The following is a 60,445-nucleotide window of genomic DNA, read 5'->3' as shown; positions in this document are numbered from 1 at the left end:
AGACATGTTGGAAGTTAATTGTCATGTTGCGCTGTCTATTGTAAACATCGTCAGAATTTAAATTAAAGGATGGGTTCACAATTTTTCAAGTCTTACTTAAAACAACAGTCAGGTGCCCAAATGAACATTGAAACATGTTTTTCTCGCTGTAATCATTCCTCCTGTTCATACTGGCCATTAGAAGATCCCTGCATAATATAATTTCAATATAAGTGATGAGGGACAAAATCTACAGCCTTCCTGTGCAAAAATGTATTTAAAAGTTTACTTGAAGCTAATGTGAAGCTTCAGCTATCCAAATTATTCAGATCAGTCAAATCAAATCAATCAATTAGTCATTGTCTTTCAAAGTAACTGTCTTTTTAGTGCATAATTCCCTTTTATTGTTATGATCCTTCCACTGCAGCTGAACAGGAAAACATTGTTCGTCAAGACACAACAAGGGAATTTTGTATTAAAAAGACTTTAACTGTGGAAGATATTCACTTTATCTGAAGCCTCATATTATCTTCAGATAAACTTTTAAATAAACCTTTGCTCAAGTTGAGAACTGTAGATTTTGTCCTCCATATTTTACATTGTAAGCGCATTTGGAGGGGATCTTTTAATGGTCAATATGAACACAGCAAGCAAAACCTGTTTCAGTGTTCATATGGACACCTGACTATTATTTTAAGACAGACTTGAAAGACTGTGAACCTATCCTTTAAGTCCATAGTCTGTGAAGACTCTCAGTCATCCAGGTTATGGTATTTTTAGAAGAGCCAAGTCAAGGGCAACTGGACTTGCTTTAGATTCTTGAAGACATTTCATCTCTCATACAATTTGTCTTCAAGAATCGAAAATATGCCCTTGACTTAGCGCCTCAGCACGTATAATCAAGTCCATGCTTTTCTGCTCGCCTGAAAGGGTGGGATCAGTAGCTGTTGTTTTGCCTGTCTGGTCAGGGCCTGGACTTTTTTCCTCTGAGGTCATTATTGATGACAGACTATGATATCTGTTAGTCTCATTTTGTCAGAAGAGAAATAAAGATAAAGTAGACTGCAACACAGTAGGCTATTTTGATATAATTTTAATCAAGCTGTGATCAAAACACCATCATTACATCAACAAACTAGCATTAGAGTCTAAAATTGAATGAGACTTCTATCTGTGGCAGCATAGCACCCCCTACTGGTCATTCTGCAAACATTGAATGTGGTTTTTTTTGGGGGTTTTTTATCAGGGAAAATCACCTGAGCAGCTGTGCACTTTAGTCATATAAACCATTTTGCACATTTATGCCTGAGAGCTGCTCAGGCACACTGCAGTGTTTGCTTAAAGGCACTTTGACAGCAGCTGTTGACAGAGGGGAGTGCTGTTTATTCAGCATATTCACCCATCTTTGCACACTTGAAAATCATTTTGAAAAATGTAAATTATGGGATAAATTACGACATGAATTCATGCACAAGGTATAACATCATCATCAGAGTTTGCAGCCAGAATTTCCGCTCCATTTCTCTCTCTTGACATGCAGGTTACAGCCTTGCATAACTTCACAGCTACTGTAGCAAAATTGAGAGGAAACGGGGAATGGATAACAAATTACACCGCCTAGTTGCAGCTTCTGCCAAAGTAAAAGGTTATCTGAGGTCACCCGCTGAACAGCCTTTGATGAGACAACCTTACTGCGATGAGGTTTCCTGGCAACACATTCAGAGCTGAATAATGTTGCATATGATCTGGAAAGTAGCAGCATTAGTGAGGGTGAGAGCACAGACAGGCACCTGGGGAGGTGATGATGTGACAAGAGCTGCAGAATTTAACTTCTAGTGAGGAGAGAGAAATAGAAAGAGCTCTATAAAAGCTCCTTTTTCCTTTTCATGGCTGGATTAACACAAGATGGGGCCCCATTTTACATGGTAATACTCTAGCTATTTGGTAGTTTTCAGTTTTCCATGATAGTAAACTCAACATCTTTAGATTTTGACTGTTGGTCAGACGTAGCAAGTGATTTGAACTTAACTTGGCTTGAGCTTCAAGGAATAATGATCTGCATTTTTCTCTTTTTCTGACATTACATACACTGAGAAATCAATCAAAAAAAGGAAAAAGTTGTCAGACCTATTGACAATGAAAGTTGGTTGCAGCCTTAAAGTACTCCTATGATAGAATAATACTAAATTGATCAAGGTTTTATGCGCAATTTGATAAAAGACAGCTTTACAAAAAATGAGCATAACCTTAAACCAACGTAATTAAGGTATTTTAAAAAACTAGATTTTGACACAGGGTCCCTCTTCAAGGCCAGATGAAGGATGGAGGACCTGTTATAGTTGAAAATGAACTGAGGTGCTGCAAATATGTGATAAATCCAATTATTTAGACCCAAATGAGTAAACCTAAGGCCCACGAGGATCTCCTTCCTGATTCTTTTGTCACTAACATCTTGCAGCTACAATTTTCCACTTGACCACAAGAGGGTAGTATGTTCTGTGAAAAAATTTTGTAAGAGGCATCTATTGTACATGTATTATATTAGGTTTTGGCAGAGATTAAATGCTCTTGTTCTCATCTTCCGTGTGTATCTGTGACTGGCTCTCATTCCTTCGTTAACCAGAGGTAATTTGCAGCATTCAAAAACAGATTACTTGCCAAGGAAAGATCTTGAGGGTGCCATATTTATTGTGTATCCCTTGGTTTGTGATTATTTGTTCAGTTGAACAGTTTCTTGGAAATATGCACTACCAAAGCACAAAATCAACCTAAATTATAAGGACAGGTCAAAGCATTATTACTGTTTTTGTCTACCTGTCTTTTAGAGGAGTCTTGTGTTAATATGTACATATTCGTCCATATTCCTTAATATATTTGTGCTTGTAATTACCACAAAAGGGGAGTCGGTAGAGTTTGTCCACAGGGTGCTCTAGATATACTATAAAGTATATGGTGCTTTCCCTATGTGTTGTGAAATACTTTTTCTTATGTTAATGCCAAACCTACATGTGAGTTTTGATTGTATTGAAAGGAATAAGAGTGGAATTACATTTGGTTACCCTGTTACTGCCATTATTTCGACCATACAAATATAAAAACCTGAATAAAATACAGTATATAGAGAAACGGTGGTCTGAATGGTGTGATAAGCAGGAAAATTATGTGAATCATATGTTATGGCCGTCATAGTCACCAGATCTCCAGCAAAGTGACTTGGAGAATCTATGTTAAGGTGCTATGAAGCTGTTTTGGTGGCTCATGGTGGACCAGCACCTTCCTAACTTCATTTTGTCGTTTTTTTTTCTTTAATTGGTCCCATCTAACCTCCATCCTTCCCTCACATACACACACAGACTCACAGGCATTTCTCACATCTGTGTTTACACCAGTTTTCCAAGGTGACAGGAATTTTTGCCTTACTGCTGGGAACACTACAGCCAATCCATCTTCCTCTGTGTGTATAAAATGCAGAGCTGGACTCTCAGGCCTGCATGGTGTGCATGACATTCCTGAATCAGTTATGGATGTACAAGTGTGCAAGGGAAGGTCTGTCTGTCTGTGCTGTGCTCCTCAGTGCTGCAGCTCCGATTGAGACATGAGTCACCTGATATTTAGAACAGTCACTGGTAGTAACAAAATATTTGAAGAAACACGGAGTTTGACTCAGTGTCTGGTAATGTCATGCCTTTTTTGAGCTGTCTTAAAAAGCTTTGCACTGCGAGAATCTGGGATTTGGGGTTTAGAGCGATGTTTATCAATCTTTTCTCGTGTAACCGGTTAATATGAAGCAATGTCTACTTATGGCCCCTTGTCACATGGTGCATGTTGAGTTGTGTGAACTCTCCTGTCAAAGAGTGATTTTCCCCTTTGTTTAATTTGAATATTTTTCTGTGACATGAACAGGTCAAACTGTACTGTATATCCTTGGAAAAAGCTAAGACTGGAGAAAAGTTAAAAAATATTTTTTTTATTTATTTTTTTTATTTCCTACTCCGCTAATGGTTTCATGACCCCTTAGATTCATCTTATGACCCCTTATATGGCCCAAACCCTAAGTTTGGGAGCCACTAGTTTAGAGTACACTTTAACCAATGATTTTACTTTAAAATCTTGCATTAATTTTTTTTTCTTTTTTCGGCCACTTGGGGCAGCAAAATAATCTATTAACACAATCTCATATTATCACTTTATAAAGGTGATATAGTGAGCTTGTTAGCAAGCAGTTGTCTATTTACACATTGAGCAGACACGGAGCATCATTTGCATTAATTCAGAGTCACGTTTCTGGCCACCTGATAAATTTAAGTCCAATATGCACACTATTTTTAGCTCTATTTTGGTCTCCTGAGAAAATACCTGGGTCTTTAGCTGCTAAATGCTCCACCATATTCCCTAGATAAGCACTAACTGTGTGTGTCTGCTGTTTGGTATTGGGCAGGTTGCATACAGTGGCTTAATCAAAGCTTTTCACAAAAGTATAAGCCTGCTATGTCTGGAAATCACACTGATGAGAGCGGTGAGACTGAACCAAATCAGTAAACAGGCAGGCTGTAAAACCAAAACAATGAGCTGAAAGATGCTAAAAAAAAGCTCCTTAAAGCTGAGGGGAACTGAAGAGTTGGGTGATGATTCTCTGAGTTCATCACTATAAACAACTCCCCCAAGTACTTTCTTCCATTGTAAACATACAACTATTGTTACAAGCAGCTTTAAAGCTAAAATGTGAAAATCAACATTATAACTGACACAACAAACCAGGCAAGTACTGAGGTGTTTAATAAATAACAGCATGAACAACACAACAACAATAACAACAACATTAAAAGCTTGAATTCATTTAGTATATATACACAAATTGTATATATTTTCATATTTGACTGTATAAACCATAAATATGACATGCAGTCCTCATAACTTAAAACAACCAGGACTTCTCAGACTGAGGTAGGGTCAGGGGCCAAGGGGTTGGATAGATGAAGCTGTTTGTGTATGTGTGTTTGTGTATGTGGATTTGAATGCTATGGTCAGTGTGTGTGTGTGTGTTGGTGAGTGTATGTATGGAGGTGGGGAAGAGGATTACAGTATTGGCAATAAAGCTGCAGTGGCTGTTTAGGAGAAATGTGTGTGCTTGGTTCATAGTTCAGTGGTCAGGAGTTGTCCTCCTCTGTCAATGTCCCAGTCGTCCCGCCCAAGACTTCCGGCTGAGAACACACACACATGCGGCGTTGATGCGGATGAAACGCCAGGCTGTCCGTTCCTTGAAGATGGTGAGGGCGCTTACAAATATGTGTGTGTTGGTGCAGTAGGAGTTCCAGTGGCGACTGTCGATGCCAAGACAGCCTGAGTTGCCTGATTTGGAGCCCTGCTTGCCACCTCGTCCTGCTGGCTTTCCCCCGCTTGCAGTCCCGGAGCCCCTGTGAGTGGGGGATCGGCAGGTGGTCTCATAGAAGAACTGTTTCTTCACCACGTTGTTGATTGTAACGTTGGGCAGCACTGTCACCTCATTCCCGGCTATGTCAGTAGCCCGTGTCAGGTTGCCCACCCAGGTATTTATGCTGTCACATACTGAGTACTCTCCTCTGTGCATGTTGTGTGGTCCTGCTCTGCGCCTCACCCTCACCCCCGTCACCCCTTCAATGTCATAGCCCTCGCCTTCCAGGGCATCGTGTGATGGGGGCACCTCGCTGAAGACAACACGGGGCGAAGAACGGTAACGTCTCTTGGAGAAGAGCTTGGGGTCCACCACTGGGATGGAGGGGTCAGGGGTGGAATCTGATGTGGAGTGCCCGACGACAGGGCTCCTATCGTGGGTGTGTAAAGCTGCCCGATGAGGCCTCTTGGTCCTGTGGTGGCTGGTCCTATGATGCTCCTGTGAAGAATAATGTTCAGAAAGCTGGTCCTCCGCTGTGGTCTGCTGCTGTCCTGCTCTGTGATTGGCTACCGTCTGCTGTCCTGCTTTGTAGTTGGCTGCCCCGGTGCTCCGGGCCAATCCATCTCCCATGTTCAGTACAGCCTGGACGCCTATCAGGAGGAGCAGGACCAGTGGTGACGACCTCATGGGCACACGTCCTGAGCCAAACACAGGAGGAAAAAAAGTTATCTAAAGCACCTAAGGAGTACATTGTTGTTGAAACTGTGGATAGACTGAAAGCAAATGAACAATGCTTGTTATAAATCACTACTTTGACTAATCGTTATCAAGTAGAAATACCATTTCATAAAAACATTTTTCTACATACACAATCCAGATAATTAACAATGAGGATTGAATGTTATTTTTTAGATAGCTGATTTTCATATCTTTATGTTTTTTTTACTCTTGGTCAAACAAATTAAGTATTAAATGATTGATTTATTTTGATTAATTGGAAGAATTATCACAGATTAACTGAAAGTGGTGAAAAGTAATAATTAGCTACAATCCAAGCATACATACATCATCAAGGAGGAACCTTTAACAGCAGCATTAGTATTGAATGAGTTAAACCTGCAATAACTGACTTTTTTTTGCTCATTTGAGTACAGCAGAAACGAGCAGTAAGCACTAATCGACATAACATAACAACACCTTTAAAAATCCATATCAAGGCAAACTTTCTAGCAAACAGTTACTTACACATCCGGCACATACTTCACATCACCATTTATTTGGAGTTGTGTTACCAGCCACCCAATAAGTCCAATATTCACTCTCTGTTTGGGTCTGTTTTGGTCTCCAACAATTCTTAAGAAAAATATCTGGCTCTTTAACTGCTAAATGCTCCTCTATGTTCACAAGCTAGTGACTGACTTTGTGTGCTTTGTGTTTGGTGCTGAGAAACAACACTATGAGAATGAATCAAAACAGCCAGAAAACCAAAAACAGTGAGTTAAAAGATGCCAAAACACTGCACAGGGCTGAGGGGGCTGCACAGTCGGGTGACAATTCTCAATTCTTGTGGGTTCATCGCGTTACTAATATAAAAATAAATAAAATATAAAAACTATTACAAAGCAGGGTCTAAGCACATAATTTTATTGTCTTTAAACCACAAGAGTTGACAACAGATGGGCAGAAATAGACCTTGGTGCCACATAATCAGTAATTGAAGTCAATGAGAGTGAATAACTTAATCATCTGCAACACTTAACCATTATGAAATATTTTGCTGGTGATCAGCGACGTGATTTTGTAAAATGCCAAGTTATTACAGCGGCCTCTTACGCCTTTAACTCCCAAACTACAGCGGATGGAGACAGGAGTTGAGAGAGGAGTGACAACTAGCACAGGTCCCCCCTGGTATTGAAACCAGCACTGTGTGGTTCATAGTCAGATCCTTAACCCCAGAACTATCGGCTCTGCTGGTTAATGTGCTGTCTTTTGTTTTCACAATCTCAAAGTTTAATAACGTAGATCTATGGGAATTAATGCAGCTGAAGTTCAAATATTCACCAAAATTACACATTTACAGATAAATAGCTGAAAAACTAATCACATGATTTTTTTATCAACAAAGAAATGTTTTCTGATATGTTCATGAAGTTTGATCACACATTTGGCTATTTAGAACACGTTGTTTGTACAGTACATATTACATAGTTCAAAATGGCGGAAAATGGCGTGATCTGAGAGGGTTTCTATTCTCAAATATTGCAACATCATCCACAGAATCGAGTGGAGAAGAAATTTTGTTTCTAGCTCGTGCAGTTCAGAAGTTATGCATAAAAATGGGAAAACATGAATTATAGCACCACCATGTGGTGAGATGATGAGATTTTTGGTGCCTAACTTTGTAAATGTGGACGCTAAGTGTGGGACCTGTAGGTTCTGACATCCAGACATTGTTAGAGGTGCGTGGACCCCCAAAAATACTGATTAGAGCAGCCTTAAGAAGCATTTTCTGCCACTTCAGGGCTCTGGTTGAGCAACAAATGTTATGTCCATTTTCAGTACTAAGAAAACATCCTGGGTTCTTGAACTTGAATGTTGATTTGTGTGTTGCTGTGGTGAGTGTTTATGTGTACCTGTGGAATGTGTCCAGTTGAAGTGGGAGCCCCTGTGGACTCTAGAGCCAGACTCCAGTGCAGGCCGGGCCCCTCATGCCTGCCATCTGGACCCCCTGAACCACAGCTCTGTAACACACACACACACACACACACACACACACAATTTAATCTAATAGACTACACTTAAACTCAAGAGCGGAACACACTTATGTAGAATACACAGATCATAAAACCTCTCTTTTTCTGCATGTACGCATAGTTAGTGACTTCTATTAACATCCACATATTTGGCACATCTCAACACGGAGTACAAGACACTGCTGCATGACAAAAATCAAAGCATTAAAGACATCCTCTGGTAACAAATATACAAAGCCAGAGTAAAAACCTAACTCACAACATTCTATAAATCTAGATAAGTTCAGATTTGTTTACGTAAAACCTTTCTACTAAATCGAGTAACTAGTTGTTGAAGAAGAAAGAAAGAAAATGCCCTTGCTAAAAGCCTAAGTTGTTATCCTGACAAGGGGCTTTTATCCTCTTCACCTAATGTTTCTCTAAGTAACTGTTTAACTTAAATGATTCTTACGTGATTGGGGTTACTTTTAAAAAACAAAGTGTTCCCAGTAAAAAGGACAATAGAAAACAAAATGGAGCTCATTTTCTATATCACTGACATGGTACATTGGACATATCTACTTTTCCTCTTTCAGACTGTTTTCAACATTAAGTCGTAAAGCACAAGTACCAGAAGGGTGCAAGTGACGTAAAAAGACATTTTTAGTTTAGCAGTGTATGAGATGATTATGAGAGCACAGCAAAACTCTGTGCTGTCAACTCTCTTCCTCTGACCACCATTCCTCTCACTGACACACACAATTTACCATTATCTGACCTTATCTCTTGCTAAGTACACACACACACTCACCATGTTTAACTCTTAGAGCTTGGACTTGCCATACATTAGAATGTGTGGCATTTCACACCTCATTACTTGTTACATATATATTCAAAGTAAAGCACTCCATCATGCATCGTTAATAGGGGATATGAACACATGCGTGCACACACAAACTCTGTCACACATGCAAACAGTGTCTTTCTTAGACATGCATGCCATACATACGCGTGCAGGTATGCATGTAAGCATGTTTTTATGGATAGTTTGCATGCTTAGATGCCGTGATATGTGAATACATACACACACATCCTCCCACACAAACACTCAGAAGGTCACTGAGGTGAGTTGAAACTGGAGTGTCAGTATTTTTGACTTATCTGCACTGTTCTGTAAAACTCATCTTGCTGGTTCGGTTGGAATGTTTAATTTTATTACCTTGTTGTGAAGGGTACGACCTTCTGGCTCCACATCAAACGCATAGGAAACAATTCGTGACTGGTGATCTTTGCAAAGATTAAATTTTATCTAGTTTTTATTTAATCTTTTGTAGTAACCAGGTCTTCTCGAAAAATGACCTGCATTGAAATCCTCCTAGTGTTGCATGATAATAACCAGAAGAGGTCAGTGTTGCCTGCAGCGCCTGCATACATGTAGCCCAGAATTCAAAGATAACATCCAACAGCTGAGAAATATCAAAATATCACTGGCCCTTTTCCCATCAGAAACAGCAACTCAGTTGCATGAGAGAAGTTTAGCATTTTAATCATTTTTAAGCTGAGAATGCTTCCTTGAGATTTCTGTTCATTGAACCCCTTTTTCTACACATGGTTTGTTTGCAAGGCAGTGGTGGAAAGTAAGATACATGCACAGTTTTGAGGAACTTGTACTTTACTAGAACATTTATATTTAATGTTACTTTATACTTCTTTTCTACTACATTTCAGAGGGAAAAAATTATACTATTTTCTCCATCACATTCATATTATAAGTACTGGTCATGATTTTTAAGCTTTTCACATATATCCTATTGTAATCTACGCAATATATGATTATATAATTGTTATTTTACTTAAGATTAAGATTTTTCATTCAGTACAAATCATATGACGAACTTTCAAATATGGTGCATTACTGTAGATTAAACGACCCAAAAGCATGTAAAGTAGTTACCTGAAATAGCCACAAAATGAAAACTAAAAAAAGTGTGGTCATTCTACATAATGAGTACTTTTCTTGTAATATATTTTTTGCAAATAATACACATCTATGCACTTTAGTATGTAATGGATTATTTCATCATTGTGGTATTGTTGCTTTTACTTAAATAAAAGATCTGAATATTTATCGCCACATGGTCAGTTTGGCATTGCATCTGCAAAACTAAGTAATCTTGGGAGATGGAGAGGGCCATTGTTTAAGAATTTAGATAAACTGACCTACTAGTGATATCTTTCGGCTTCAATAAACACAATCACACACATACAAACACACCCACACACTCTCATACACACATGGAGCTGGTCCAAACAAGCAGTAAGTTGATTGATCCAGGCTGACGAACAGCTCACTATTTACATGGCCCAGGGTGAGCCGGGAGGATCCTAATGTTAAAACTATGTGGCTTGTGTTTAATGCCAGTGGAGCCAGCATAAACACTGCAGAGCGGGAGCACAGGGGTCAGAGTGGTTTATAGAGCACCTCTGACTTATAGGATTACTTCAGCGCTGGATCAGAATCTGTCTGGCTATCCCCCCGACCCTCTCACACAAATACTGTATGCAAATAATAAACATACAGGCACCACCATACATACAAACATACATACACAAAGTCGCGAGATGCTCCTGAGGTGTTCTAGTATTTCAGTGAGCAGGGTTTGGATGTGCTCCCAATGCTGTTTGTTTGTTTTATAGTTTTGCGGAAACAAAACCCTACTCTGTTCCAGAAATTGTGTATGGAAAGTTAAATATTTTAGCCACATCTGCAGGGTGATGACTGGGCCTGGAACAGAAAATGTTAGATGAAATGGTCCAATGGATTTTACATACTAACATACATCCTATATCAGACTGTGGGGGAAAAGTGATCCATATGGTACTTATAAAACAGGAAGTCTGAATGGTGTGTGTGTGAGGCTCCCTGCATTTTGACGTGCCATGGACTTGGAGCGGCTTTCCGCTTTAAAGTCCAGGCAGAAAAATCGTCGACTAAATAATGACATACGTATTCCAAATAACAGACACAGTATGGTTCATATTTCCAGACAGGCAAAATACTGTATTAATACACACTGGTATAAACAAAGCGGTGGTTCAAAATTGTTTTATGATTCATATATTGTACAGTTCTGAAGTTTACCAAGGAGGATGTTTATGAAAACAAACTTTGTAAAACAACCTGAAGAAACTTGTACCCATTTGTAAAGAAGATCCCTTCCTCACAACAGGCTGATTTCCCAGTTTTGCCAAACTGTAAATCAAGACCATTTCAGTTGGGTCATCCATCACCTTCAAATGCTACAATGACATGAGTGCTAGAGGCAACACAAGACACTATCTGGTTAAACAAGATTGCCAAAGTTGATGAAAGTGTGTGCAAAGTCACGCAGCGGCTAGGTTATGACCTGGAAAACCAATCATTAGGGAGCATGAGAGGAAAACAGTTGAGACAGAGACTAATTACTTAGCCCAAGGCAGTGGAGACCCGCCACACATTTACTGGTGCTGACTATACAGTAATAGCCAGTAACACATTTTCATTTAGTCTGCCAGTCCACAAAAATGCTGCACGGATCAGATTCTGGTACCTACAAGCTGCCAAATGACTACTTGTGGCTGCAGCACAGTGTGTTGACTGTGGTACAGTAATGACAAGGCAGGTGGGCCAAAACATGAGCAGTTAAGGAGAGCATTGCTTGCTATCAGTCCGAGGTTAGTTTACAGTTAGCGGGGCTTTCTTCCTATCTGTGTGATACATTAGTCATTAGTTACAAGACCTTGTTAAAAGACGTGCAGGAGCGGCACGTCAACAGTTCTCTCAAACAAACACACACCTCGGCCTCGGCGCGATGACAACAGCATCAGATTATGAGCGGGTGAGAAAGAGAGGCCGACAGCTGCAGAGACAGAGAGAGGAAGAGAGAAAAGAAACAGAGAGAGGGTGATGTGGTGAAAAAGAGAGGAAGGTCAACAGTTTCTCTGTGTCTTTCATCAGCTCAGTGTGGTGTAGTTCCTCCTGCTGTCATCCACTGGAAATAATTATCACGGGGGATGAACGCCAGGTCAACTTGCTCTCTTTCACTTTTACACACACCCACAAATGTTTGAAGATATATACTTTAAAGAAATTGTATCCAATGTTCATTAATCAATGTTTGAAAATTGCAATTGGTCTTCCAGGACCAAACAAGTTTTTTGGAGCAGGTTGAATGTCTTATTTGAAATGGAAAAATGAAGGGTTGCAACAGAATTAACATGATCAAATGCACATACATTATATTAACAATTCATGGTATTCTTTTCACCTCACAGAGCCATACTTAGAATTGTAATGCCTCCATTTCTTGTCCAGTCACAGTTAAGTCATGCAAAATGATGTCATGCAGTGTCTGTTAAAAGCACAAAAGTTACACTCTCCAAACATTCTTGAGTGGCTGTCAGTGAGCTGGTTATTCTTGGAAACACTTTAAAAGTCTCGGATGGGGAATTCGCATCACAGGTTAGACAGTCAGAAAAACTCTGTAAAACAAACTATGGAAAATGCATGTTTTCGATAAGCCAGACAATCAGTCAAAATCATAAAGCACAATTCCTTATGATTCTGCGAAATGTGATGTTACACAGACTTGGTCCATTCACACAGACATCATTCATCTATCAATGAAGTATATGAAGACAGGATTTAAAATAAACAAAACTATTTGAAGAACCAGCTTGAAATTAAATGTTCATAGTTGCACAGAACTACATGGTTTTTCAGTCATTCTGTGGTTCATAAACATTTCAATACAATTCTATAATTGCAAATGCAATCAAATGCATACTTTATGGTAGTCAAACTGAAAGTATTTGGTTTGAGAAACAAGGAAGCCATTGATTATTCCTTTCTCCTGTAATTCCAATTTGATTTCCTATCACTGAGTCTTATTTGATGTAGTGCAACTGTGTAGCTTTAAGTGAGCAAGTAAAGATTAACTGTTCATTATCAGATGAAACAATGACAGATAATACTGTAGTTACACATCAACGAGCCCATTTGAGGAGCTGTTCTGCACCTTTGTTCGTCTGCCCATAGCTATAATTCAAGACTGGCTGAAAAACAAAAGTGAGCGCTATCAGTCTATAGCATGTGACAGCTGTAATATGAGTAGCAGAGATGAAAGAGATCAGCTTCTGCCCTGTCCTTTCCCCTCGTCTTCGTGTTTAAAAGACATTTGCTGTGAGAACCAAGGCACCTGTTGTGCATCAGGGATACTTCAAACAGCAAACTCTGCTGCTCTAGCCTCAGGACACAGGAAAAGAGAGACAGGCAGCGTCAAACTGACAGTAACACGCAACCTGTTAAAGCACTTGACTCCTCAGTGCAATGAGAAATGATGCAAGATACCCAGAACAAAAGAACATTTATTGGACAAAGTATCATGTTATTAACTGCTAGGATATAGGGGGGAAAAACATATGCAGTACTTGACATCATCTTGTATTAGCATGAAGGGTTTGCTTGGCACAGCCATAAAATATGTCCTAGCGTGTACAACGCAGGTAAATGCATTTCCAACTTTGAGATGTATTTCTCTAGAAACACATAGTTTTCAAAAGACTGACCTTTTATTCAACTTAGCTGGATGGTACTGGCAGCCACACAGAGGCATGTACTTCACACATCCTCTGAACGTTTCCCAGCTCACTAACACACTGCCAACAAGACCTCTGAAATATATCTGTGGCCTCAGGTTTTATGACCAACCATTTCAGACAAATTTACCTGTAATGAAACCATAAATGAAGCTGGTGCCATGCAGGGAGGAGGAGTATCAAGAAGTCTGTATTTGAAGTTCATTTCTTGTTTTGATTAGCAAGTATATGTGTGGTTGGCGTATGTGGGATTTTTTTTTTTTTTAACATATATACAATCATTTTACACAGATGTTTCTCTTCATTAGCTGTAGTAAAATAAAAGGTTGTATATCTGTGCAGGGCATCTTGAGAATATCAGGGAAGCAGGGAGCCAAGGTGTGGAAACTAAAAAGAACGAGTGTTGGCAATCAGCCAGTCTCTTCATCCTGCTTTTTCATGCCTTTCTCTGTGTCTGTTTCTTTCTGTCGATCTGTCTCTCATTTATCCAGGTTCTCCCATTGTGCTCCTCAAATGTGACCTAATGTTCGCCTTCTTTCTCACGGTTAAAAGCCAGCGATAACTTCCTGGATACATGGCCGTTTCTGTGTCTAACAGCGATAACAGATTTCAACACTTTAAGCATATGTTGGCAGGTGCAGAGCACTGCTATGGCTGGTTGGATCTGCTCTATTATTTCCTCGTGTTCATCTTGAGTAAAACTTACACAACCAATTTCTGATCACATCCATAGGATGGAGCAAGCCGAGCAGCTGCACCTCTACTATTAGATTTGAGGGAGCAAACGTGTGCTTTTGCATCCCCACTTTTTGATCACACAACTTTGCTATTTTTAAACATTTGAGCTAGTTTGGATCAAAAAAATAATTCTATCTGGCCATGTCATATGTAGTATATGAATTAAAATTTACATTTGTAGCATCCCGTCCTTACCTAGTCTCTTACAGCCGGAGAACTACATAAACTGGAGAACCACATAAGACAATAAATTACGTTTATTCTGAATTACGTGCATTCTGAATATCTGTCTGGTTGGTTTTCAGTCATTTTGCTGCACTTGGACAAGTCAAGATCAATGTCAGACAGTCACTCTGACTCTGTTGGTGCAGGCTAAAAATTAAACATCAAAGTTGATCTTGCAAGAAGATGAGACCTGATGATGCTGAGGCACAGGAACAGGTAGATTAGATAGCTTGTTGGATGTCAAAGCTAAGACAGTCAGTATCCAAGTCTGTTAGCTATGTAGTGTGTTATTGGAGTAGCTAACTAGCTTACGTTAGCTTGGCTGATGTTATAGGTCATGGTGTGGTGTGCAAGGAAGTAAATTGAGAAGCTGTTTAGCTAGCTACTGTAACACACTACATAACTAATAGACTTGGATAATACTCTCTCTCTCACACACACACACACACACACACACACACACACACACACACACACTCCCCCACACTCCTTGCCTGTCACTAATCTTGCACCCCCACATTTAACTATAACTAGGCCCTCTCTCTGGAGATCTGATCCCCCTGTCTCTGTTCCAACTTGGCCGTCTCAAACCAAAACTGTGTGTGTTGTTTTTTTTTTTATATTTGTGGTCTACAAATAATTGGCTACTGCTTCAGAAGCTGTAATGTGATTTCTCTAAAGACATGCCACATACACACATACAGTAGGATTTAAAATAGCCATCCCAGTGGAAGGAATTTGTCTTGGAACTGGGATCATTAAAACTGTTGGACTTGTGTCTTGTGCATATGGCTCCACTTTTACTGTTTCACTAATACAAACTGCCCAAGAAAAGTCTATGTCCAAGTATTGAGTCAAGACAGAAAAAGTAGGCCAATTCAGTTTAGCTGAATGAAAATACCTACTAATTAAATCCACCCCATGTACCTGACAAAAATGGGGCACAATTGTCATGATCTTGTGTCTCCCTAACCTACTACTACTCTCTGTGTCGCTCTCTCACTCTCTTTCCCTGTGTGTGTGTGTGTGTGTGTGTGTGTGATTGTGTGAGTGGAGACAGGTGTCCTGGAGTCAGAGCAGTGTCACTGCAGCTGCACCTCATCTCAGTAATCAAGCCTTCTTCAAATATTCAGCCCTGCCGCTACCACTCTGCCAGTTTACTATGCTTCAAGCTACTTCTCATGCATTTATCCTGTTTTCCTGTTGTTGCCTGCTTTTCCTTGCCTAACCCTGCAGTTCAGTCTGCTCTGTCCTTGGCCGCTGTCTCGTCTCCTCGGCCCTTCTTCCCTGCCCTGGACCCCTGCTCCTCCCAGTTTCCAGCCTATGCCTCAGACCCAGTTTTCCAGCTACCTGTCCAAGTTTCCCCTGGTCTGCATTCCCTTTCCCAAGCCTTTACAATAAATAACTTATTTCTATTATATTCCTGTCTCCTCGCAATTGAGTATCTGCACATGGGTTCACCTGCTCCATCCCACGTAATGGCAATAACTTACATTTGTGAATTTTAAGTCACCATAGAGTTGTAAGGTTCTTTTCTTTGACATATCAAGGCTCAAAGGCACTTCAACAGTGACAAAGCTCCTGTTCCTGTCCAAATACTGAAATACAGTTCCAGGAACCACAAGGCCTTGAGTTTGGCGTATACTGTATCTCTCTGGCCCAGTGAAGATCTTTTTTAATTTGCTTTTCAGCTGAGATTTCACACGTCTTGAGCTGCGCAGAATGCTACATGTGGCAAAACTTTAAAGGCTGTTCTTGGCACGATATTCGTCTCAACGTTGCAAAGTCGTGTTTTATTTGTATGGACAACACTGAGACAAAGCAGAGACATGACTACAATGTAATCTCAGCCTTTTCCCCGTTGTCACACATTGTCCTACAGTAAGTGGAACAATAATTTATCATAATACAAAGATTGGAACCTTTTGGTGTTTGTGAAGGGAATCCAAAAGAAACATTTTAGCTGAGAGTAGGACTCAGCAGTAATTACATTTGGAAGACAGGGATGAGTAGCAATTAGAAACTGTAAACTGAAACAATGCAGCCTTTGTACATCAAAGAATAAGATTGTTTTTTTTTTTTACTTCTTTTTTCTGTTGTTTTTTTTAATAATGTGGTTTACAGCACTTTACCAGAAAAATACTTTGTTTAAAATATATTATGTAATACAATGTTTTTTTTTTTTCTGGAGCTGTTTATGAACAGGTGGGCTACAGATTATATGTTATTTCAGTTATGTTATACTGAGAACAATCACACATCAATGAAACTAACATTTTGTTTGTGACCACTGTCAATCTTTAATTCTACTTTTACTACACAAAAGGACCTCACAGACAGTGAATTTCAGTGGTGCAATGCTGTTTTATGCCCTCGTAATGAACTCTTGACTGCTGTCTTGGAACCAAAAACTCTAGGCATGAGGTTCCTCTGGCAATGAAGCAAAACCACAGCCAGAGCACCATGGCTGTGTTAGTGAAAGGCCTTCTCCCACTCTCTCTCCCCCTGTTTTTTCCCTCCCTAGAACCAGGCCCATCCCCAGACACCCCAGCCTCTCCCTGCACTGGACCAGCAGACGTGGGAGGCCAGTCCTCCAGGCCTTGAAGGCAGGATGAACACAATGATTAACATGTTTTCCAGACCCCTAGTTTTTATGACCTTGACATTCAACAATCTTCTCATGACAAGTGGTTAATCTTTTGGCATGGCTGTAGTAATAACTCCCCTTTCCTGGTGAGAATCTAGGATCCCACAGTGGAGCTCTGGGGGGGGGGGGGCAGAGGCAAGAATGCCTGTCTGGTCATGGAGAGAGATGAAGACAGGGATGGAGAGGAAGGAATCAAAAATATCAAGGGATGGGGAGAGGCAACAAGTAATAGAGGGTGGGGTACAGACGGGCAATGAGATGTCTTGAACAAATAAAGGAGCATTTGATAGAAAGAAGCAGAGCAAGGAAGGACAATGTTAGGGGAGCAAAAGGGGAGACAAAGAAAAGTTCAAGGGCAGGGGAGGAAGGAGTAATAAAGGCTGCAGGGAGTTACAAAGCGTTGAGGAGTATGGGACAAATGGTGTTTCATCTCCCAATAGCTTTAACAGCAAAGAACATTTCTTCTGTCTTTGTTCCAGCCGACAGCAAACCAACTGTGCCAGAGCTGATGTAGCTCATGTTGCTTATTTACTCTCAGGGCATCCACTGGAGCGGAATTTGAAAAGCATCTATGTTGTCTTTGCACAGGTTCACTCATGTTGATACTAATCCTAGTGCAACTGTGTCAATGTGCATGTGATTAAAATTGTTAACACTTATCAGCTGAAATAAATCCTGTTTCTGATAAAGATCACTGACTAATGTGAGAACTCATTATGCAAGACTCATTTCGCTGATCGTCCTCATCATCGGCTGATATTACAATCTGATATCTGTGCTCGGAAAGCATCTTTCAAAGGGTTTGCGCTTTGAAAGACGGTTATATATTCTATTCAGTTCAATGAAATCGAGCCATGTGACACTTTGACTGCATGCTGTTGAAAAAAAAACAAAAAAAACAGAGATCATGAATGAGTCACCCAGGTAAATTTTCTAGAGAACATGGGGTGAAATGAGTGCGTAAATGGACAGTTATGCTCAGTCAGACACCCAAGTTTTTCCATTACGCCCTACCTGTGATGCACTCTCACCTGATGCCATGAGCATGGGTGTGGGCCCATAGACGTAAAATGGTTATATATTCAATTCAATTCAAAAAATCCTTATTGTCCCCAGTTGGCAATTCTGGTGCAGCTTAAAAAACATGGGAGAAACATTCTTTGCACATGAAAACAATAAAAACACTATAAACAACAAGTAATTGCAATAAACATCAAGTTTACAAAGTGCAATGAGTAAAAAAGTGCAAGTAGTATAAAGTACAGATTGCAACAATAAAAGGTGGACTATAGTTAATGGTTAATGGCAGCAATTGCCTTATGAAGGAGCCTTGAGCTCTGGAGCTCCTGAGCCTAAGGACCCTATACCTCTGCCCAGAGGGCAGAAAATGGAACTCCGGGGCCAGGATGGAGATGGCCTTTCTGACCAGGTGTCTGTTGTACAGAGCAGAGAGACTGAGCTGGGACACCCCTGTGATCTTAGCAGGTGTTCACCCCTCTCTGTAGCTTTGTTTTACTTCTCACTTTAAGATTCCCAAACCAGCGGATCAGGATAAAAGTTAAAATTGATTCAATAAGAGAAAAAAAGAAGAAAGAGAGGACAGAGTTTAGCTTCCTCAGTAAACACAGTCTTTGTTGTGCTTTGGAGTGGATGGCATTTGTGTTATCCTCCCATCGCTGTTTGTCGTTGATGATTGTACCCAGGTATTTGTAGGTATTAACAATATCAACTGTGTCATCTGCTATGACAGCCTGAGATGGAGTAGGTGGGAGTTTTCTAAATCAATCAGCATGTCATTCATTTTGCTTGTGTTGATCTTTTGGTGAGAAGCTTTACACCAGTCATCTAAAACCTTCCTGTGTGCAGACCCATCATTGTGAAGCTGACTGACAACAACAGAATCATCAGCGTATTTTAAATAAAGGCTCTTGCAGCTGTCAGTATACAGTATGTACAGTAAGGGGGATAAAATACAACCCTGAGGAGAACTAGTGGAGGAAAGCAACTCAGAAAGCCAAGTTTACCCTTGTTAGATGGCTGTAGAGGAGGTTAAATAAGGTGAGTGTAGCTTCCTCCAATCCCCTATTGCTCCTATAGGTGAACCGCATGGGGTCCAATACGGCTTCCGTTTTGTTAATGATAATAGTTTTGATGATTCTCTCAAAACATTTCATCAGCTGGGACATGAGAACAACTGGTCTAAAGTCGTTCAGCTCTTTAGCAAACTTTTTCTGCAACGGGAACGACAAAACCTTTTTTTTTTTTTTTTTTTTTACCAGCGCCTGGGTGCCCTCTGTAAATTCAGAGAGGTCTGAAATATGTGGTGTGTGATGTTGCAATGTTGGCTGGCACAGGACTTTAGAGTTCTACCACTAACACAATCAGGGCCAGGGCCTTTTCTGATGTGGGTAGATTTGAGTGATTTTTAAAACCATAGACTGCTCTACAACAATTGGTTCTCCATGGACCCACGTGCACTGATACAATAACCTTCTTCTTTAAAGTCATGTTCATCAAATCTCAAATAAAAGTCATTAAGTCCATTTTCCAGGTCAGTGTTATTGTCAAAGGAGCCACAGGGAACAGTACCCCCACTAGCCTTCTCTTGCACCCCTACCATAGTCTTACTCCCCTCTTCCTAACTTTATCATTTTGAAGATGCTTGTGAGGATTTCTTAACCATTCACTACTCCAGTTGTCCAAAGTGTAGAGATCGGCCTCTGGGAAGGAGCCAGCAGATTGTTTTGTTTTCACTGGAGGGGGAAATCTCGGTTGTATTGAATCCTGTTGTCCTGCTTGGTTTGCAGGAGTAGACCGCAGGTAGTATAGAGCAGAGTCCAGAGAATCAAAATATGGAGCCTCTCCATGATGACTACACTTTGGCTTGATACTACTTTTTTTCTTAAGGCATATTATGATAATAAGTTAATTTTACATGAAAGTGAGAACAGTATTTGAAATGCAGTTACAATACAGTGAAAGTGCTCTGGCTGCAAGCTAGCGTTAAGCGATGCCTTCCACTTTAAATTGGTGTAACATAGATTTTATTTGATAAACTTAATTCAATTTTCTTTTAGCCATGTGGTTTGGGGCAAAGGGTCGACCAGCCAGCACGGCACATCTTAAGCATATACAGAAGGGATTAAGTATCTCGCTCCAGGACACTGAAGCAAAATATGTAAAGAACCTCACTCGCATGGAGACATCCTGCTGCCATGAGGCCTTAAAAAGCCATCATGCATAACTGACAGCGTCTTTACAGTAACCTCACAACCTACTCTTGTTATTTGATCTGTTTTTCAGCTGCACTGTTAGCATGGCTCTAAGGATGGTGATGTCAGTTGGTCCAGACTGAAATATCTCATCAAGAATCAGATGGATTGCTGTGAAATTTTGTACAAACGTCCATGTTCCCCAGAGGATGATTAATGACTTTGGAGATCCCCTTTTCCTCCTGTGCCACCAGCAGATTAAAGTTTTCTTTTATCCTGTCAAATATCTCAACATCTATTGGATGGATTGGCACAAATATGCCAGATAATGAATCCCAATGACTTTGGTGATCCCCCGATTTTCCATCTGGAGCCATCATCGGGTTGACATTTCAATTTGTCCAATACTTTGGTTAATGACTAATTGGTTAATGTGAATGGTTAATGACTATAGACCTGAAGACCAGAATTAGCAAACATTACCATGCTAACATGCTCATTAGCAGTAAGTGTTAAGCTGGTGAACATAGTAAATAAAGCTATTTAGCATATTAGCATTGTCATGGTGAGCAAGTTTGCATTTTGACAGCGTTTAGCTCAAAGCACTACTTTGCCTAAATACAGACTCACAGAGTTGCGAGTATAGCTGAAACTGTCTTGTTCTTTTTGAGCTTACATCAAAAACAAAAAGTAAAGGACACACTTTTAACATCTTGTGTCATTCTCAGTAAGATGCTCACAATCAATGTTTTTAGATCTTAGATGATTTTAGATGTCATCATTTTTTAGATCTGTACCTGCTTTGAATATTGAGCTTTGTTCTCTATAAAGAAAACAAGTACAATGCGCTTTGTTGTACAGTTACAGATGGCCTTGTCAGGATGGTGCTGAATCCTCTGGAGAATGTAAAAAATTTGATGTCACTCCCAGCGTTTGCTTGATTACAGTCTCACCCCTCTTTCTAAAGACTTGACCGAGCCATTTTCTATTCTGTGTGGTCTCCACATCGTTCTGTCATCTCTCTCTCTCTCTCTCTCTCTCTCTCTCTCTCTCTCTCTCTCTCTCTCTCTCTGTGCTTCTGTGTCTCTCTGCCTCCCTATCTCCCTCGATTCATATCTCCCCTCCCTCCGTCTCTCTACCCCTCTATCTGATGTCAACCACCTGTCTGTGTGGGACCTCCCAGGCCCATCCTCTGTCTGTTAGCAGCATGCCATGTTCAGCATGTGAGCAGAGCTATGGTGAAAGAGATAAAGTGACTGCTTTCCAGTGTGCCTGCATGTGTGTTTGTGTGTGTATGTGACCTGCAGCCAGAGCGAACATGAATTAATATTTACTGTGGAGTCTGATACACAGGCTTAACAGAGAATCCAGCAGAGAGAACTGGCTTCCTACAGCCTCAACCTACCCCAAAACTCCTCATGGCACACCATTTATCTTCAGGTTTTAATAAAAAAAACTTGATGACAGATGAAAGCAGAGGTTCTTGTAAATCCTTCACACCTCGGTAGTTGTTGGCATCCTGTCCGGCTAAAACAACTACAGGAACGCCTTATTAATTTGTGCTTGTTGTGTAGGGGACCAATCTGTTATTACCAGCCAGTGGCTCATCCTCCTGCATACTGTGCATTCTCAAATCGGCATAATCCAAATAAGTGCATAGTAAGTGGCTTCACTTGTATCCTTGGGGCTAAGGCGTGTGTGTGTGTGTGTGTGTATGTGTGTGTGTTTGATGCGCATTCAACACAAACACACATACACATACACACGTACACACATGTCAATTACTCATACACTTGTACAAACCACATTCCTCCAATGCTGGTGTGGTTTATGTTTCTATTTCCTCTGTGTATTTTCTTTGTTTGAGTAAACTTGATCTCTATAAATAATATGTAAGATCAGAAAAAACACAAGCATCTAAAAGCAAAGGCTAATTTTCTATTATTTGAGGCTTTGAAGTAAATTTGAATATTTGAAAAGATCAAGTACTCTTGTTCTGTTGATGGCAATGAGGGAGAGTTTCATGTCCAGACAAGCTGTAGTCAGCCTACCAATCAGGAAAGAAAGGGAAGGAAAGTGAGAACGAGGCCCTGTCATCACACCAATCCAAAAGCACACACACACACACATAAAAGGAGTTGCGGTGAAACAATTCAATACACTAAACGTGCACTAAGTCAACAGATTAAGACCACAACACTGTTATTCTAGCAGTAAGCACAGACGCTGTAATTTGGTGATTTATCAGCTACTGTGTGTTTGGGCTGCGTGCACATGCATGAGAGGAAAGCAAGCCATATCTGAAAGTCATAGAGGCATTTAATGTGGAATGACAAGGCATGTCTGCACATTTAGTTGTCATTTTTTTGAAGCATATACAGTGAATACACGCACATGTGTGCAGACATAGAAACAGAAACACGCAGACACAGGCAAACATAACCCTTTGATAGAACACCTGTCGAAATCAGATCTTCAACAGTCAAACACAAAGACTAACTTACATTAACAGCCCTGGATTTAGTTCTCAATGCATGACAAAGTCCAAACATAGGACTGTATTATTCTTGATTTTGTGCAGTGCATACAAGCTGAAAACCAGGTCCATATGGGAAAAAGGTGCTGGGACAAAATAATTCTGCCTATGTCTGACAAGAATATCCAGTAATTTACAAATGTCAAACAATGTTAGCTGTGATTTCCATCGTATAAATTTGCTCCCAAACATTGTGAGAAGTTGTTTGTAAAGGAAATGTCAACAAGAATTACTGCAGAAAATAACGTTGCAGGTTGCGTCACATTTCAGTGTTTTCCATTCTGCCCTGTGCTCTCCGCTCCTGTGCCACATTGTTCGGGATCCTGACATGTGGTGACCTCTGGATCCCCGTTTTCCTCCACAAACACAAATGTAACCCTGAGCCCGAACTCTGACCTTTTACCTCTCCCACTGATTCCAGACTGAACACTTCAGCTGGTTCACTTTACACCAGATGTTCTTATCCCTTTCTGTGTGTTGACCTGTGGCAGACTGCAGCTCTGGTAACCCAAAAGATAACCAAAGTAGGGCCTGGGTTTATGTTTTGACCCATGAATTATCATCTCCTCATTTTTCCCCAAACAGGGATGCTTTGTTCTAGATGAGCAGACATTGCATATTTCTCACAGAGACAGAGAAAAAGTTCTTTTGCTAAATTATATGTTTTATTATTGTAAGGTAACATCTGTCATCTAAGTTAAGGTTGGACTAGAAGTGACATTAATAACTACATTTTGTACTCACTGTTTCAGCAAAACATGCATCAACTATTTTATTTACAAATGCATTAAGCTAAAGAGCAAAATAACAGAAGATAATAGGATTTTAATAATAACATTTTTTCTTTCTCTTATTAAAATGCTTTTCCTTCTTTGTTGGCTTTCAACAAGGTTTGAAAATGCTTTGGTTATCATGCAGCTTTACACACTGTGTTATATTCTGACTAATATGTGACTCAAAAATTCTTGATTGATATGCCACTCCACAGTGCTTTGACATAAATAATGCTAGCAGTATGCAAAGACACAAAATGACTCTATAAATACTATATAAATACTATAAAAAGGTCATCCAGTTGGAAAGCAGTGGTTTTACGTGATAGGCCTGAGTCATAACAATTTGGTTTTCTTGGATCTGGGGTCAAAAACAAATGGGATTTTGTTTTTGGTAGCTGACAATGCTGCCAAAACTGTGAATGTCCAGGAAGCAGGGGAAGAGGATGCTTTAGGAAAAAGTGTAGAAAAGTGGATCAGAGGATGATCAGGTCTGCAGGTAATGGTCATGCATGATTCAAAGTCAGGTCATCAAGAATATTTAACTGAGACCAATTGTTATGAACAACATCCTTCACTAATAAGGCTAATAACTACTGTGTCTACTGGGAGAAGATTATGAGCAGCCTGCCTCAAGCTTCTGTGATCTGATAAGAGTAATCAGACATCACTGTTCTGTGTGAACAAACCCTTAATTGTTTTTTTTTGTTGTTGCCAGCTGGCACTGTCCCAGATTTTCTAGTAACACTTGTACTTGTGTCAAACTAAGTCTAGTGGTTTGGTATCATTAGCAAGTAACAAGGAATTTCCGGGAGGCCTGTAACAAATGTGTGTAGCAGTATAGTACTGCAGGACACGACAACATTAGTAATTTAATTCAGTTACATAATTCCAATAATTACTGGTCTAAATCGCTATTCTAAATTAGTGTCCATTGTAACCCTGATGTTTTACACTGCATAAACGGTTAAATTGTAACTGATACTTCAACCAAAGATACCATGTTAAACAAAATAGGTTTAAAACAGACAATTGTTCTCACTTTTCCCTTTTTGCTATGTTTGGAAAGTGTCTATTTTACAAGTGCAACATCTGCACTCTGCGGTAAAAATAAAGATGATCTGAGGATTGTGAAAAATAGGAAACAATGAACTTGCTGAAAGAATGCCCCAATGTAAATCCTCTCGCTTCTTTTATAGGGACATATGTGTCCCTATAAGCACATTGTGCTTTAGCATACAAAATCCTGTACAGTGCATTACCAAAAGTTAACCTGGTGGGTTTCACAGCAGGGGTTACGTAAGTAATAAAGTTTGTGACACACCTCAGAGTGTTATGTGTAGTTTATAGAGGCAAAATCATTATAGGACCATTACAATTATTTTTGAATATACATTGTTTATTCAGTGATTTCTGTAATTGTAGTCTTTAAAGGTTCCTGCAGTTAGTGTTAGACCCTGAGGTTAAATTGACAGTCCAGGTGTGCTGTCGCAGCCTCACCCTACCCGGCCCAGGTGTACTATACAACACTGCAGTCTAGACAGCTCACACCATTCCAACCTTTTATGTGTTTAAGGGGCACGTCTCCATACTGAAGAGCAGTGAACAAAACAAAGTACATGTTGAAATCTCTGTTATGTTTGGAACTGAGGAATTTTCAAACACGAAACACAACACAACTTCTATTGATCCGAATTGATAAGATAATTAGTAGGACACAAATTGTATTACAATTTACCAATGCATTCATGTACCCATTCACCTGACATAAAACTTTACAATGAGGTACACAAAATCCAGAGATACCAAGCCACAAATCTATCAACCACTGTCTAGCTTACCGATTAACTAGTAAGCATCTAGTCTAGCTGTTTTATCTACCATGTTAACAATATTTTGTAATGCAAATTGCATTAATTGTGCTTAAAGGAGGAGAAGAAAAAAGGTCTCTCTCTCTCCCTCTCTCCTTCTCTCTCTCTCTCTCTCTCTCTATCTCTATCTATCTCTATCTATCTCTATCTATCTCTCTATCTCTCCTTCTCTCTCTCTCTCTCTCTCTCTCTCTCTCTCTCTCATATACACACATATATGCACACACAAACACACTGGTGCACCAGTACTAACAGAGAATAGATAGAGAAAGCTGTAATTCAGCTTCAAAGGGAAACCTGAGAGGGTCATGAATAATCACAGACATCTTTGTCTGCAGGGGGAAAACAGCACTGTCCATCTGTCCTCCATACACATACACACATTAGGTTATGTTTGTTTATGCCATTTTATATGTCGTTTTTGGCTGGACAGCAACAGCAGGGCCAGCCCTACACACGCATCTGTCTGTCTGAGTCACTGACTGACTGACTAACTGACTGAGTGATGAAGTCACACCATTGGTCAGCTGAAGCTTAAGTATCCCAGAATGCATTTCACACCAACTGATGGCAAGCAGCAATGGCGGAGATTAAACTGTTGTAAATTTCGCTGTAGGACTGTTAATATGTAACTTTATTAAGTTTTAATATTTTTTCAGGCGAGAATAGTGCCACTATTACCTACTGAAGGAGACTGTCGTGTGACAGTTACGTGAGAAGAGAGGATCTGTGCGCCATCGCCAGTGTAACTTACTGTCAGTTTCCACATGTTACATGCATCTAGAGTCTTTTCCAAATAAAACACTTCCGTGTTCATGGTAAATAAAATAAAAGTAATATAACAAATATATTTGCGAATGAAAACTTTACACACATGAAATACACTGTATCAGGGTCATTTACACTTAGCATTAATGATTAATTTGATAGTTACTGAGTTATCATTAGTTATCATTTTTCAGATTGTTACATACAAATAAACATCTTAAAAACGCTGGCGATGTCCATGTCTGATGGTAACCAGGCGATGTACAAATTTAAAGCCCTCTAGCGTTTCATACACAGTCCAGTCATATACTAGGTTTTGACTTAGTTCTGTTAGCAATGCCATTAGGTGCATTTTTGGGTTTGAAGAATATATCAAGTATGAATATTTCCATTTTCAGGCCTATCAAAGTTTAAAAAATCTCAGACTTTTATGCCGTCAAAAATAAATGTTGTTGATATGCAGAAAAGAAAACTATGCTAACATAGATAAATCAGAAATGCCCCATTGGTCTCCAAACATCTGAAACATTATGCATGATTGACAGATAGCTAAGCCAGCAGGGGTGCCAATGCTTACTCAGTTGTAGATTACAAGCCAAGGGACAGCCAATTAAAGTTATATCAGCAGTGGTACTGGGAAAAAAAGGCTGATATATGTGGCTCACAATATGATGTTGGCTATACGGATGTCTCCAGCTTGTTCCACAAGCCAAGGTGTGAGATAAGAGATATTTATTGTGAGATGTAGAGTAAGAGCTACTCACGCAAATATTTGTTTTTGGTAAATTGTCTATGTCGTTATCACATGTTCTATATGCTCAGATATTATTGTAATTCATATAACAGTTTATGTATATTTTAAATGCATACTATAGGTGGACCAGGCTTAAGTTAAAGAATTCTACAAATTTGGATTGAAATAAGCTTTTGACCGTGTCATAGAGTTATATAGGATATAACATTGTGTAAATAGGAAATAGCACATCAGGCCGGTAATGGACTGGGCTGAGATGTATCTTTTGGATAAGAATCATCTGCCACGATGTTATGAACTAAGTCTTCAAAAAAACCCTCATTCAATGTTTTTCCTGCCTCCTGGACTTGTGAGTACACTGGTTTAATGAAGAAGAAAGTTAGATTTAATAAAAATGAACAGTGAGTAAAGACAGACAATTTGCAGACTAAGTGGATTTAGATTTTGTGTAACCTGTAAAATAGCCATCACATGTCATCTATATTTGGTGTGCTTTACCATTCATGGTCCTTTTGCTTCTGAGTCACCATCATGCAGATGATCAGTGAACATTACTTACTACAAAGTGTAAAAATGTTGTGACTGCATATATGCTAAAAGGTTCACCATTTACACAGATGGTTGAATTGTATGTGCAAAGACAGGGGTTGCCTTTATGAGATCAAAGAGTATTAAATGTAATTTTCTCTTGTTTTGTGTGATGATTTTTTCCACAGGATTCATTTGAGTTGGTCTGAATTATCCCACGTCAACCACATGGACAAAGTACAGCATTTGTTGAGATATCATGTAAAATATATGGTCAGACTGCTGCAGCTTTCTCTTCTCTCTTCCTCTGTGGACCAACAGAGAAGTGATGAAAACACAGTCAGCTCCCCCCTGGCGCAAAAATTTCTTTTTGTGCAGACTGAAGCACCTTTCTCTTGAGAGAGCTATACTCACTGGCGTGTGCTCAAAATTTTGATAAGTTTTCTTATTCAACACAGATGTGCACATGTATATACAATGCTGCAGAAGTGGGCAATGTACAGTTATGTGTGTGTGACAGCTAACTCACTTGTCACTTCCATCTGAATTTTATAAAACCTAAGTCAATACAGCTTACATCCTTTCATCTGCTCCAGATTCTAATTATATCAGAATAACACAATAGGTCTAATGTAGTTAGTGCATCTATTGCAAACAAAGCCTTTGGCTTGTGATGTTTGTTTGTGTGCGTAAATGTTGGTCTGCGGTGACATTCCTCCCCTGTCAAAGCCCGCAAGGAATTCCCTGGTAGGAGTGGCAGGCATGAGGTCTGTGTTTAGCACACATGCTTGCATACAAATACACAATTGCACACAAATATACATATCAGAATATAAAAAAATTGATCAGCTGCACACACACATACAAGCACCGGGCCCCACCCAGACATAAGGATAACCTCACCAACATACTTCATGTTGGACACTGGAGCTCATCAGAATCTACAAGTCCTTTGAGGGTTGTGTAACATGAGCGGAGAGAAAGACAGATAGAAAAAGAGGGGGAGACAGAGACAGATAGAAAAAAATGAGGGAGAGAAAGAAGGTAACCTGATGTCCCAGGAGTTTTCTGAACACTGAACTGGTTCCCATTGAAGTTTGGAGAACCCCTTTTCTTCTAATCCTCACCTCTATTCTCTCTTTCTCTCTCTACCCCCTTTCCTCTTCCATCCATTTACACCTGGCAAACTATTGCATTTGACTGGAGACAATTAAAGAACATAGCCAACAAATCTTAAACTCATAAATTTTAAGTGCCTCCTGTGTGTCCACTGGAATTTTCTACCCCCAATGGAGGACTAACTGGCCGCTGCGGAGCTCAATCCCAATTCAGAGGCTCCACTTTCACTTAATGACAGGTATGGAGAAAACTTTAGGTCCACATTTCTGAGAGAAACTCTTTTCTTATCTCCTCTGTTTCTCTATTTCTCTATCCAATATTTACACACCACACACATTCACACCATGCTTAATTACAGTTTTAAAAGAACAAGATAGTACTCACCACCCTGTTAATACTCCTTGCGTTTTCTCCCCTGTGAGTGAAAACTTCCAGAGAAAGTCTGTTATATTCCACCTCACTCTCCAGGCCAAGGGCAGAATTATCCCAAACTCCAAATCCCGCTCCTGCTTTTAAAGCTGTGAATCCAGGTCTCAGGCCATCCACTTCTGTCTGTCTCCCTCCCACACTCTTTGGGAAATGGATTGTTCTAAAAGTTTAGTATGAGGAGTCCCAAAAGCTGCTCCCTCCCTCCTGTGTGGCTCACCGCAGGTCCTAGTGCCTACTTCTTCCACGTGCTTCTGTGAAAAAAAAGCACAGCTGCTCCTAATTTACACCTAGCTGCAGTTATTCATTCCCTCTTTCCATTTGTCCCTTTTGCGTAAATTGGTGGAAATAAACTTTCACCCGGGGATGATTCAACTTCTTTTCATGTGAGACTTGACGTCACCTAATAGTGCGGTCAAGCTTTGCCCTGTGCAGTGAAAGCTTCCCAAGATTGTCATTGTTGTTCCACACCTGAGTCATTGCTACCTTGGCGTAGATACCCTTGAATATGGTGGTCCTTGCTGTAAAGAATGGTTGTGGAGGCAAGCTCAATTAAACAACTCCACAATCTTTTCAGAAAATGTGGTGCACTGCCAATTTTAACAAGCTGATAAAACATGCACATTCTTTTGCCATTCACACATTCAAAACCTTTACACTCCAATAAAATTCACAAACTTACAAGCAATTTTTTTTGGCATTTTTGTCCTGTTTTTATTGGATATTGGGCAGTGAAGAGGCGGACAGGAAACAAGGGGAAAGAGAGAGATGGGTATGACATGCAGCAAAGTTCCCTGGCTGGAATTGAACCAGGGATGTTGCAGTTATGTAGTATGTGTAGTAACCCTTTGGCTATTGGGGCATTCTGACTTTCAAGAATAGAACTTTGATGGTCTGTTGCAACCAGGAATTCATCCCTGCTACTTGTCAATTGGAAATGGAGAGAAAATGGGAAATAGAGCAACTAGGAGAGTCAAACCACCCAACTATGATATCCCCTCACCCTGGGTAGAGATCAGCCACACCCTGCATTCAGTAGGGCCTCCAGGCTCCAGTATCACAACAGTCCCTCTCTGACATTTCTCTCTCTTTCCCTCTCTTGTTTATGCATCTTTATTTTCCCATCTCACCCTCTTTCAGGTTCTATGCGTTTCTCTCTTTCACAGCTCCTCTCTGACCTGAAACGTATCGTTGTCAGAGCCCCTGGCGCTGAGCAGACAGACATCCCACCCCTTTGCTCCAACAGACAGAGAGAGGGAAAAAAAGACAGAGAGAAATGAGAGAAAGGAAGGATTGTGTGTCAGTGTCATCCCTTTCTCCTTCTCTTGGGAAAATGGAATTCCTTTACTTTCAGTTGAGACACTAATGCTTGTTTCAGTGTTAATGAGGAAACTTTAATGGGTGCAAATGGGCCCTGGAAGAAACAACACAGGTGCTAACTTGAGAGGGGTCTCCCTCTCTCTGCACAAGAATTTTGACCCCCACTGTTGAGTTCAAACCCAAATGAGCATTTCCCTAAAGTGTGTGTGTGTGTGTGTGTGTGTACAAGTGTGTGTCACTGTCAAAACTGCCTTGGCCCTTGTTATCGAGGCTGAGTCTGAAAGGGGAAACCCCAGACGGTGAACTTTGATCCTGCACCCCACTCCGGGGTTGGTTAAGGGTGAGAAATGCAGAGGAGGGGTGAGCACTTTGGGTTGGGAGGGCAGAGAGGAGGTCAAGAGTGTGCCAAAATCCTCATATTTCAGACATTTTGATGCCAGGACTGCTTTGGATGGGCTATGTGCAGGAGTGTGACCTTTTTTCAGGTCTGGGCCTAATCGCAGGTGTTGATCAGGTTTCTTAGCCTAGGGCGATTTATCTAAATTGAATGATTTAAATGATTTAAAAGTGCTGATAGTTGCTGAACATTTGTATCGTTGTTTAATGTTTTGGTCATTCAGTCTCACTTATTACTGTAATTTATATCACTGAGATATAACTTTTTGATAATGCCAACAAATTAGTTGTGTTTTTATGTTTCAAAAAAAATTTAACATTCTCATAAACATGAAAACAAGGCTGTTTGTGGTTGTGTCAGGGTTTGGTCCAGTAAAACATGCTGTTAATAATTATAATGGTGCACGTGCATATGTGTGTATGTGTTATAATAACTGGGATGAGTCATAATCCAGCCCTGATGTGCGGTCTTCGATTTACAGCTCTATAAATTCCAGTAAATTCCCTGCAACAACTTGAGTTTTGTTCTGATGCCACCACACAGTGCATAATTATTGTGATGCATTCTGTGCAATGCTACATCATCTTCATTATTTCCATGATCTGAAAATTTTTTTGAGTTAATTCCTTTCTGATATGCAGCCGTAGGGCAATTCATTTTCAGTGTGTAGTTTTGTGTGTCAAACTTCATATAGCATATTAAGTTGTTTAATAGTTTAATAATAAGAAATCAACAATTTCCAAAAAGTAGCTGCTGTGTAACTGTTAATTCTTAGGACATTTATTTGAAAGGATTCTGTAATTTGGTAGTATACAGGAAATGTACCTTATATGCTGATAGTTTGACACACAAAATTATGCACTGAAAAAGTATTTTCTGTCAGTTAATAATTATTAAAAGTTTTTGCAAATTCACAACTACATATGAACCCAAATATGATAGCAATCATAGGATAGACGATAATTACAGTGTACTTCCAAGTATGTAAAATAATATAGTACTTTCTGTAAAATAATATTTTTTAATTGTCTGTCTACAGTAATTTACCATAAATTACTTGTGTGTCTGTACAAATACTATTAATTACCCTTAGAAAACAAAAAATCACTTTAACCACACATGCTTAATGACCTGCAATTTTAAGGAAAACACTTTGAATGACTACTGATTTCTGTAATTTTACATGCATTTCTTCATTATCATGAACAGGCAAAATCTGTAAAATAGTACCTCACATTTTATGCAAAATTACATTTGAATTTGTACAAATACAATAAATTACCATTCAAAAATCCATAATATTAATGTAATCTTAAATTATGGTTAATAACTTGTAATTTTAAGAGCAAATTACTAAATTACTGCAAATATCTGTATATCCTTTTTTTTTTTTTTTTTTTTTTTTTTACAATGTGAGCACTTACCTACTAAACCATTTTTAAAATGTTTTTTCTTTCCACCAAATTGCACCACCATCTCTGTGAAATGCCAAAAAATAACAGTTTAATACACTACACATAAAACTTCCAGGAAATAAGTATACAATTAAACTTTTTTTTTCAAAAAGATAAATAAATAACTATACATGAAGTTTGGGTAACAACATTATTTCCATGGTCTGAAACAATATGTGAGTTAATTCCTTTCTGATATGCAGCCGTAGGGCACCAGTGCAGCGCACCAGCATTGCGTTCACATCCAAATCCAAATACCCCCACTGTTTAATTCCAAGCACTTAACAGCAAGCTAATCCTTGGCCACACTCGATATGTATCTCAATTATATCTGAAGGAAGTGGTTGGACAGGTTTCTCCCTGGCACAAAGATGCTGTTCAGGGACACTCGGGCCTGCCGAAAGAGACACATGCACCCATGTTGAATCACTCATCCCCATTCACCTCAATCATTCCAAGAATGATGTCATGCTTCTGTGAATTTGAGCGTCATCTGCCTTTGTTTATGAAGATTCTATTCCGTGTGATAGTACATCCAAAAGTACTAAGTCAAAGGCAGCTTAAAAGGTCAGTTCACCAAGACTACTAAGAGACATTTTCTCACGTATTCCTTGTGGTATCTAGCCATGCAGATTGGTTTTATGTGTCAATATGCATCCCTGAGATTTAGGGTTAGGCTGTTTAGGCTGCAAAGCATTGAAAATGTATGTTTACCAGTCTTTCCATTTTTCCTGTGTAATTCATAGACCTCCTTGTGAATTGTTAAGATTGGAACTTTTTTTGTACTAAAAAAGTAATATCCAGAGCCATGGTGACACTGTTTTTGGAATTTGTTTAGCACCAAAATGAAATTTAATTCAAAATCTCAATTTCAAAACCTAAGTAAATGAGTACAGAGCTATCAGTATGCCTAGATACAGCTGGTAAGTGAGAAATTATATTTTTTGTTTTATTTTTTCAATTTGGATGAACCGCCCCTTTTAATGTCCTGTGTCTGCCGTTCTTCAGGCCAGTGGGAATGAAGTGAAGCTGATGTTTTTTTTGGTAGAAAGTATTTTCTGCCCTAAAATGTTTCTAATGACACAAATAAGTACTCTCTTTTTTCCCCCCTTAAAATTAGAAGTTATTCAAAAGAAAAAATATTCATTGGTCTCTGGCATGGTCACAAACTGGAAGCTTCCATCGAAAAAGAGCTGATAACATTCTCAAAGGAGAAAGTACAAGTAAAGGACATAATGTGAGCAAAAATGTTCCTGCAGAATTAATGTGCAGCACACATTGTGCTGCTATGACACTCCATTATTACCCTAATACATCTGGCATTATAGATGACAGAGTGACTATTCACCCCTGCTTTTTCAATATGGGCATCATGCATGAATCACTCTGCATTATGTATCTTTTCTTTTTTACATAAGCATTGGTCAGACTCTGCTAAATAATTAATGACACATCTCCTGTATTATTTCCCATAGTATTCATTCTTTCTTTTCCTTAATGGCGAGGAAAAACCTATGCCAAAGAATCAGTCATTGATTGAGGCATTCTGGCTCAGTTATCCATATGTCATGGGGAAGGTGGATGAATGGCTTAATTTCACCTGCACCTTTGTTGACTGTGTGTACCTATGGTTATATGCTTGTGTGCGTGTCATCCTGCGAGGCGACTGAATGGCTGTTCCTCCGTGCATTGTTGAGTTAGAGGGCTCGTCCTCCTACACCCTCATCATGGCCTTGCGCTGACGCATCCCAGAAGCCTCTTCACTCATTGACTCTTCTGTCCCCTTCCTCCCACGGCCTCACTATGCAGAATCCCGCTATTGTCCCACCAAGGACGGATCACGGTGTACAGAGGCTAGCAAACAACCAGGCTCACACTCATGCGCAATGTGCACTGTGCACAGCACGTACAGATGCTGTACAGATCCCGAGATACAATAGAACATACCTGAACATATAGAAAATACATCATTTGCTCGCATAATATCAAGAGGTTTTTCATAAGCTGAATAGTTTGCAGTTGTTCCCACAGTTTGCCCTCCAACCCTAATCTCCTCTCAGTGGAAACCGAGCACTTCATTAAATCCAAAGTCCCTGTGTGTTTATGTGTGCTTGCGTCTGTTACTGTGGTTCTGTGTGCTGGGTAAGTAAGCGTATTAAACTTTAGCCTCTCTCACCATTGTTTCTGTGACATGCCCCACTGCTACTGAAACCAGTTCCCAGAGATTTTGGAAAAAATGTTGAATTGAACAACATCTTGTGTTAATTTCGCATCTGGGTCAACGCCAAAGTTAAGGGATGAGAGCAAGTCTTAAGATCACATGTTTTTGTACATCCCACTGTAGAGATGGACACTGATATGGACTCCTTATTCATGTCAGATGACCCTGTAACAGTTACTTATTTCTATGTGAAATATCTGTGAATTTTCAATGAGAATTTTAAACATCATATTTTCAACATTTAAACACATTAATTTTCTTATATTCTTAGCTCCAACTTTTCTTGCTGTTACTGTTTTCAATAGGATTCTAGATGTATTCACTGAGCATAAAGAATCCTCTCTCTATATATTTATGCACATTATATTTCATTTGGAAATGTAGATAAAAAATCAGTTGCAGATTTCATACATGACCAGTGTCTGAAAAAGAAAATCCAAGCCATTTTGTCAGCATTATCTCATTCTGTGACCATAGATTCATGATGACCAGTGTCCAAATGACCCAACTCTATAGCAAAGTTCTTTAACAACTGGCTGCTTCTCACACACAGGGGGCATTGTGTCCTGTAATGGAACCCCAGCCTCAGGGTCTGTGTCTTCACAGCTCACAACTCATAGACATGGAGGCTTAGATCTCAGCCTCAAAACACATTGTTGCGGTTGCATATCCTTCCAAAGTGCATACAGTATATTTCCCATATAGCCTAATACAGACAATCAAAGACAGGAGCCAGTAATGTTTTAATAAAATCACAGAAATCTGGGAGCAGACTCAAGATGCATGGAGTACATTTCCCATGTGGAATATCTACAAAAAAATGGAACCAGCTATGAGCAGGAAATCACTTGGCTGACGTCCTTACCAACATATCAAAATCCATTTTGTGGTCAACTGTCTAGCAGCAATCACACAGTCATGCCCAAGATAGTACAAGGACATTGTATCTCATAATTTTTGACAGAATCCAATTTCCATCAGTCCCTCCCACAAACTCCCTTGATTTCTTTTTAGAGGGTGTTTTTCCCCCTTTAGCATGAATTCCATAGATATGAGCCACAAGGGCTCAAAAGCTACCATTTTTTCCCAGACGTGAAACCTCTGTGACTCACATGCACGTCAGAACACGTCCTAACCCCATCCCTCTGACGTCTACACATCACAATGATAATTATTTCATCTCAGTTTGTCTAAGAATTTTTTCCCATTCACTTTTACTCCATCTTTGTGGTCATTAACACGACGTCACTTGGGCAAGCGCATGCAGGTGCCCCTTCCTTTGTGCTGTTGCCAACAAACACTCAGTATCATACAAAATACAACATGTGACAACCATCAAAACTATATTTAAAATTACATACGGCAGATATGTCACAACATCACTTTGTAATTTTCCAAACTGATAAGAACATGACTTCAACATCATATGGACAACTTCCTCTGGAGATCTGGCCCATCTCACAGTAAGAAGTAGATTAGAAAATAGCATTTCTAGGATTTTACACATAAGCTCTGATAAACCTATTATACACTACCTGTGAGACTCCCAAGAAAAACTACAAAATCAGTTGTTCCAGCAATTACCCAAACAACATACAGTATGTTTACATTCAAAGTGACAAACACTGTGTTTTCAGTGTACTCAGATACTTCCATTAGTTCACTTCCATATAGTACAATGTGTACACTATGTACTTAGTTGTGTAGTGTGGGAACTTTGACAGGGTAGTGATGTCTCAAATCGAACATCGCCGTTGTACACTTGAACAAACTGGAAGTGACAATCTCAACATCCTCCCATCCTCAGAAGTTTGTACTCCAGAGTCAAGCTTGCCAAGTTCTCAACATACACCTACCTGACTGTACTGTGACAAAATAATCTCAACTCAAAGCTCCACTAACACTTTTCCTCTCACAAAAAAATAACCTCATTGACAGAGAGATGAAGTAAATTGTGTTATTCGGTCTGTAATTTAGCTATAATAAAAATCCAAACTGTTGTGTAGCTTAATAAAATAAAATGAAATTTAGTATAAACAGATCTGTTCATTTTAATACATTTATATTTATTGAAATGTGGTGATATATGTACATATAGAGCCCCAGAGGCAGCACTGTTCTGTCCAGTAAAAACATGAAGCTTCACTTTACATTCATGTGGCAGCTACAATTAGATTTCATTTGTGAGACCAACATGTATCTTCCAAAAGGAAATAGATCATATATCAAAATGCTACGGAAACATTAGAGCCAGGGGTAAATAATCACAGAGCTGCTGCTCAGCTCATCAGCTCAGGTTGGGGGTCCCTCCCTTTCTGCTACGTAGCCAAGACGGTGACCATTGAAGGTGAGAAGTGTCCAGCGTTCCACACTCAACTTTTTGATCGTTCTGAGTACACCATCAAGGTACTCATAGTGCATTTTGCCATAATTGTCAGTGTGAACGCATTTATGCACTCAAAATAGCAAGTATAAGTTCAGAAGAATACGTATTGAGATGCAAGAAGGTCAGGGTGGAAGGATTGGTTGACAAAACATTGCACTTTAATTCCCTTTTCCAACTGAAAGTCAATAGCTAAAAAAAAATAAAAGAAAAACATGACCACAATCCTCCTCTAACCTTAACCACGTGGTTATTCATGTAACCATGATGACGAAGGTCCCTACCATTAAGGAAGTAGTCAATTTAAACAGAAAAAAGTTTCAGAGAAAAGAGAAAAGTTTTCCTAGCCATAACAAAGAACTTATTTTAAATCAAATCATGATTTTTTCCTAACCAAACCTTAACCTTAGCATTGTCACGTAATGGTTTTGGAAGGCACAGACAAATGATGTCCTGCCGATTATTGCTGATGGGGGGGGCATCAGATCAGAAAAGGCTTCTATGTATTGTTTGCATGGATCAACGGCGTATTTTGTCACTTAATTAGGAAGACTTGTTGGCCAAAGCTGTGGCTACAGACAACCTTCCCAGCATCCAGCTTCCCAGCAACAGCAGACAGACAAAATAAGTAACTAGATGGGGAGGAAAGTGAGGCATTTAGCTACACCAGAGCCACGTATTTCCTTCAGGATTTGGTGGAAATCAGAACAGAGCTAAAAGGAGAGTGAATATTGAATTCAAAACTCATCAGGTGATTGTTAATGTTGCGGCATATCTGCTAGATGTGTAAATAGGCAAATATAAGGCTAATATGTTACCCATCAGGCATATTTCTGTAAAAGTCAGCTATATCTGAATGACAAATTCCATGTCTGATGGCTTCCTTTAATCTCCCATGAAGTACTTCACTCTGTTCTCCAAGTTTATCGTGCTTTTATCTTGCCTTTCTAAGAATTCTAATTTTGTAGTGCACATTTGATTACATGTAATACTTATCCATTTCTTTTGCCAGATGACTGTGCAAGTATAAAACCAGGATTTCATTGAAGGTCATAAATGCTTCCCAGTTACCACAGTGGCAACATTTAACTTGAATGCATAATTGGCATAGTATCACGAAAATTGACATGAACATGAAATAAACTGTCTGAAGGTTTATGACTGTTGTCAGTAGACAAATTTTGGTTAATCTGTCCTGACAACTCAAATTTAGCATTAACATGGCAGGCCTTAGATATTAAATTGCTAGTAAAAATGTGAAATAATAACAGTGAAATAATAACAGTGTCATGGATAATTTCCCTTGCTCAAGTTGTAAAGTTGCCTGACAGTATAATTAAGCATCATGAATTGTGAAATGCTAGAAATGCTTTCAACATTTGGTAAAAACACTACATGTGAGGTCTTCATTTGAAACTTAAATTCATGTTTATATCTTATGACACAGTTTTGACAGTATTGTTCCAGCCTTATGCACACCCACTCAAAAGGCTAAACAACTTCAACAGTCTCTGGGCCTGTATTTATCTAACTGCTAAAGTAAAAATTTGGACTTAAGTGAAAGATAAATGTAAAAAAAAATCTTCACTTTTACGTCTACTCACAAACTTAAGACTAAAAGCTTTATCAAAAAAGTTCTGATAAATTGAAAAAAATATCAAGCATTAAAAATGCTCTCAAATTTAGGAGAGGTCGCTCAAGTTCTCCCCCTCCCTCTTTCTCTCTCAAACCAAGCGGTCAAGGCAGATGGCCGCCCACCTAGAACCCGGTTCTGCTTGAGGTTTCTTCCCGTTAAAGGGGAGTTTTTCCTTGCTGCTGTCGCCAAGTGCTTGCTCATGGAGGAATGTTGGGTCTCTGTAAAATAGAGAGTACAGTCTAGACCTGCTCTGTGTGAAAAGTGCCCTGAGATAACCTCTGTTGTGATCTGGTGCTATATAAATAAAATTGAATTGAATTGAACTGAAATTAAGTTGGTTAAAGAGTAGATGGCTGCAGTACAGAGACAGCTGAGCCTCTGTTTTCTGTGTGATTGTACTAAATATCATAGGTCAGGATGAACAATAATAATTACGAATAGTTAAAGTTTTTGCCTAATATTTACATTGGAGCATATGCTAGGATATTACAATATATTATAAATCTAGTATCTGATTTTATTTGCAATCACTTGCCAAGCATCCTCATCGTCTGCACTTTATTTAATTTCTCTGACGTACCTCATCTACCAACACCAGACTGTCTTGCAGCAGATTTTGTTTCTATTTCAGGCAATATCCAACATTATTTCATCCTTATTTATATATTCATACATTATAAATATAATAGATATCGGAGATTTAAAGATTTCTGTATACAGTATGTCCTTGCCGAATAACATACTATTGAATACACAGTAGGGATTTTTAAAAAGAATGTACAATTTAGGGTCAATTCATATCTCCAATTGGCTGTTCCCTCTCTGAGCAATCATGTGATCACCTGAGAGTTGCTCTTATAAGTAACTTTTAGACTTTACTTTTACTGTCAGTAGGAAGTCACTTGATAAATGTGTCTCATTGCTCACAGTCAGCGAAGAACATTTTTATTGTTAAGATGGTTATGTCTTTCTGTCTTAAGTGTAATATTTATACTTAAAGTTTGATAAATGTGGGCCCTGGTATCCCTCTCAAAACTACAATGCGAGAGTGCTATTTGAAAACGGCAGTTAAGTATGCAGAGGAAGCTGGAGTGGAGAAATGTCTATGTATATGCAGGAGACAGTTTCAGATGTGGTTTCTCTTGGAGGCCAAATGAACCCTGGCCTCTCCATAAATATATTGTAATAAAGAAAATGAAATTCATCATTCGCACCTATGTGTCTTTTACTGATTTTGCCAATCCCTTGTTATCAAAACATCATATTTTTCTTCTTTAGTTGGTGTAGCAAGCAAAACAGCACCCCTCTGCTGCATGCATTACAATGTGTAGTTGATGTCCTCTGCTCTGTCTAGTCTCTGTCTATGCATCGCTCAAAGGAGGCTAGCTTTGCCTGGCTTCATTTAGAGAAAAAAAGTAAAAGTTTAGAGACTGAGGCCAGGCTTGACCAAGCTAAACATTGAATGGTTCTGCACTGAGTCTCCAACCTGACTGCAACAGTTAGCAAGTTATCAGAATTGATGGAGATGGGGACCTCAAGTTTCTCATAAAAAATGACTTTACTAAACTTGCTTTTGAGCTGCAACTGAAGATAAAACAGAATGGTAGGCCTACCCCAAAGCTGGACCTGACTCAGGAGCTAAGTGAAAAGATAGGTCTTTTTGTGATGGGAACTACGCAAAAACGAAATAGCTAACAGGAAGCGTGAAGCTAAACTGGCTTTTCTGCTAGCATTGCCTACTGTTTGACTGGTCAAACTGCTCCTTGAACAACCCATGGAGCAAAGCAGGATTCATTCATCTGGCAGACCTCTCTTACAACAGTAAGTTTGTGTGTAGCAGGAAGTTACCTTTGTTTTGATAATGTAGGTTGTTGTCTTTAAAACATATTGTCTTGTAATATGATCCATCTAATGCTTTAGTCATTGTTATTTTGTGTGTGATTGTGCGTGTATCTTTTAGAGAAAACAACATTGTTGTTTCTTGCTGATTGCAGTTATATCGTTGATGTCCCCTCATAGGGGTATGCACATAATTCCTCTGTTATTAAACAGTGTACGTGTTGTTTGTACAGTATTTGGAGAGAGAAAATAAATCACACTTTGTGTTGTTTTGTAGTCCACAAAAGCCTTGTAAATGCTATTGTTCCTGACAAAAGGGAATGAGAAGCATTGCCACAGTAACGGCACTTGCTCATTCTGGTTTGTGAAAGCAAGTAACTATGATATATCCATGTGATGCCATCACATGGCGATATGATCTCCATACCAAGCTGACTGGCTTTCTATGTAATATTTGCCTTGCACCACCACTGGATAGTTTGGGTGAATTGTAAAAGGTGAAGGGGGGAGGAGAGAGGAGAAAGGCATGAAGGCAGAGTCAGTTGTGAGGGGTGAGCTAAAAGAGACACCTGGGAGAGGAACAAAGCAGCAGCTGGCTTGGCTTTACTTCTTGCAAACACCACAGAGAGTCTTTTAAAGGGTTAAACCAGGTCAACATATACACGCATATACACCCAGATATTCTTACACACATAAACACACAAACAGGTCCAAACATAACCTGTCTAGTGTGCAGTCATGTTTCATTTTGTTGGACTGACATAGGTTTAATGTTTCTGTCTCCCAGCGTGTTGACACTGAGACCAATGTAACCAATGTAACTTGTTTGAGTCTGACAAATCTGACACTACTTAGCACATCTTCACACTGTCTTTGTTGTAGGGGTCTACAGTATCTGACACGCAACCAGGGACACAATCACTGCTATAATAAACTGGGATGGTACCACAATATGTTACAGTACACCAGATGCTCCATTACCATGGGTTTCCTGCCCCGTAAGGAGCAGGAAACTATCTGTTTATTCCAGACAGATATAAGGTTATTTGATGGCAACCTTATGACACTATGTGGCCCAGGGTTTTTCCATCTCTGACTAATCCGAATAGTTTTCCAACTAGGTTAAGAGTGAAAGTGTGGGAACCCTGAGGGTAATTACTGTACATAGCAGGAATGTACACTACTCAAAATATTAATGTCATGATCCTGTCACAGTCTGGCTCTATGTCCCTTAGTTGTCATTCTTCACCAGTCAACCAGTTGCCCTACAGGCTTTTCCCTGTTTGTTCAAGGCTGAGTGGGAGAAGGACAGATAAGATAGATTATATTAAAGAACCACATGAGAAACTGTTGCTCATTGCATTGAAATTTTGTCCTGACATTTAACTGCCTAGTTCATAATGCATATGCTCAGTTGGAGGAGCGAACAGAAGTGAAAGCTGATATACTTTTACCTTCAACTGGTTAAGAATGAGAATGTTTGTTGAATGACCAGATTGTTTTGTGAATGTGTTTCAGGCTGGTTTCATTGAGCTGCCAGGTAGTGATCAGTTTTTGTGTAATGGAACAGAACTATGTTTTGGACATTATGAGTTAGCACGTCTCTCAGATTATCTTGCAGCCCACTTATCTCTGTAGCACAGAGTGTTTCTGTGTTGCATTTGGCCTGCTAGCATTTAAGACTTTCTTGAGCCAATTTATTGTGTTTTCTGCGTTTTTGGTTGTCTGTCTGCGCTGTTTTCTTCCTGTGCTCCTCCCCAGCCTGCTTTTTCCCACCACAGCTGGCCTGCATCAGCCTCATTAGCCCTTTTTGGTTCCAAGTGTTTTCTCCATCCTATGAACTCCTTTTTTGTTCTCCTGTTTCATGTTCATCACCTTATTCCCGTCACCAGAGTTTCTCCGCCCATCTTTCCACCTGCACCTCATGTCCTCATTAGTTCAGTTATTATTTTAGTCCTGTGTTTCAGTTCAGTGTTGTTGGATCCTTTGTTCTGGTCTGTTTGGTTCTGTCTGCCTGCACTTCTGTATCCTGTTCTGGTCTTGAATAAAGATTTATTCTTCAAGTTTCTGTTGACTGCACTCTCGTGTGTTCGGGTCGACCTGCTCTGATCTCCATAACAACTTATCAACTACTCAAAAATACTCCTAGACTGGCAAATACATGTGGTGTGGCACACCCTCTCCGATCTCAGTGAAATCAAATGCAAGGTACTCTAACTACTAACAAGTTATTCAATTACTCAACCCAATGTCTTTTACTGGTTTGGACTCAAATACTGCAATATATGGGTACAGGACAGACACTGAGAGTAACTTAACTTAAAGGGAGGGGGGGTGTTTTTGTTCCAAAAACATACCAGGAACCTTGTAAAGTCAACACATATAAAAATGAAGCATGAGCAGTTAGGACAAGACACATAAGTAAAATAATCTATGCATCTGCCTTAATGTATGTTTTCATGATATAATTGCATACACTTGTACCACACTGGTTGATGATAAACATATTTTACTAAAACCTACCATTCAATCTGCACAATTTTAGATTTTTTTTCTCCTTAATTCACTACATTTAGATTGTGTATCAATTGTGAATATTTAAATTATACCACACATTCTCAGTTTTTGACCCTATTTGTGATTCACTATAGTTAGATTTTTACTAAATAGCCTTAAAAGGATATGTCTGGAGATACTCTATATTTTTCTTATTATCAACAAATTCCATGAAAAGACCAAATCAGCAATGAATTCATCTGACTAATTCTGACTAAAAGTACTGTTTGCGTGGCCTAACCTGATATTGTTTATTCCTCCTCACCACAGACTTCCATAGTAGTTGAACACATCCGTGAGACACACTGTTGCACTAAGTGGCCTGTTCCTTCAATACAACTAACTAGGGCACTGTAGTTTGTTTTAAGTCAGTCCCACACACTGTCTGCTGTAAATATAAAAGTGCAGCACATCCACAGTTTGCAACAAATACACAATTCACTCCTGTTTAAGGTTTGCTTAACCACAGTGCCCAGTTATTTTAAGAAATAATCAATCCTTTTTTAAAAAGATAAGATTTACATCTTCGGGAAGAACAAATGGTGCCACTGACAGGCTGGGGAAGTCTGAAAGACGGACTAACATGTAGTTGGTTTTTGGTCTTTTCATGTCATTTGTCGACAATAACAAAAATCATAGAATAACGCAGCTTTATTTTGTACGCATTAATGCGGAAAGACAATGTTTGATAAATCAAGTGATGAGCCTGGGAAGGAATTACATAGCACAAGACTTAGACATGAAGATCCAGAATGTCTTTCATAAACACTGAAAATGAACAGTATGTTTGATCTGAAGGTTTTATGAGCTTTTAGGCTCGTTCCTTTGTCCTGAGCTGTCCTTTTGTATGCTTAGACAAAAAGAGATCAGTGTCAGACTGGGTCAGCAAGGGGGATTAGATGGGAAATACAAGCGTAACACACAACATGTAATGGAAATGAGCTCACCAGCTTGCTCTCGGAGCCACCAAGGGACTGGGATGAATTGCGAGTAGGGAGGATAATTCACATACACACCAGCACACACTTATACACAATTAAGAGGGACACACACCAGATCTACCATGCCCAAGGTTGTATAAGTCTTCAAGACCATTTTTGTCATTTGTTTGGATCTAATGAAAGCACAGAGTTTACTGGAAAGGCCTTACACACAGTGAATTACTGATGTAAACAGTGGCATCAGTAATATGGATTCCTCTGAATTTCTTGGTTAGATGCACTTGCTGCTTCTTTCAAAACATACTTCAGATAACTCTTGAATGTTTCCAAACAAACAGAAAAATAAAATCCTCTTATATTACGCAAGTCTTCCTCTGAAATCAGAAAAAAAATTGACTTCAAGGATTAGAATTAAGGATGTGCTTCTTTTCCAACTACAACAAACTTTTGTCTCTTTCTCATTAAGCCCATTCACTTCAATATAATAATTTTATGTTCTGTCAGTAATTAATGAACAATAAGTGTTTCTGTAGAAGTTAAGTGCTTCGATTCGTCTGTGTGTGGCGCGGGTTGCAGTTAATATCTGACAGACAGCAGGGCTGGTACTGGCCTACAGGGCTTAGTTACAGACATAAACAAAAACCCAGAACACAGGACACATCTGCTGCCACACAGTAGCTACGATCTGCTACTTCAAAAAAGCATCTGCTAAAGTCATTACAGCTCCACGGTGAAGGATGGACAGGACACAAAGAGGTGAAAAGGGAAGAGAAAGAAGTATTGACTGAGAGAGCAATGAGCAACTGGACCTTCGGTGACAAGGTCTGTCACGAAGGGATAAAGGAATCTCCAAACCATAAAACATAAACGGGGGGAAAGTATAGTGTGTATTGGGTGGATTTAAGGCAGATGTCTTTTGTTTGGTGCTGTAGAGCATCATGGCAAAAGCTTCTTTGGGTTCATGGACTCTTCCAACACAGATCTTCACAATATATCTGGTGAAACAAGTTGCATAGGACTATTAACCGGCTGTGACTGCTATAAACTGGCTGTGACAGAAGGTAGTGCATGCACAATGTCTTGCAGCATGGGGACATAGAACACAAATTATCCAGCATCTCTGAGGCTAATCCTGCTAAATTGATGGGATTAATAGATTAATATAAATCAGCGGAGTCTAGACACCGCCATAAGTCTCAAATATTTTCTGTCAGCATGCAGGTGGGGAAGGCGATACTCACACATGGTGTTATTTTTCTCTCTTTCCACATTTTATTACTTCCACTTTGGCGACCAACTATTCACAGCAGGTCAGGATCATTGAACACAGACATTACATCAAATGGTGATCCATCAGTTTTGGAATTTACTTAGTCATGTCCTGATTAACTCTTTGCAATTTGAAATACATGAACCCATTCACCCTTACTCTAATTGTTGAATCCATACTACATACATTTGTATGTAGTTTTATCTTCAGCTAGTTTTGGTTTTAAATAAACTCACAAGTTAACCAAACTTCTTCAGAATTGAACAGAAAGGGAATATGTCAATTTTTCACCTAATCTTTTTAGTACAACTTGGGTTCCATATTTGTAGTTTTGGCTTTCATTTTTATTATTACTAATAACATTGTATGTAGCAATTGCATTGCTGATATCTGGGAAAATGGTGACACTAGTAAAAAGAAGCTTCACATGGAAAACCCATAATTTAGTCAAACGTAGTCAGAGTAGAAAACAAAGGGAATATGTAAGATCATCACCCAAGCTGTTAGTTGTAAACATCTATCATAGTTTACAGAGCGACTCCTTGGTTCAACTTTGATCTACTGTACTTTCCTAAATGTGCACACACAAAATTTTTCTCTGCAATGAGGGATTATACAAGACATTTGGTGATTTCATTTTAGGTTTGGCTTATTTACAAAATGTCTTTTGGATCCTCCGGCCACTTGTATTTTCTGCTCTGTCACACCTCATTGTAGCAATGTCATCATGTTTCCCGATCTCAGCAATTACTTTGAGTGCAATGTTGTAATAACCAATAGAAAGGAAGGCCAAAAACAATGAAAATAAGAGAAAGATGTAATACCCGGGAATCATCCTTTAAAAGCCAGCTGTATTCAAGTGGAATGGAGCAATGGGATGTTTTCTGTTAGAACATAACAACTGCTGAACACAAGGGCTTGTGTAAAATGTTGAAACGTTATCCCTAGAGCCATCATTCATTTCTCAGACCAAAATCATGTTCAAAGTAATGCTGAATACCTCATTTCTTTTTATTCCAAAAATCTCTCACTTTCTGGCCTTCAAATGGCTGGAGATAGTGTTTGTGCAACCAGCCAAAAAATACTCACACAGCATCCAAAGCTACTCTTGCTGCAGATATCTTGGGCCAAAGCTCAGTAAACTAACCCTTTTTTAAGAGGAAATTTGTGTCTAATTGTCTACTTAGAGAGCTCCTCACATACATAAAGCTTCCATATATTTTTTTTCAATCCTCTGAGAGAAACTTTCTGGGAGTTTCATTGTATTTGGCACCTCATTTGACACGGGGATAGGTCTGGACAGATGTTCTCTTCAAACATACATCTGTCTGGTTTTCTTCTGAGCTATTTGACGTGCTTCTTTCAGAGTGGGAGAGGCAGGGTCAAAAACTCATGAGATTTCCATTCACTGAAGAGTATGAAGGGCGGGTTGGCAGAAAACACTGAAATGGTGAAACAAAGAAAAGAGTAATGGGAAAAATGCAGGATAATGAGAGATATCTCTGTGCAATTATCTCAGTTTTGTGGTTTGGGATAAAGGCTGATTTAAATATATATTTGACACAATTGTCATCTCAGCAGAGGCTCATTTGATTTGTGGTGTATGTACTATAACACAGCAGACCAGGTTAAATGCAACAGTCTGTAATTGCTCGAATACTGATCAACTCTCATGTCTTTATCATTACAAATTTTCACAAGATGCTACTGTCTCCATGAGTCCCATGCAGACTGAAGGAAACATCAGAGGAATGGAATGAAACACTTAATTGATCCTGACTGACTGGAAATGATGTGGAACCCAGACTCCCTCCAATCCGCAGTTGCCATTTGAGGTAGGAGTTCCCAAAATTAGGGGGGTAGTTATATTTTCAGGAAGTCAGCTTTTCTTGTCTGCTAAAATAAAAGGAATGCGTTTCTTTTAATTTCACCCTGTGTGTGCGTGTGTGTGCGCATGTGTGTGTTTGTGTGTGTGTGTAACGTTATTCTTGGGTGGTGAAAGCTTGGCAGACACGCCCTGCTTCTGTGCCAGACACTTCTCTAATCAACGCAGGTCACTGGAGTTAGATGGCTGTTCTCTAAGCCTCTTTAACAGGGAAAAGATGTCGCGGCTTCGCCCACCGTTCAGCACAGAGCTCCATCACTTCACTCAAAGATGAGGACTGTTTCATAATCATTTCATTATGGACCCCAAAGAGATTTCAATATCCTGTGTCTACGCAACGAAAGGTTGGGCTGCTTACTGTGTTACACTGAGCGTTGCAGTAAGCATTTCCAGTCTGCGTTTATGGCCAAGCCTAACTTTTACAGTAATTGCTGCCGTGTTTTTCCACTCACTTTGCCATAGAAAACATTCTTATTAGATGATGACCAAATCTTAGGATCTTTCCTCTATGATATTAAATATTACATTCATTACTTGACACTGTAGAGTCACTAAAAAGAGACAGAATGGATGCTCAACTAACTTTTCAGCAATGGTGGCCCTACATAATTTATTCTTCTTAATGTAAGGATAGTTGCAAATTAAATCTACCCTTAATGGAGGAGTCAACATACACACATGCGTGCACACACACACATTTAAATCCATACACGTCATGTGTGGGGCTCCCAGCGGTCTGCTGCACTGAGCTCTCCTGGCATTTAGTGTAGTCTAGTGGCGAGAGAGGGCCTCAGAGCCATAAAGATGTCTCTTCCACTCCATTCATAAACCTCTGACTAACTCACTCCTAACCAAATGGGACCACACTCCTAACCCAGTGGGACCACACAAGACCACTTCTCAATCACTCTGTAGCCACACCATGCCAAACATTACTACCCTTTACCAAATCCTCCACTAACTGCAGAGCTTTTTTATAACCTTTACACATAGCTAAACCAACTTCACCACATATAAATCTTCCCTTGAGTGCTCATTGACCATTAAAGACAGAAAAACTGAGACCAAAATAGTAAGAAGCATTTTGTAATGCTTAGCCATCGGCCTTACCTTCACAATTTGTATATGTAAATGGACATTTTTGCAATGCTTCAGATGTCAGTGGACCAGTTTGTAACTCGACTCTCCAGTCAGCTAGAGTTCACCATGTGCTCAGTTACAGTTTCATGGCTGTACACAGCTACTGTTTGAGGCAGTGCTGCGGAGCACTGAATATGAAGAACAATGGGTAAGAATGTATTGTTCATGTAATTACAAAGTCTTTTTGCTTGTGGACAAGATTTAAAGTTTCTTACCAACGTCCCGTGCTTTCATCTCCACAATCTTGACAAGCATGCGGCACTGAATGTTTGTAAAATGACATCACCACAAACCAAACCATATATGAGACATGTCTATGTGTGTGTCTATGTGCGTGCATGCCGATGTGCATATGAGTGTGTCTGTGTGTGAAAGAGAGCGACAGAAATAGGAAGTGCAATGATCATGTAAGAGTGTAAGCCATGTATTTATATGACATCAGTATAACAAGGACATGGATGAACCAGGAATCTTTCTTGACCTACTTTATCAGATGACCCACATACTCAATATCAACACAAAATCGGAAACAGGGATATGAGGGAGATTTTGCTTCTGTCTGATATCAAATTAACTTCAAAAAGCCCTTTTTAAGTTTGTGGCCTGTGGTTTTAAATATAATAAAATATATTGGCAATGCCCATGTGAATGTTTAACAATTTATTTGTTTATGTTGATGGGGAGATCAGAGCACAGGGTCATTTATTGAGCCGCAACCGCAGGCGCCAGTTATTCATTCCATCTTGCTCAAGCACACTTTTGTTTGCCAAAACTAGGAGTCAAAGCCAGAACCTCCTGCAGAGGGATGACATGAGCTTGAAGGTTCCTAACTACTGGTCTCAAAACATGGACAAGATACAAGATTAACGTTTCATCTTTATAACCCCCATATTCTTGTTGTAGGTAGTGTTGTGTACAAAGAAACTTAAAAACAACACAAGGAAAACACACTGATAAATTAATCACAGTCGACCATACATAAAAAGACATAACATAATCTGAAAAACAAAAGTAGTAGAAATATTCATCAGTCAGGTCCAACTCACATCTGGCCTCTCAATTAACAGAGTTGAATAGTCTTATATTGTTGTGAATGCTCAGCATGTACAGATATGAACTTCTCAATGCGATGAAAAACTCAAAGTTAACTCAGGGCATTTTATGGAAGCGATTCAATAGAACCAAAAGAAAGAAAATAGTGAATGAAGTTCAGCAAATATTAAAACAATGTCTGGATGACAAATGTCCTGTTTGCATTATGTCACGTGTTCGTGCTGCCACATCGAAGGTCTGCATAGTGTCGGCCACATGTCGGAGGGCTATAACGAACAGCCTTGGCTTTCACACATTTATTTCTTTATTTGTTAAGAGATGCTTATTGTAGCAACAACGTCTTCTTGTATGTTGGCATTTGGGGCCAGTTCTGGTTTACATCTTGACTAAAAAAAAGGATCTAGAAGAGAAAGGAAGAAATAAAGACAGAGAAAGAGGGAGAGTTAGAGATAGAAGGCAGACAAAAAGAACGACATGGCACAGAGACAAAGCGGCCATTAAAACCAGCTGACAATCCCACTGATTGATTTCACCACATCAGAGATGGCACTGAGTCTCCATTTGGCAGACAGGAGTATGTAAGTGCAGGATGAAACACAGGGACTGAATGAGCCCTATTTTAAGCCAAAGACTTCCAGCTACTTCTGAAACTCTAACCTGTGGTAAAAGGAAGCAGGCAAACAAAAATAGAGTGATGGGTCCGTGCTGTCAAACTGTTTAGAAAGCACAACTTCAGTTAAGTGTCTGCAGGAACCCACACTCACACGCACACCTACAAACACTCTCTGTCAATCAGAGTCCAAACCACACAACTACAGTAATCAGTATGGCTTCAGTGTTTGGACAGAGATGAATGGTGAGAGGCAGGTGCTCTCAGAAACATTCCATGCTCTGCAGGAAGCCGCTTGGACTCCATTGGCACTTGTCCTACCTTACAAGCACTTACAGTATCACAGAGCTGCAAAAAGAAAACACGTTACTCAAGACCGTCTTTGTTTGTCTTTGACTAGTTCCAGCTTTTACCTGGAGATTGACACATTGCAGTGTAACGGTGGGAGGAGCCGGGGGCTGGTTTAGGCTCCGTAACGGGCTAGAGGTGGCAGGAAATTGCCTGCGTTGTTTGACTCAGCTTCATGATTGCCATTTTTTGTTCCACTGTCTGCTCTTGTCAGTGTCAATCCGCTGGCTCGCTCTTAAAGCTGTAGCTTTGACAAAAAAAAAGAAAGAAAAGAATCCCAAATGCTTCTGTCTATGTGTGTTTGTGGACAGCTGCTGATGATTACTTGGGCTCAGCAGTGTATTGTGGGAGCAGATAACATAGGCTGACATTAATGTTACTTTTTGAATTAAAGGTCTGCTGTAATATGTCAGAAGGTGTAAAAATATCAGACAGCTTGGTGCCCATAGGTTTGGTTCTTTGAAATGTGGATAATTAACCCACTGCCTTCCTGATCACAAGCTCTGACAAACTATTTCCTTTGTAACACATCAGAGTAAAGGAAGTGGAGCTATGACTGTAAAAGGCCTGAAAGTGTACAGTATCACCACAGAAATTCTCTGTATTTAAACTAGTATGACAGAATAACCACATCCGTCATGGCCAAGAGCAAGTTGGCAAGTTTCTGAGGTAGAGTCGACCAACAGATGAATGTATTTTGAAGGTGTTCATTTTGAGGAGTGGTTGCATCACTCTTTGTCAAGTCAAGCTCAATCCTCCTTCCTGCCTTGCCAATCCCTCTGAGTCTTTTCCACCACACTAAAGACACAATGATTTTAACCCTTGGCCCTGACTGATTGTGACCAGGTGGTCTCCATCATCAGTCTGCAGGAGGGATTGTGTGTGTGTGTGTGTGTGTGAGCGAGCTTGCATACACATGGAGATGACTCACAAAGAATAATCCGCAAAGAATAATGACATGGAAAACCACTAACTTTCACTACATACACCCACTCTGACGGACACAGATGTGATTTGGGCAGCTTGGATGAGAGCTGTATGAATGTGTGTGTGTGTGTGTGTGTGTGTGTGTGTGTGTGTGTTTGTGAGAGAGAGAGAGAGAGAGAGAGAGAGAGAGAGAGAGAGAGAGAGAGAGAGGCCCTGCAGTGAGGTATTCACAGGTGTCCATGGCCATTAACATGTGTTTATAGCTCTGTCTCACATTCACACAAGGGTGGAAGCTTATTCCTGATGTCTGCGGTTGGGTAGACAGCCATGGAAAATCACTGCCACAATGTTCTCAGCGGTGATCAATTAAACAAATCCTAATAAGTGCTGTCATACATCTTGAGTGAGTAGCAATGCTGCAATCAGGACTGCTACCATATAACCAGACACTCGCAATTAAATAATATGTCAATGCCAATACAGATTTGGCAACAATATTCACATATTGGCCATATTAAAAGAGGCAAAGGTATTTTTCCATGCACTTGATCTGGATGAGAGGGGGGTTGTGTGTATATTTCCTCTCTTGTGATTTATGTTTTGTCTATACCAAATGCGAAACTGGAGCCTTTGGTTATGATTTAACTATGGTAATGGTCGTATCTATGTCAGAATGGCATGCCGGAGTCTTGTTCACAGTTTTCCTGACTGTGACCTTATCGTAAATGTGAAATTCATGTTTCCAGTGGACTGAAATACCATGACTGGACAACCCGATGTGCTTACTTTTGATTACAAACATCAAACACTGTGGGGGAAATTAACTTGGAACCATTTAAAGTGTTTATATTACAAGGTAGAAAAGGTTTATACAGAACTTGTATCTGTATTTAAGGCTTTCCAGTATCATTGCATAATCCTGCTGTAAAAACCTTGAGTTTGCCAGGCAATTGGACCGTGAAAGCATATAATTTGAAGCAATTGAAGTGAGGGAGGTTGAGAGAAAGAGTGAGTGCACAGGTAAAAGGCTAAATGGTGATAGAACTGAAAATCACAGACATCAAACACACCCAGAGAGCTATATATCCAGGGACAAACATCCATCACAGTCAATCTTGAAGTGGATGGAGAGATAAACAAAGATCAGAGCTAATGCAACCCAGAGATTCATCTCTGAGTAGCGTTTTGGCCAGAGAGCACAGCTTTCAGACCAAATGACTTCCGCCCTCCTCTCGAGTCGGCTCACTGGAGGATTCCTGCTCTGATTATGCTGGTCAACATGTTGGTGAAGAATGTGCCTGTAAAACACATTTATGGCCATGTTACATCTTGAATTAGTTTTATTTATGTCTTTGCAAGGAGGGAGAATCAAATTTAAAAGCTTTCAGGTGACCTGCCATAGACGTGCCATAATCTTACCATAACTGAAAGCAGTATTTTGCAAATACAGACAGAATACGTTGCAAGCTGACAAAAACGTTTTTCAAAATGACTCTCATAAAATTAACTATGGACATTATGATTCAAATAAAATTGGTCCACACAGAAGAACTTCCAACCACACATCATGGCTAAATACTCAGTATGGACTGTGTGTGGCTGAGCAAGACAGACTCTAATAGGTGGTAATTGCCATGTTCCCCCTTTATTTTTAATGATTTCAGGGTTATTACAAGAGAGCCATCCAAGCCCGGGGTTTTAGGTTGCATCTGTGTGTTTTCGTGTTCAGATGAGTGTGACCGGGGCAGTGACATCTGCTGAATAAAAGATCATCCACGTATGGATACACAGACATGTGCACACAGAAAGCAATTTGGCCTATGCAAGTTTCTGCTACAGTAGACTGCCAAAGTTCATCAATCACGTTTGTAATAGACTGTTGATTAGTGTTCTTTGATGGTCCTTGAACCACACGGGTACATGCCCTCATGACAGACATGCACACACGTACACACACACACAAAACCACTTTGACACATGCTAAATAAAACATTGGATCCTAGTAAACCAATCCTGCTCACATATGCTGAGCACAGCATGGGCTGCATGCTGCATTGCACTGCTGTATGACATTCTGTAGGCTTGAGTTTCAATTTGGAAACCATAACACAGGTCGGAGCTGGGGGGGTTAATGTTTTCCCAGATAATCTAAATCACATGGATTTTTGTCACTGATGATTTTTCTGCCAGCGACATTATTGTTTATCCAGAAAGTCTGTTTGACTCAAGAGTACAGTGACATAAAAAAAATCAGGTCCTTTTGAAATTCCAGGTGATGTGCTGAACTTGCACAAGAACTTGGAGCGAAAACTGAAAAACATGCTGTCCCATCTGGAGGAATGTGTTGCTGTAGATGAGCGGAGATCGTGAGGGCTCACAATGCATAAAGTAAATATAAACACAGTCCATAATGACAAATTACAGGATTAGTTTTGGGAAAAGCAGCCCCACCTTGCTCTTTGTTCATGTGGCTCATTATTTATAATTGGATAAATAAACTATTTTAAAAGGTGTGATTATGCAGCACCATAAAACCCCATAGACAGACAGATCTGTTTGTTCATATTGCTGAGCATACTTTTATTCAGTCCAAATGGTTTTAACACTGACGCAGTAAACGTGCAGGCTGTCATGCTCTTACCATACGGCCTTCAATACAGTACAATGCTAATGACTAAGACAGGATCTCGTAAAGCCATGGTTTTGCCTGTTTAGCCACAGTAATGTCATTATCAAGCTATGCTAGGCTAGTAATAATGAGAAGTCCTATTTTGCAAAACAAGCAGAAGTGTGTAACTGTTGTACTGTGAACATATGGAAATGCTGCAGAGAATATTACAATGTACATGACTGCAATGCTACTGTAATTGCTCGAAATTCTAATGTTGTAATTACTTTGTGGGAGTTAATTGATGTAACATTATATTTCCACTGTGCAAACTTTCTCACAGCCTAATTGCAGATAATTACTTAACTTTTAAGGAACGTACGTGTGTGTGTGTGTGTGTGTGTGTGTGTATGTGTGTGTGTGTGTGTGTGTGTGTGTGTGTGCATGTGTGCGCATGCATATGGATACTGTATGTGTGCTTATGTGCGCATATTATTGTCTGCATGCATGTAAAAGATCATGATTACTGTACAAATTAAAGAAGGTGCTGCATACTAAACCAATGCAGTAAAGGACTCACATAATGAGCTGTTGTGTGTTTCATTAATTCACCTCATAAAAGAAAAGGAAACGGACCACCACAGATCCCAACATACTCCCCTGTGTGAGTAAGCTTCTTTCCAAACCATTACTGTAAATCAACATGTGCTTTTTCAGCAGTTTCTTGCAAAATTAAACGTGTAAAACTGACTTCTTTGCTGTGCATAAATATTGATCAAATTAAAATGGTTTCTATATTGTTTTTCTGTATTTTCAACATCAGTCCTCTTTAGCAGCTGTGTGCATATTGCAGGAACAGCTCCAGACACAGGTGCACATTGGTGTCTCTGACTCTGTGACATAGTAGTGCAACCTAAACCAGGGACACCTCTGGGTCTGACCTTGCATGATTTACCTGTTAAACACATATAAACACACACAGGCACACATACACATGCACATGTGATAGAGGAATCACAGTACTGCAGATTTTCAGGACCCCTACACACATCCAGGCCAAAATGCAAACTCACCACTCTAACAATCTAACAAAGGATATGATGTAACTACATATCGTCTGATTTATCAATCAAAATAATGACTGAAGGAATTTCTTTCAAGTATACTACAGATTGCTGAAAACTGGAAAGCACAAATCAAGGTATTTTAGGATTTCTTTGTGATCCTTTTAGGACTCCCATCTATCTTTAGAAGACCATTTAGGTCATAGTTTATTAGAACAGTAAGCTATGCATCAGTGGAACTGCCTTCAACATTGCACCAAGTGACCTTGTTTCTCCATTGCTTTATAAGGTAGGGAGAGAAACATGTATTCCTTGTTTATGATTTCAGATTTGGGAAGAGATAGTGATGATTTTAGTCGAGTGTCTGAGATAAACAATTTGTCTGTGTCCAATGGAAACACTTCTATTCAAATTTAACCACTTTTTTGGCTCAGGTTTTATCTCTTCAGGGTTTCAAGATGTGTGGCTCAAACTTCTGGATGTCAATGTCAAAATATTGTAAGAAACAACCTGTTCCTCCTCTGATGAGTGCAGTAAAGGATAACATACTGTATATGCTGTATGATTGCACACCATTTGTGTTTGTGTCTGAACAAACACATGTTAATCACCTGTTTACATGTCTAAAAGGTGATGCCAGCGCTTCAGATTACTGCCTTGCTTCAACAATCAGAGCCAAGGTAGTCCTTCCACATTCATAAAACCCAAGTGCAAAACAGTCGCATCCGTTGGCAGAAATTCCACCTGCTTAGAAGGTGATTGGGTCTGTGTTTAAACTGTAAAAATTCCTACCATTGCTACAGAGCACATTAGGCCCCTAGGGTCCACGTTTATAACACGTCCAACCTGACCTCGCTCTGACTCAAGAATTTCATTAAAAGCACTTCACACACGCAACAAGAAATTGATGAGAAAGAAAAATACATAAAGATAAAAAGAACTGGTAACAGAAGAAAGAAAACATTATAATGACTTAGAGACAGAAAAGCTGCATCGGAAATTATGTTTACTAATGATGGATTGTAGAGATTTAATGTCTTTCGATCTAAACCTGGGTCCTCATTTATCAAAGTGTGCCCAGAACAAGCTCTAAATCTGTGCATAAGAACTGCCTGTACTCAAGAATGTTGGTATTGGTATGTTGGTATTTAGCATGCGTACGCACACCTGTTTATAATGAATATAAGACAGAAGACATGATAAATATTCTACATCCAACTGACTGACAAATTGGCTCATTTACATAAAGACATGTCCCCAAAATGACATATATAGTCAACCACAACATCACATTAAAAGGCCTGGTACCTTTAATGTAGGACTACTGAGAAAGATAAAGAATACAAACACCACAGACTGTGACTACGTTCACATGCACACTAATATTCCACTATTACTCTGAATATGACAATATACCGAATTTGATACAGGTTATGTAAACAGCATATTCCATTTGGATATTCCTAATTAATCCATGCAGCATTTTCTGATTAAGACAAGTGGAATATGTCACTATTATTTAGGTTTTAGGAGCATTCTTTGGACATGTACACAGTGCATTCAGAATATGCATCTCAGTTGGGGTTTTTACCACAGTTTGCGAAACACGGCCCTCTTGCCTGTTTACGGTCAACTCTCTGCATTTAGCAAACCCACTAGCCAACAGTTTGCAAGGCTGGAATAGAGATGCATGACAGGCTGGTTGTGTAACGCACCCCTGGGCAGGCAAAATGACATATGCTGGAGCAGGAAGGCTGACAGAGGAGAGGAATGAGAGGACAGTGGAGAGCTGTTCAAGGAAGGCTGGAAAAGCAGAGCGTGCCTTCTCCACAATGTGGACGGAGGAGATTGGTTATTATCCTGACATGCAGCCATGGACTGACAGTGACGACTCGGTGTGATGCACCAAAAACACTCAGCAGTGTAGTAAACATCAAGGAACATCATGTAAATGGGAATATTAGTGGAATATTCATTTTCATTAGCCATGTACACAGCTTAGTAGGAATATTGTATTTTTTGGAATAAGGGCAAAAATGTAGTCAGTGAGATTGAGATACTACTAAATGATGTTTAGTAGGAGCAACATGTTTTATTTGGCATTTTTACTTGTCTCATCTTCAAATAGCTTGACCAAGAGTAAAAAAAAAAACTGTGGCATAGGTGACCTTAAAACTATGGTGAATCACCATTCGCAATGGAGACATTGGGCACAGCATCACAAAGAACAAAATGTCACTGTAAGAGAAACTACTTTGTTCTCAGAGTAAATAGCAGTGCTTATGACCTTGTGAAAGTGTCATAATGAAAGAAAGTTAGTTTTAAACTCACCGTGAGATTTAAATTATGTTAAAGTTTGCAGCAGCAGCATTGAATACAGCGTCAAAGCCCAAACCATAGTTGATAATCTAACAATTATACTTATGTGGTTGAGGTTTTGTGTCCATGACTTGAAAATAAGTTTATCCATGATTACATTTATTCATATATGCATAGGTAATAGCAGTTCTAAACGCAAACACATTCTCAAGCACAAAAAGTGATTGATAAATCAGATTCTAAGTGCGGAATTGAGAGCACACACTGTTCACCCATAAAACTCTGATAAATTAGGCCTCTGATGTAGAGGATTTGACATATGAGAGGACAACCAGCTCCACCCCAGTCCACCTGCTTGCCTGTCCATCTTTACCTGTCTGTTGAAACAAGATCCTTTGGGGAGAAAGAGGCAGACAGAGAGCGAGAAAAAGGCAGAGAGACGAGACCAGGATCCTGCCTATACCCATCTATTACAAACATTGTACTCCCTGCCCACTGTCTTTCCAAATGCCCGACCCCCCCACCCCACCTCAACCACCTCACCCAGGGCAGGGATCAGGTGTCCCCCTTTGAAATGTAGGATGGGATCAAACAGCATGCAGGTATTTGATAGGGCAACCCCATTGCCACAAGGACCCTTAATGGAGGAGTAGCATGACTGGGATCTGGGCCAAACAGTGTGTTTGTGAAGAGAAGAATAAGAGAGAGAGAAGGGGGAAATTTACAACTAGGAGCTGTGCAACGGGGCTGAATGGTGTGTGCTTTGAGTGTCAGGGGTATATTTGAGAGCTAATAGGCTGACAGGGAGGCTGCTGTCTTCTCTTTAGCACTATGACAAAGCTCAACTTGCAGACACACATCTGGAGCGTATTGATTAATTATGGAGTGCACAGTTTGGAGTCATTTTAGGAATGCATTCAAAGACCAAAATAAAAAAAAAGGCAATTGCAACTTGGGAAAAGTTACAAATCCCCTCTTAAGAAAAGAATTTGGAGTTATTTTGCACAAATTGTTAATACATTCATTCATCAAACTGTAGCCTGCATCACCAACCCTAAAAGCCTTTGTCCACTCAGTCAGCCTCATAGCTCAAACCAAATCAGCCCAGTGCTGGAGTTATATAAATGCAAGTGGAATTTGGGTGGTATGGACAGTAGCCAAAATGCTAAATAACCATACATTGAAATGCATGTTGTTTCTATTCGAGTCTCTCTGCTGCTCTCCTGCCCCCAAGTAATTGTTTTCAGATTGGTGTTCTGGACCTTTTCAAATATTTCTGCTGAACTAATGATCTGCCAGTTATTGTTTTGTGGTCAATTACAGTGGCATGTTACGCTCTAAATTATAGCTGTGGAAAGATGAAGAGATACAGACAGATCATATTTTGGTTATGTTGTTTTATATGGAGGCATATTATTGTTCTATACAGTAGGAGTCATACCATGTGGAAAAATGTGTCTGCATGTTCTTACATGCTGCCAAAGATCAGCATTTATGTCTGTAATAGGTTGGTGATCTCTGTTATTTCATATTCCTTTCAGCACACTGATGCATGCCAAAACTATGAGTGAAAAAGTGAGTACTATGAGTACTGATTTAATATACTTAATGCTCTCCTTATGGGGACTTTATTTTTGTCCTCATATGGGTGTCAAGTCCCCACATGTCACAATGTAAAAAGATCTATGTTTTGTTTGTACTTCTATAGTTGTGAGGGACCTATTGGATATATACATTACCAAGGCACTAACCTCAACCGTCACAACTACATACCTAATCCCAACCCTTACATTAACCTAAACCTAATTATTACCTTTATCTTAAAATCTAGTCCTAACCTTCTAACCAGCCTTTTGATGAGTTCAAGACTGGCAAAATATTTCCTCGCTGATGCTTATCGGTTCCACTTTCCACATAAAATATCAACAATGGAAAACCGAGGGAAAAAAAGCTTGTGTAACTCATCTACAATAATTTCCTGAGTAACCAGACCAGATGTAATGCTTGAAGGCAGGCATGACGGGCGAGATAGGCGACCTGCCAGCTGATCAGATGCAAGCTGAGTGGGGCACTTAGATTGAATTCAATTTTCAAATGTTTTGTTATTGATTACCTATATGGAAAATTGAACTACTGACATTAATGTTACACGGACCCTTGCACCTCTTTGAGGCTATACTGATTTTTAGCATGTGTACCATGGTCACCATTTTATGTTAGCGTGTCTGCATTTGCTAATTAGCACTAAACACAAAGTACAACTGAGGCTAATGGGTATGTCATTAGTTTTGCAGGTATTTGGTCATAACTGAAAGTATAGAACAAATTAAAATTATAACCTGCTGATAGCTCAAAATGAGCTCTAAATAAAAGTAAAAGGGTCAACAAAGTTATCACAAGTCTTCCTGTGGTGGCCATGAATGTCATACAACATCCAAGAGTTGTAGACAATCCAAAAAAATAAAAAATATCTCAATGTGTCACTATATGAAATGTCAGGGTATCACCAAACTTGCTAGGAGTCATTCTCTGGGGACCAAGAATGTCTTTATAAAATTTTATGGCAATCCATCCAAAATTTCTGGAGACGTTTCAGTCTGGACCAAAGTGGTGGACCAACTAAGTGACGGACATTGCTGTCCCAAGAGTCATGTTGCTAAAAATGTCTCAAGGTCTAAAATCCAAAGTAGTCCCTGCAAAGATAGAAGTACAAGAACACATACACACACACATACACACACAATCCTGAAACAAAGTGTTAACCCTAACAAAAATAGTTAACCTTTTCAGGACTGGATTTTTGTCCCCATATGGAGGGTGAGTCTCCACATGTGATGATGTGAACAGATTATGTCCCAATAGTATAATGAATTGCACACACTCACACACAGTTTCCTTAAAAATGTGTAGTGGTCATGGCAAGATGCCAGACAACCTAAAGGTGTTACCTTTTTACCTCCTCTCTCTAAACTTGGTCACCTTCATGCACTGTTTCCTCTTTTTTCATCTTGAACATACTGTATGTATGCTGAAAAAGAGAGAAGGGGGGATTGCGAAGTGGCTTAGGACACAGGAAAACTATTGTGTTTAGATTTTCACAAGACTCTTCCTGTTATAGCTGCAGTATTATGTTCATGTAGTCACCACGAGCAACTTAA

General features: G+C 39.6%; 1 protein-coding gene across 1 annotated transcript; it reads right to left on the bottom strand.

The window, feature by feature from the left end:
- Positions 1-4,738: 4,738 nt before the first annotated feature.
- On the bottom strand, positions 4,739-29,464 carry ngfa (nerve growth factor a (beta polypeptide)). Its single transcript, XM_042408635.1, has 3 exons — positions 29,275-29,464; positions 7,984-8,091; positions 4,739-6,048 (listed from the first exon to the last, which is right to left on the bottom strand). Exon 3 carries the CDS (start codon positions 6,035-6,037, stop codon positions 5,147-5,149), a length of 891 nt encoding a protein of 296 aa, XP_042264569.1. The 5' UTR covers positions 6,038-6,048; positions 7,984-8,091; positions 29,275-29,464; the 3' UTR covers positions 4,739-5,146.
- Between the last annotated feature and the right edge of the window lie 30,981 nt (positions 29,465-60,445).

Source organism: Thunnus maccoyii, chromosome 4 (assembly GCF_910596095.1).
Source record: "Thunnus maccoyii chromosome 4, fThuMac1.1, whole genome shotgun sequence".
In the NCBI taxonomy this organism is placed as follows: Eukaryota; Metazoa; Chordata; class Actinopteri; order Scombriformes; family Scombridae; genus Thunnus; species Thunnus maccoyii.
This window is presented reverse-complemented; position numbering and strand designations above follow the sequence as displayed.

What these genes read in the sequence shown, in the direction of transcription:
- ngfa (XM_042408635.1), bottom strand. Translation starts at nt 6,037, where the DNA reads ATGAGGTCGTCACCACTGGTCCTGCTCCTCCTGATAGGCGTCCAGGCT.